Genomic DNA, 72089 nt, shown 5'->3' on the forward strand with positions numbered 1-72089 from the left:
TTAATGACATTGGGTATGAGAATAAGTTTCCGTCTTTTCTTAGCCAGAGTTACGAATTATTTAAACATTTTTCAGGCAGCATACGGATTCCTCTAAAGTAAAAATTTGAGTTCTTTCGACTTGATCCATTCATTGACTGCATTGATCGGAACAGATGGTAATCCGAAGGTGTAATGTCTGGGGAAGTGGGGCAAGATTTCCCAATTCAGTCCCTCTAAATATTTCTGGACCGATTTAGCAACGTGTGGCCTGGCGTTGTCATGCAGCAAAATCAGTTTTTCATGTCTACCGTACCATTCCGACCACTTTTCTTTGAGAGCTCGGGTCGGTAACGATCGCCAGTGATGGTTTCAGATGGTTTAAGGAGCTCATATTAAATGACCTTTGAAGCAGGGCGGGTCGATTAAAAATCGCTCATTGCTCTGTGAAAATCGTATTCTAGGGATCAAAATAAGAAACTTTGCCAAAGGTACCATACCTCTAAAACGAATTCTGATGTCCCCCAATTTGGGTCGAACGAAAAATCCCACTTTGACCCATTTAGAGTGCTCCAATCGAGTCCAAATGTATGACCGACCCCCACTAACTTTGGACGGCCGATCCACCCATGCCAGTGGCACACCCCCTGGAACTCCCCTGGGGGGTTCCCCATACAATCATTTCAAAATATCACCATTTTTGGCCTTTACATGAGAAAGGAAACTAAAAAGTTCAATCCAAATTGGGGGACTTCAGAATTCGTTTTAGAGGCATGGTTCCTTCGGCAAAGTTTCTTATTTTGATCCCTAGAATATGATTTTCACAGAGCAATGGGCAATTTTTTTGCCTCCCCACAACCTAATGAATATATTTTTTCGCTGTCGTTGAACCTGGTTAACCTGACAGGCTCCAACATTTTCGATGCTTAGGGTTATCATAATTGATCCATTTTTCATCGCCAGTGTCGATGCGATGCAAAAAACCTTTTCTTTTTTGCCGTTCAAGAAGCATCTCACACGTCACCATACGTCTCTCGATGTCCCTCTCCTTCAATGGATGTGGCACCCAGTTATCTGCTTTCTGGGCCATTCCCATCGCGTGCACACGTTTACCGACGGTTGATCTGTCAACATCCAACACTTTAGACATATCATCAAGGGTTCGACATGCGTCTTCATCCAATAATTGTTGTAATTGAGTATCTTTGAATTTTTTCGGTGCTCCTTTGCGACCCTTATCACTCATGTCGAAATTGCGACTTTAGAAGCGCCGAAACCACTTCATACAAGTTGTTTTTGATGGAGCGTGATTACCGTAAATATTGATCAGGTGCACTTTTCGATAAAAGGTACAATAATAATGAAGCATAACTTCCGCAAATGCTGTTTCTTCGGGATGAACGTAGACATTTTTGACGTCAAATAAAAAATTGTCTCTATTATTTATTAAATTACCAGTATATTACTAGAGCGCACACAAAAATAGTATCAGCAACGAAATCCCTTCTACGAGAGCCCAATATTTTTCAGGTTATATCTTTACTTGGATCTTTGAACTGTGTTGAATATAAGTGTTGAAATAAATAAATATTCTCCTAATACAATAAACATTTGGCGAAGAATAACTCTTCTGTGTACTCACTAATCAAATACTCAGTGCATTCACAAAGTGATGCCGATTCTCGTTTTCTTCTTAGCCAAAATATCAAGAATTTTTTCGGTAGTGATTAAAATATCTCGCTGGATAGTTTGCAGCGCTAATCTAAGTCTCAGAGCTTCAATAAAGGCTTTCGGCTGGTCCTTTACAGGAATTTTACCACAAAACCTGGAGTAAGTAATAAGTCTTAATGTTTATATGAGTTTTTCTTTTTTACCGTTTCCACATTTTCATGCCAGATTTAAAGTTTTGAGCGGTCTCAGTTATTTCGTTTGGCCATTGTTCTTGTCAAAAGCTATTTACATCTCGATGCAATAATGTTTAGTATCTTTGACAGCATTTCTCGATGTTCGAGAAATTTAGATTCAAGCTCTTCTGAGATTGTCCAGAAATGGGATGAAAATAGAACGCCGATCATACTCTTCAGCATTTCCTTTATAGTTTTCTCGATTTCTTTGACGTGCTACACGTCGAGTAACAATTAAATTAGTGCCAAGCGATTTCGCGACATCATCAGCTGATTTGAAAATCTTTCCGAATATTTCCTCGACTCTGATACGCACATACTAAATTTCTTCGTGAAGATTGTTCGCATAACATAACTAACTCAGTGCGACTAAAATCGCAATTTTCTTTTTGTAAATTTTGGCTTACACTTTTCGTCAAGCTGAATATCGGTGTGAGAACTGTTAATGAAATGATACATCCATACAAAAAATGATCGGAGACTTGAATTGGTTGAGTGTCAAACAGCAAATATTTTACCACGCTATGAAATTTGTTTTTAATATAAAGCAGGGCAAGTTACCGTATTATCTGAGCGATAATCTTAAATACATATTGTAAATGAAACCCATTCATATATACTCAGGGAAAGTACTAGTTTTAGACTACCACTGTTTAGAACAGAAGTTGATAAGAAAAATATTTTCTATAAAGGATTAAAATGTTTTAACGAGCTCCTAACTCAAATAAAAAATTCTGTTAACATGAGCACTTTCAAGAGGCTGCTATTTAATCACTGTAGAATGTTGCCGATTAGAAACTAGACCCTTCATTTTCAAGCAGTACGAATATGTATTTCATTAATTATGTTAAACTATAAATTACGCTGTAAAACTTGATAACTATAAACTATAATTTGTTTTGCTGTACACATAATATAGAATTATTATTGTACTACTTAGCATATAAGCATATAAATGTATAAATTAGGTTTTAAGACCGTAAAACTAAATAAATAAATGATAAACTGTGAGGCTGTAATGCTCGTCTCCATTCATAAGTCATATGGATGCACACTATTAGATTTAATTTTCAGGTCGTCCATCTTTTCTAGCGTTGGACAGATAAATTCAACAGATTCTTGAAACAAGTTCAGGTAAGCCAGATGTTCGACTCAACTGGTTTCGCAAAATTTCAGACGGCGAGACTGTTTCGCACTGGGTTTTGAGGCTAGGATATATTTCTTCAATAGGCTTCCAGCTTATTTGGATAGACGAAAAAATTTGCTAACCTTCTTGGCCGTTAGGTGATGTGCCACTTGCATGGCCCATTTGCACAAACACAGTGAGCAGGGAGTAGTTAAAAGTAAAGGCATATTTTGTTATAATAAATATCCCCATGAACTTTTAAACAGCATAAAAGGAGAACCGCTGGGTCTCGAAGCCGGGCCTTGACGGGCACGAGTCTGGTGAACGAGACCGCTGTAGCATACAGACAGACAAGCAGTGGAGCACGTAAAGGTCAAAGTAGAGATTTCCATCACTCAGAATCATTTTTTGTATTCAGTAAAAAAGTAATGAAAAGAAAAAAAGTATGATTAATTTGCCGCCACCTTGTGTGAACATATATGTACGTAATTTAGGCATTCGCGAATGTATGAAATGGGAGCGGTCCTAACTTCTGCATTGCAAAATTTTTTAAGGAAAAAATTCTGGAACAAATTAGAAATGAATTCTAAACAACCCAAATCTCTTTGAGTCATAATTGTGCAATTTAAAAGTTCTGTGAGGACAAAATAATGTAAAATTAATATTTTGGTTATAAATTTCTGTATGCAAAATTTTTTTTTCAGCCGTAATTCTGTATATATTTATTTTATTTTAATAATCTACAGTACAAATTGCCTTACAGACTAGACAAAATGTAAAGAAAAACAAGCCAAATTTGCCAACTAAAATATTAGCAATCAATATAAATACAATTTAAGCAACTAAATTTCAAATTTTGTACAAAATTAGATTTAGATAAAACGAAATCAAACAGGTTGAATTTGGATAATGAATTGTAGTCTCTAAGTGCGCGAGCAAGGGGGGCATTACTCGCAAATTTAGTCTTAAAGTTTCCCTCATAAAAAGGGTAAGTATTGCGAAGATTTCTTTGTGAAACATTAAAGCCTATCCGCTCAAGCAGAACTGGACAGCCGACCATGCCATTAAAAACACTGAAAATAAATGAAGGACTGTGAATCTCTTTTCTAGAGATTCCAGATTAATTATATTTAGCCGAGAATTTTAGGATGTAATATAACAGGAGCCTCAAATCATGTGGAACGTAATGCCTGCTTAAGAAATATTTTTCGAGCCCATTCTATTATATTTATCGAAAGATCGTAAGGTCTCCAAATGATAACAGCAAACTCTATATGAGAACGAACAAGAGCCGTAACAGCAGTTTATAGGTATACGGATCAGAAAATTCAGATGCATTAGGGCGAATGAAACTTAGAACCGAATACGACTTTGAAAGAATAAAATTAATGCCACCACTGAAGAAAAATTTCGTATTGAATGAAATTCCAAGATCCTTTAACTCTGTTACACTTTGTAGTGCATTATTAGAAATGGTGTAGAAGGTGTTGAAAATGTATTGACGCCTTTTTGCATTACTGTAGACAGAAAAATGTATGTGGTAAAAATTAGTATTTATCAAAACCTCAAAAAGAAGTGAAAACTATTGCCAATTCAGCAATAATATTAATACTTTATGGACGGGAAGCCTATTAATATTCTTTTCAGTTGCAGTTATTTTATAGAGGCGTCAAATGCATAAAAGTGCATCCGTATCAGCCATAATTTTTTAATTTTTTTTAATAGTATTGGTTGTGGCTTACGGTGCATTTACGTACTTTCAAATTTTAATCCTTTAAAATGGATTTAACCAGCGAAAAGCAAGAGGTATTTGTTGATTCTTTGTCTGAATGTTCTGTGAGCAGTGATTTCATTGATGATAGTAGTGATGATAGTGATGATAGCGATATTATAAGTTGTCAAAAGCATTCTGGATTGCCACTACAATACAGCGATTCAGAAGATGATGTTACAGTGACATGTGATAATAGTTGGTCAACGACTGATAAACCAATTACTTTGGAACCTTTTGAGGGAAACTACGAGATAAAAGTTACACAGAGCAAAAAGTACCTAATAAAATTAATAAGAATGTCTTCATGAGCAGTTTTTGGGCTCAGGGGTAGTCAAAACGTGTGAAACGAAAAAAATATCTTGTGAAATTCTCTTTGGTTTGATTAAGAAATTCTTATTGATATTATTAAGTGCGATTTCTCCTTAATTTTGTAGCAATTCTTTTTGAACGTGCTATTTATACGAAAATCATCTCATTTCCTTTCAAAATTTCTGAGAAAAAATGGGAAAGAGCGAAAAAAGAGAAAACTCCGTATTTTTTGAAGGTATCTTTATGAATATTTTTGTAAAGAAGACTTATTAATTAGATTTTTAAAACTTAACTGTCGGCTTGCAAAACTCAACATGTTTTGTCCAGTGTTGCCAATTTAGCGACTTTGTCGCTAGAATTGGCGACTTTTGCTTGAGTCTTGGCGACAAAAAAAAAGTTTTGACGACAAAAATGATTTAGCGACTTATCTGGCGCCGTTTGGAGAGCAAATCAAAACCGTTTTAGGCAATAGATACTTTTCTGTCAACTTGATTACCCGTGAATGCCCTTTACCTTTCATACTCTAGCGTAACAATTCACTGACTATAGATAAAATAACGCATTACTTATTGGTTGAGAATTTTGATTTTCAATCCGTCGCCATTTTTTTCAAATGAAAATTTTCGAAATTCCGTACGTACAACGATAACTACATTTATACAAATTAACAAGCAATTTCAATTTTTAATTCGAGAGAATCCGGTTTTGAGTAATCGATGCGACCATGAAGGAAGAAATGCTCCACGAGATTGTTTATAACTTTTAAATTTAGGATGACAGTCTTTAATAAAATAAAAAAAATCCGATCCACAAATTCCTTCATTTTTCCCCTAAAAAAATCACTTATTTCTTTGGTGGCTTTTATATGCCACTTTTTTTCTTTACTATGCTTAAATATATTTTATAAATCCATTTCAAGACTTTAATTAAAAATAATATAGTACATTGTTGTATGATTTGCCTAGTTTTATTATAAAAGCGTAATAGTTAATATTATTAATTTTATAAATTTTCAAATTTCCATTTGAATCCAGTACTGGATCAACTTCGTAAATAACTTTTTCAACATTTCTTGAATCACTCATGCTTTCCAATGATATTTTAAAGACACAAATGTTTTTCAGACACAAATTAACAAAGCGTTAGAAAATTTAGTACATTTATCGAATCATAATAAAAAAACCAGTATTTCAGGCGATTGAAACTAACTTCCGTTGATCTCAAATTTCAGTAGAGTTGGTATTACTGGTTTAATTATTATTCATCTAAAAATTTTAAGTCCGCAGCTCGCTTCTTGTGCACCTCTCAGAATGAAATTTAGGATCCGCCCCTGATGGAGTTAGCGACTTTCTAGCGACTTTTGATATTGGCCCTAGCGACTAAGATTTATTGGCGTTGGCAACAGTGGTTTTGTCTCGCATTTTCTAGTAATTGGCATACATGAATCGATGTATGTGCGTATGTAAATGTATTCATGTCAGTGAAATGCTTACTTATGTAGCAGAACATAACGGTTCCTTGCATTCCTTTTTTATTTCTATGAAAGTAGAAAATGTTTATCATATTTTCAGTTTCAGTTTAACAAGCAAAGAGTGGGATCAAAGTGCTAATTTTTCAGTGTAATTCGGAAACTATAGAACGGAAGCTTTGGCTACATCACAACTGCAGTCCATAGGAACAGGTGATAACGTACTGGAAAGTCACATGGAAGACTAGAGTTGCAGAAATTAGAAAAAGTGTTTCCTTAGATGCCATCTTTAAGGATTGGCCACGGTATACTGACTACAATGGTTATGATCTTGTAAGTATCTGCTACTAAGTTTTTTTTCATATTTATAAAATTTTATTCATCACTTCACTAGATCGAAATAGACTCTGAAAGCTTTTACCCAGGCAAGGGAAACTTATTGTTTCTAAAATTGCAATCTTTTTATAAGTGCATATTGAACATTTTTGAAAAAGAAATAAACGACCGCCCTTCCAGAGAGTTATATTTAAAACACCTATACAACAAGGATATTGCAAATGGTTAGTATTTGGTTCCATCTTAATTGTTCCAATTTATTTTAATTATTATTTGTGTTGATACTAAATATTGCATTACCACAATTCTTCTGCATGCATTACTGCCTCTTCAGCGCCTTAACAAAACTGACAAAACCTACTATAGCCGAAGCTTAAAATGATTTTTTCACTCTCGTAGCAGGAACGAATGATATTTAACATAAAGTTATGGACATTATTAATCAATTTGCTGAAAGAAAAGAGAAATGTCATCCCAGAATCATTGCAGTTGGAACTGATATTACGTGTGTTTCCCAATTTTATATTTGTTGCGATGGCATAAAATGGAAATACTTATGGCCATTTAGATTCGAGGCTGCACACCAACTGCATAAACAATATGCCAGTAATATTTCCTCTAGAACAAACATTTCAGTAACTCTGGCTATTAAATCTTCGCTGAGCTTCGCAAATTATTTATTGAAAAAGGATTTTTTTCAAGAAGAATATATATTTAGAAGTATTGAAAATATTAAACAAGAAAATACTACATACTTATCTTCATTAGACTTGTATAAAACAACAAATGGACTTATTTTTCAAGGCATTGCATTTCACATTGGTCATATAGTAACAGTCTCTCAGAGCGATAATATAAATATTTATGAAATAATTAATTTTTTAGCAAAAAAAAAAATCATGTCACACTTTGCGTAAAAAAATGGGAAAATATAAGTTTTTCACAAAAATATCAATCGTATTTAATAGGCAATTCCAGAAATGTATATAAAATAATAAACTTTAAAGAACTTGATGGGCCACCTACACATTTTTATGACCTAAATAATGGACTTAAAGTATTAAGGTTGTAAAATATTGGCACTAAATGTATTCAAAACAAATAATATTTTTGTATTTATAATAATACGTTATAATAATGTTTGCATAAGAATAAATAAACCATATTATTTTATAAATGAACTGAAATTTTATTTTTTGTTTAGGTAACTATAGGGTTAAATAAATAAAAGGTACTCATTTCAAATTTGAAAGATATATCTTCGAAAATATTAATAAGATTATCTTCTCAATAATTTGTGATATCTCTTTGGATATATTGGGTTGGGGAAAAAGTAATGTCGTATTTTGTCAATTGAGCGCGACATTTAAACATATCTTGCGTTGTACTTATTGCATCGGGTCACACTAAACGGTGATTTGAAGACGACAATCTGTACTACAAGTGTCTCTTTGACAGTGTTGTGATCGTACATTGCAGTCTTAAGTTATAGCGCGTCAAAGATGGAGTTCACCAAGCAAGAAATTCGTCATATTTTAAGTTTTTACTATCTTAGAGGTAAAAATGCAACGAAGGTGGCGGCAAAAATTTGTGAAGTTTATGGGCCTGATACTGTACCGATTCGCACAGCACAGCGTTGGTTCGATCGATTTCGTTCTGGTGTAGTAGATGTCGAAGATGCACCCCGTACTGGTAGGCCAATCATCGTAGAGACTGATAAAATCGTTGAAATTATCCAAAGAGACCGGCATGTAAGCATTCGCTCGATTAGTCAGGAACTAGGTGTAGATCACAAAACCGTTTGGAATCATTTGCAGAAGATTGGATTCCAAAAAAAGCTGGATGTTTGGGTGCCACACGTGTTGACGCAAAAAAATCTCTTGGACCGAATCTACGCTTGCGATTCTCTGCTAAAACGGAACGAACTTGACCCATTTTTGAAGCGGCTGGTGACTGGCGATTAAAAGTGGATCATCTATGACAACGCCAAGCGAAAAAGATCGTGGTCGAGAAGCGGCGAGCCGGCCTAAACCATCGCCAAGCCCGGATTGACCGCCAGGAAGGTTTTGCTGTGTGTTTTGTGGGATTGGAAGGAAATTATCCACTATAAGCTGCTCAACTATGACCAGACCCTTAATTCGGTCCTCTACTGTGAGCCACTTGACCGTTTAAAGCAGGCGATTGACCAGAAGCGGCCACGCTCGTCCTAACACATCTTTCAGGACCCGCCAGAAGCTACGGGAGCTCGGATGGGATGTCCCATCGCACCCACCTTATAGTATGGACGTGGCACCAAGTGACTATCATCTCTTCCGGTCTATGCAAAACGCCCTTGGTGATACCAAGTTGGCCTCAAAAGAGGCTTGCGAAAACTGGTTATCTATATTAAGTTTGCAAATAAGGAGGAGGGGTTTTATGAAGGGGGGATAATGAAGTTGCCTTCTAAATGGCAACAAGTTTGCGAACAAAACGGGGCATATTTGTCTTGAATCGGATAATTCTAAGTACGTTAAATAAAGCGTAAAATTTCGATCACAAATACGGCATTTCTTTTTCCCCAACTCAATATTAATAAGAACATCTTATCGGTAATATTTGATACGTCTATAGATATATCAAAGAGAATCTCTGATAATTTTTCGAAGATATCTTTTTCAAGAATTTAAGAAGCTTTTCTCTACAAATATATTATATGAAGAGCTTCTTCATGAAGAAAATCCATAGAGATATCATATCATTTTTGTTCTATTTTATTGGGTGATTTTGGCTCTGTGTATGCCAAATTCGCAAGAATGCGTTTTTTATTGGAGAAGATTTACTGGAGTATATGATTAGGTAATCAAACGTATACCATTCTCAAATAGAGAAAAGATTGAAAATAACACCAAAGACAAGAAAGTGGACGTACATTACAGTACCAGAAATGAAAAAAATTGTAGACCTAATTATTATACAATAATGGGACAAGAGCGCAAAGAACGACTTAAAGATTATTGGTCAACTGATCCATTTATTGAAACACCAGTTTTTTCAAAAGTTATGAGCAGCGACACATTTATGCAAATATGGCAATGAACTTTAATAATCACAAAACCGGCCTAGTTTAGATGCAATCTGCTATCCAATTTACCCGTACATAAAGTTTTAAGATATGCATACATACATATTAGAATATGTATGAGCATACATAGTGCTCCTGTAGCTACTTTCATTGCTATACGATAAAGCACTGCCACATGTTTTACATTGCAATCATGCGGTGCTAACGTAAGACAATCGAGATGTCCGTGTTTGAATGTCAATGTGCACATATCTCTTACAATAAAGAAGCATGATACAAACTACAAGAGAAATTGATATAGAATTAAATTTTTAGCAAAAGTAGCGCCATACTTTTGCCTTCATATCATCTTCTGTATTAAAGTGTTGTGATGACCGTTCGGATAACGAGAAGAAGTACGCACTTCTCAGAATTTCGCACAGCAGAATTTTAGCAGCCCTAATTTGAGAGCAGAATATTACACCATAAAAATTGTGTAGCCAACCTACACGAAATGCATGAATGTGTAGGTACTTTTGTCGAAACTAGGATATATTAAAGTATTTATTGTATGCAGATATGTTTTGGTTGAAGGTCAACATTTTACTGCAGTGGCAAAAACTAATGACTCATTAAAAGCAACTGCAACAAAATGCGTTGTTGTGCCACTGTGTGCACAGACTAAGGGAGCAGCAACTTTAGGAAATAGAAAGAGTATAAGAACGAAGAAAAATGTATGTAAATATTATATATGTACATATGTATGTATGTATGAATTTAATTTTTAAAAAACTAACTAACTTTATGAATGCCTTAGAATCTGAATGATTTAGAATCGCTTATCCGACGGAGCGAGATTTAAATTACTTGACACAAAGGCGGATGAAAATTTCCAATCCAGCCACTAAAAATCCGAAGTGGTTATGTCTCTTTAGTGATGATACAGAATCTTAAAGGAGAGTATTTTAAAGAAAAGTGAAACGTTAGATTTTCCCAATGATTATGGTTACATTGATTGTCACTCTCCATGAGTATGTAGGGGGGCCAACTTAGGCCTTGAGACCCACTGTGATACCACTTGTTTGGGTCCAAGTATCTCCTCTAATTGCCGTGTGGTAAAATAACTTTGCCTCTCTAATGAACTTTAATATGAAAAATTTGTGGAAGGTTGCCGCTTTCAAGTCTGCCATACATCCAAAGAAGTAAACATTTAGAAAGCCATGTCGCGTTCTGGGAATAGCGTGGCAGTGGCAAAGAAAATGTTCAACACTCTCCACTTCCTCCTCGTTTCAGTAGTTGCGACAAAAGTCATTAGAGGAAAACCCCACATGCTTTGCGTATGTTCCCATCAGGCTGTGCCCGGTGATGATACCGGGAGCATAGTATAGGCGTTAGAACAAGACGTGATCAGCATCTTCGTTCATCTCCGCGCAGATTGGGCAGTTTGGTAAACTGTCATGGCCAAATCTATGGGGGTATTTTCTAATCTACCCTGTTCCCTGAAAGGAAATGAGATAGGTGGTAGTTTGTTCCCCCACGGTTTCTTTCTAATCATGTCATAAGGATCGAACGGTGCCTTTCTTCTGTTGCAATTTCCTTGAGCCTTGCTAAACCGTCGTGTCCTGATAGCCGTATATATGTATACTGTTTTCATGTTTCATTAACCAGAATGGCTACCGGGATTAGGCGTGCATTGGCGAAGGATGCATTATCAGAAATTGTACGGACGCCGAAGATAATCTGCAAAGCTCTTATCCGATCGATGGCTATTAGTTGTGCAATGCATCAGCCCAGATCGGTGGCGCGTACTATGGCTAGGCCCACCGTTATTTGGCATTATTCGTGCCAGACAGAACTGCACTCTCGATGTCTTCGCGTTGAATCTCCTGAAATGTAGTTCAGAGTTAATTATTTTAACACAATGGTAGATGCTATAATAGTCGATACTGAATGTCGATTTACAGCGCTCAATGAATATTTTGAGCAATTTGGTTTTATTTATGATATCAATTATTTGAAATCTATGCCAAAAGAGGATCTTCTCAAACATTTTACTGATTTAGGTACAAGACTTCAAGAAGGCGAAAACAGTGACATACAGACTTTCGAACTAAATGAAGAAGTTCAGCTTTTTAAAACTAATTCACTAGACTCTATCAACGACGCGAAACAACTCATCCAATACATTTTAGAAAATAATTTAGAAGAAATATATCCAAATGTTTATATTACAATTAGAATCATGCTCACAGTTCCGGTCAGCACAGCTTCCGCTGAGAGAAGCTTCTCAAAGTTGAAATTGATAAAAACCCATTTGAGAAGCACAATGAGCTAAGACAGACTATCCGCGTTATCAGTTCTGTCAATCGAAGCTGAAATAGCGGCTAGACTTAACTACGACTCAATCCTGAAAAAATTCAGCGAGGCTAAAAGACGAAAAGTTCGACTATTTTAATTTCTGTGTGTAATTATTTTTTGTCATCATTTTATTAACAATAAAACTCGTTATACTCATAAATTATTTTATAATTTGGCTCACTTAATTTTACGTTGTCTTTCACTGCGAAGTAAAGAGGCCTCGCGAAGTTGATGTCGCCGACGTACACATTTGGTCTAGCGCCGCCACTGCCCATCTATTGTTGGCCGGTGCGATGTGGACCGATTTGTTCCACGTTTTGATTGAGAATAAAGGAATGTTCATATGCTGAGCAGAGTTTAAAGATTTAACATCAGTTCCCCTCGTAGCCCGCTTATTCGCAATGCAATTTGCAGGAATGGCTCTGTATTAAGGGCGATCAAACAAAAACGAAAAAAAGCAAAGGTGCGGTGTAGCTATATAAGGTGAGTTCGATAGGTCAAAGTTAACCGATAATGATGGCGACGTCGCATTTGTGCGACGCTACATTATCGTGGTGCAAAATCCACAAGTTTTTTTCCCACAAATTCTTTCTTTTTTAGCGAATTGCTTCACGTAATCCATATAAACCGTAAAATCGAGGTTTTTGTTTTTTTTTTTTGGTCTTGCTTCATTCGGCGCTTTCCACTCACTCACCTGATGTTTGGATTGCGTGGAAGTCGGATTCAGCCTGGAAGTCATGTTTTTGGCGACATCAACGCGGCCCCTTCTTTGCACGAAATTTAGTTTCTTTGGGACTAAAACATTGACTAAGATGTCCTGAATGGATCCGTAAGGAATTTCAAAGTCCCCTACCAGCTCTCTGATGCTTAATTTGCAGTTACTGATAACGGCCGCCGTAGCCGAATGGGTTGGTGCGTGATTACCATTCGGAATTCACAGAGAGGTCGTTGGTTCGAATCTCGGTGAAAGCAAAATTAATAAAAACATTTTTCTAATAGCGGTCGCCCCTCGGCAGGCAATGGCAAACCTCCGAGTGTATTTCTGCCATGAAAAAGCTCCTCATAAAAATATCTGCCGTTCGGAATCGGCTTGAAACTGTAGGTCCCTCCATTTGTGGAACAACATCAAGACGCACACCACAAATAGGAGGAGGAGCTCGGCCAAACACCTAACAGAAGTGTACGCGCCAATTATTATTTTTTTTTTTTTTTTTTAACGTTTTCTTTCACTTTATTGAAGTTTTCATCCGTTTTCAATGTCGTCGGCCGGCCACTATGTTCGTCATCTTCGATGGACTCACGATCTCTTCTGAAGCATCCATGACACTCGTAATCGAGAAGTGTATCTTTACTGAAATACTTTCTCAACATTTCTGGGGTTTTCGCACCACTCAATCCATTTTTAATGCAAAATGTGGTAGAAACTCATTTAAACTCACTATTAAAAGTGCAAAAAACCGAAAAAACGGTGTGAATTGCACCCTTTTGGTATTGGATCTTATTCAGTATCCCTGGGCCAGCTATCCGCAATATAAAGAGCATTTTGTAACTGTTCACTCAGAACTTGTAGATGTTTCCCCGGTGCTATTAGAGCACTGTTATCCGAGTTCGCTAAGGCCTTACAGCCAGTATTTTGCAATGCCAGAGCAGACGGAGAGACGGAACCTCCCTGAGGAGAGGTGCCTAGTAATAATGGTTAGCAAAAGTGTGCCTGCTTTTAATGTATTATAAAACGCACGGAGTTGTTCTTATACTCCTTAATCTTGAGAGGCCTCTTAAACACCTTGAATTCGAATTGAACATCAAAAATCCTATGAATAAGTCTATGTAAATTATTGTATTTTAGAGCGTGGCTAAAGTACTCGCCGAGAGAGCACTTTACTGTCCCATTGTCTTCTAAAGTCCAAAGTATCACTTGCTCGCAAGAGAGACTCGGGTCTCTTCTCGCGGGTCATTTCCAAGATTGAGCGTATCATGATTTGCCAGTTCTAAAACCACACTGCGATATTAAGAAGACTGACCCCTCGGTAATTAGCGAGCAGTTGGGCAGAGTACACTTAAATTCCAGTCGAATGAGCCGATGCATGCACGTTACCAGCACCTCGCCGCCGTGCTTGAATGGCTCAGTCGGTAGCCCGTCGGCTAAGAGCTGCTTTACCATTTTTTAATCGTGATAGCGGTACTTGCACTGTAACAAGGACGGGTGAGGCCACGTCGACACCGTGGCTCAGAAGTAGGGGTCTCCTTATATTCCCCGTAGTATATGTATGTATGTACATATGTGTATATTCATACATACATATATAGTACATATATGCTTTTTCAAACTGGATAAGGAAGACAAACGGATGAGTCTTGAGGTTAACGAGGACAAGGCAAACTATCTCCTGTCATCAAATGAATAGACAGTCGAGTACTTTGTTTCCTGTGAAATCATCATTAATATCTACCAATAATTATATCAGCTTTGGTGCAAAATAAATAATAACCTTAACCCCTGTAGGCGTATTTCACTAAAACTAGCTGCCTATCTTCTTATGTAAATTATTTTTATTTGTTTTCGCATAATTTTTTTGCTTTATGCTCAGGTCATTAAAAGCAAATAGCACAATAAAAGTAAAAAACCTTCCAATAAAATCATGAAAGCGCCAAAAACACTCTTAACGGAACGTTGAAAGCCATTCCACTAGACTAAATACTGAAAGTAGTGACAACCGCAAACGCAAGCAAAGCGACCACGACAATGTCTACAGCACGCGTTGGTATCACCCGTACTCTCGCACACACAAAACAATGGGCTGGCACTTCCCCCACCTACAGACCAATGCTCTCATTCGCACACACATGTATCACTTGACAACAATACTCGCTTTGCAACCAGCCCAGAAATGCCAGCAACTGCAAATACGACTAAATTGATGGAGATTGTTGGTGGCCCGCCTGTAGTTGTTGCCAGTCGTCACCAGTTTCGCCTTGCTTCCAACTACACCACTACCGCGCGCGCCAAAATGAAGTTGATCGCTTCGGCAGCCATCGGTTTTGATGCCGAAAAGTATCTAACGGCACGACGTTTGCTGTAAGTGGCCAATCAAGCTGTTCGCCAGCCGAAGGGTAGGCGCGGCCACAGCGGCAATGGCGAGCTCTATCACCTTCTCGCATATGGATTGAGTTTTCTGCTATCACATTCGTACACATACGAAATAGTGCGCCGTAGGAATGGGGCAGGCAGTCGCTGAAGACGAACGTAGTAATGTACGAAGGCAATGGTGAAGACGAAGGCAAGACCAACAGATTTAGCTGCCTTGTTTGGTATTGGAGCAATAAGAGAGTAAGAGATGCTAGAGTTCACTGTTGCTGTATTTTGACGCTCGCTCGTGTTGACGAAGCGCTGTCGTTTGAACAGTTTATATTGTGTATGGGTGAGTGTAGTTATTTGTTTGAGAAGATGTGGGCTCTGAGTGGTGGGGTCCACTCGTTATATTTCGTGTATATATTCGGATTAATTTTATCTGCGCAAAACTTTAGTACAGAGAAAATCCCACTGTACAGTGGTTCAAAATACCTGAATGTTATAAGATTTATTCGAGCAGTCCGCGTTTTTTTTTCAGTTCCATTTTATATTTTAAGTTTAAGTAGTGGTACGAAGCATGTGTGTATTTATGCCTATCATATATTAATTCTATTGCTTAATACACTTGCATGATATATGACCGTATACTCCAAGTATAGCGAAAAACTAAAATACCGCACACAATAATAAAAAGATGCCAGCACTATGTTAGCAAAGTCACGTTGAGAATTCTTACTTCACCTAATATAAAGAGAACTCTTGAAGGCGTAATTTGCACGTAACACTTTGCATACATAATGCCGATACGTACAGTGAAAAAAGTTGGGATCAAGTAAAGTATAACTAACCATTTTGAATTAAACTTTTGATAGTACAGGCATCATAGGTTAGGCTAACTTTCCCACAAACGGTAATATTTGGGATGTACATATGTTCGATAATTTCAGTTGGTTGTATGTAGATACATATCTAGCTTTCCATATTAGAACAAAAATATCAACTCTAGGCTGTAGCCGCAAATGAAGTTGGCAATTGTAAAGATCTTCGTGCTTGGCAAATTTTGTGGGTATTCGGACCATGGTACTTCTGAACTTGGTTCCTTCATTCTGTTTGCGGCTTTGGCCCACGAGAGCAGCCCGATCAGGTCAACGCATCTATTGCGTTTCATGTGTCGTACAATGCACAATTCATTATAAAGCACAGTTAACTTCAGCATGCCATTGTCTTCGGTACCCGTCGCAAACACAGGCAAAGCGAAACATTTTGCGAAATATACTCCCCTTAACCCTAGACACCTAACCATCGTCCATTAGATCAGTGTACGTCAGAAAATTCGCTATTTATTTGCGGCTAGTACATTCCTACAAGCATTTTTAAATAATTTTAAATTGTTATAAAATATAAATTAATTGTTATAGAAAATGGCCAATAAACATAACTAAAAACGCTAAAAACGTTCATCGAATAGACGAATGGTAAGGGTTTATGAAGGGATGGGCGACCGTTAGGTGTCATACTTTTTTTCCATAACAGGAAAAGGAAAAAACCTAGATGGAAATTTAAAAACTAGTTGAGGAAATTTAATTTTTTTAAGTTCCAATGGCAATACAATAAATTCCTTAGTGAAGACGTATTTTGAGGTTATACATTAAAATTCATTAAAAACTCAATTTGGTAAAAGTAATTTAAAAATATAAAAAGAACTGGGGGCAGGAGAAGAAGTCGTACGCAGCTTATTGGATACTGAATTCCGATACATTGCGCTACTTTGTGAGCGTATAGCCTTTTGCAGTATTAAAAAGACTAAACAATTGAGAAATATTATATAATTTCAACAAAAAGAGTGGTGGTAACTCGACTTGTAATAAATTCTTTGCGTTTAGTTGAAATGCAGTTTCTCCTAAGTGTGAACTTTAAAATTCTCTTCAAATATTTGTATATAAGAGATTTACATATATACTTATATAGGCTATTTCCGCATTAAATATATATTTCCTTTTTAAGTACAATAAATTTTTTCACAACATTTTGCTTACGAGCCCATGGTAACAGCCGCTTACTTAGCAGATAGTTGGGGCAAACAGCCGAACTGCAGAATCATACGAGAGAGAGAGAGAGTACGACCAAACGAGCCTGAGCCTAGGCACACGGTGTAGGCCCGTGTACTTGTGTTTGTGAATGTATGCATGCTCACTGATAGCTGCTCCACCATCGCTGTAACAGTATTTTGCTGGCATTTGAATAGTGCAGTTGATATATTTATATGGTGTGGCTGATAGCGGATAAAATAATTGGTGGTGCGACGCGTTTTCCAATTGTAGTAAGTGAATTTCGCTTTAGCAAAAGTGAAGTACATAGAATTTAAAAGGAAGCTAAAGCGGTGAACAGCGCACAGTGATAGTAGTGAATCGTTTTTGCTGATGCGAAGGCATTCGAGAAATCAATAAGAAAAACAAGTGCGAAGGAAAACAATAGTGAAAAGAAAACGCAAAAATAATAAAAAAAAACACAAACGGCGAGGGGAAGTAAAGGAAAGCGGCCTAGTGCAATGTGCGCAAAGTGTGCCGCGCGCTGAATGGGAGCGGAGAGCACAACGTGTGGAGAAGGTAGGGCTCGTGAATTGTTGTTAAAAATCAATAGAAATTTTAGTATATAAAAAGTGTTTCTTCGGCAGATTTTTGCCGGTTACGTGTTTACGATGGCGAATTTAAAGAAAAGTTGATTTGCTCTTTTAAAAAATGAAAATGTGCGTTAATAGAAGTGTTGCCCGGTTTTCATCGAAACTTATCGCAGTGAAATTTTTTCGGTTACTTATGCGATGCAGAAATATCTTAATGCCAGCAACCATTTTTCCTCCTATATTAACATTTACATGTGTTTGTAAATTTTCTATTGGGAAAAATTTCACTTTGCGTTCGGCGCTCAAGTGTGAATGTATACACCTACATGCATACGTACACATGTATGTATGTCGTTATGGGCATACATTAGTATATTTGTTTGAGTATGAGTGCTACCATATGTGAATGAGCAGCTAGAGCGGTCAAGTGAAGAGCATCCAAAGAAGTACTGAGGGCACTGGCAAACACTCCACACATATACGCGCACAACATACGTGTGTTTGTAGAGTTATACGCGTAGATGTGATAAGGCGCCTCGTGTGTACGGCTATCAAGAACAATAATAAAACACACACTTGGACACTTGAATACGCGGCCACGCATTTGTAACGACAAGCCAAGACACCGCGACATTTGTTATTTGTTTTTTATTTCGCCCGGCTCGTTCGCATTGGAATTCGACGAAAATATCTTCAATATAAACAAAAACAACTACATGCAGGCAACTCACGAGCATAACAAAAACGTGCGACGGCGAATTGGGCGGCGAAAGAATTGGGCGCAAAGTGGGTGAGAAGAGCGAATTAAACCGCAAACAGTGGCAGTGCAGTGACAGCAGCAACGACAAGGTGGCGTAGAAAGTTCGCTGCTACGGCAAATGAGTTCGGTGGCACACGAACTTTGCGCTTTTCGGCTTAAATGTGTATCTACAAATTCAGAATAGATACAAAAGCTGACAACAGATACATAGTAGATGCGCAGAGCTGAAATTACGCTAGATGGGAGCGTAGAAGTTTCGGATGGGCGGCAGGTTGATGGTGGTGGTGGTGGGCTATCTGTGAGCCAACGCCGCGCGTTGCTCCGCTATGCCTTCGATTTGCTGAGCGAATGTAGCGCGGCGAGTGTTAGGTTCTGGGTCAGACATGTGGCGCGGTGGGAGGTGCACAAACTGTAAACAGAAATAAACTAGCGGTAGAAGTGGTGCGTCCGCTTTGTGAGAGTGAGAACGAACATGGCGTTTGTTTAGTGCGCGCGCGCATGAGTGAGAGCGACCGAGCGAGCGTCGTCAAGCTCCAACTATGATGAACGAACTTTGTGCGGAGCGGTTGTGTGGTCGGTGGCATTTTCGTTGGTCGTTAGTCGTTAGTTTCGAATTTGATGGCTGCTGTGATGGTAAAATCAAGCGGCACGTCGAAATACATTACGCGTATAGATTTTTTCTCTATAATATTCGTACTATAGCGGGTCAACAAAAGAAAAAAATAAATAAAATAATGTGAGTGTGTGCGTGCACTTGTAAACGACGCTGACAACAACAAACTTTTGTGAGTGTAACCAATTTGTGTAAATATCGTTAAGGTTTGAAGCCAACCACCACCGCCATAGGCAGAAAAATACAGAATTCAGCCGCCCCAATTTGTGTGCGTGTGTATGGAAATGCGCGGGCAGGAGTACAGAAGTACGGAAGTGTTTCAGTGTATATATGTATGTAGGTAGGTGGTTGGCGGAAGAATTTCGAAATGTGTTGTGGCGACAGAAGCGAGAACAGTTTGCCGAGCAGCGGAAGTAGCGGCAATTGTGCTGCCAAGTATTATTATTCAACTTTCTTCGCTGCTGCCTTTTCTTATTCTGCTGTAATATGTTTTGTTTTTTCTTGGTTGATGTGCCCTCACGCTCTCATTGTTTTGGTTCGTTTGGCCGTCAGTCAGCCAGCGCGCTGCTGCGGTCAGCAGGCGAGGAAACAGCTGAGCGCGAGTGCGTGTGTTTTTATCCACTTCGGTATTATTGTTTTCGTATCAATGTACAGTGGCTCACAAAAGTATTTCGCATGCGAAGACCGTTAAGTAAATCTGTAAATTTTTCCGATTTTTTTTTTAATTTATTTATTTACATTTCATTAACATATTACATTTCATTACATTCATTTTATAAGTTATTAAAATGACAACCTAAAAAATAAAAAAATAGAAAAAAAAAATAAAAATACGACGCACGATAACCATTACTTTTGTAAATGATCTCAAAGCGTCTTGACACAGATTCTACTAACTTTCGAAGAAATTCTTGAGGTATTTCTCCCACATTCTCGAGCAAAACCTAAGCCTGTATAAGATCACTTTTTGATTCAATTTTTTGATACCGCATTTCATCATCGAGAAAGGTCCAGAGATTTTGAATAGAGTTTATATTAGGGCTTTAAGGAGGTGCTTGTAAATACTTTCTGTTGAAAAGTATACACATTTTAGCATCATATCCTGTATATTTGGGATCATCAACGTGTTGAAATAAAAACTCGTTCCGTGACATACCCATTTTTGTTTTGCTTACTTTGTCTGTTTACTTTGATTATGTACAAATAAGGATGCTTATGAATTGCACCATCTTCAAAATCAGTTTTCCGACTCTCTGAGTTGACATACAACCAAAAATCATGATAGAACCTCCGCCGTACCATATGAGGACCATCCGATCCACAAATGTTATACATATTTGCTTTGGTCACTAAAGTCAAAACTTTTTGTTTTATATGCTGCAAACAGTGACCGACGTATCGTAGTCCCTTACCGCAGCCCCTAGAGAGCACAAAATTGAGCAAAACTCATCCCGTAGGAAACAACTGCGTTTTTTTAGTTACATATTTACACAATACATCGGTTTGGCTGTGTATGTTTTTGATTGTATCTACACAATGTTGCCATATATATATTTGCTTACACACTTTTTCACATATCCGCATTATCAGCTACAATTTTTCATTGTTTAATATTTAAATTAAAGTCAAAAACCAACAAATGGAAATAGTTCATTTATCTATAATTAATATTATTCAACATTGTTTTTAAGTTACTTTAACAAAAATTAAAATTCTTCCAAGTTTATTTTGTAAATGATTTCGAAATGTACTGTTTGGCAACACTGTGTGGTGAGAGAGCAATCAGCTGACACGGTTCTACGGGAATTTTCAAAAATCATGCGATAAAATCTACAATACCACGATACGGAAGGGAAGTAATTTTTCATTTACATGGGGCTCTCATTAGTTTGATCGTAACTGCTGACAGAGGCCTGCGTTTAGGTCGGTGACTATTTGCAGCATAACTGTCAGCTACCTTGGCCTACCACATGATGCAGAAATTGCCATAACCTCTACACCGATTTATACGTTTTTCGGCATCGACTTGACATGCAACAAATGTATTTCATAGGTTTTCCTTTATTGTCAAGATGTAAGAGAATTTATTTTCCAGCTCTAGTTAATTCTTTACCCTTTTGAGTTTACGATATGCATAGCACCACAATTATAAACGAAATTAATTTACATATAAAGAATATTAATACTAATATACACTAGTAGCACTCCGTTCAGTAAAAAATGAATGAACAAAGGAAGCTTGTTTGAGTAACGGTTTCAAGAAGAATAAAAAAAAATAATTCTGTGAGCACAATTCGGTTTATTATAAGTACTTAACAGTACAATATTTAGTTTATTTATATACATATATTTAACTTATTTACATATACATAAATGTTGTATATATTTATCTATTTATTTATATATGTAATGTATTTATTTATTTATTGCTGACTACGCAATTTCCTTAGGAAATACGCAGCAATTGGAATAGGCATTAAAAAAACTAAATTCGTCTACTTAAAACATAACAAATTTGAAATTTACACGAACAAGGGACTGTGCAAAATACTTCTGTGAGCCACTGTATGGATATATGGACATCTATGCATATGTATGTATTGCTATTAGATCTGTGTGAGCTCATTGATGCGCGTGTGTGCATCTCCGAAAGTGCGTGTAAACAAAAAGTCAACAACAACGAATACGAATTAATGCACAATCGCTGCGGCAAACGACATTGAAATCATTCAAACACACGCACCGAAACCAACAAACACTCTTAGTAATATGTATGTGTGTACGTACTTGTGGAGAGTATACAAACAGGCAACACAAACATATACGAAAGTAACGATATTTTGCCGCCTATTCCAATTTATTTATGTGTGCCTGCATTTGCCTTATCTGCGTTTGTGTTTAGTGTTTATTATTATGATTATTATGTGCCTGTTTGCCGTCAAACACTTCATTTCATTGACGTTCGTTTGTGCGCCCGCATTTGATTCCATTCGTACATGCATTCATGCTACATTTGTGCACTTGTGTGTGTTTTCGATAATTTATTTGTACCACGGTCGCGAGTTTTACGATCGTATGGCGATCAATCGCTTTAAACGCTGTTCTATTAGCGATCAAATGCGTTCGGCTGCCTTTTAACTTTTGTGCTGAATATTTACGGTGTATTTACTATTAAATTTGGAAAATAGAAAACTGTTTAATTTTTCCAACCTAAAACACCAGTAGAGAAACTTTTTTAATGGGATCGATACTTTGCGTACTAATTTAACATTTGTATTTGATTAGCTTAGATACAAAACTGTAAGAAGGTAGATCAATTTGTAAATATGTACATATGCCGTTATGGGCATTATGTACATATGTACCTATATTTTTGGGGGCTCAGTATGTAATAGCGTATTAATAACAGCTCAAATAGGAACACAATCCAGGAATTTCGTTCCTCGACATCAGGAAAGTGATGAGTCAAGGTGTTTTGTCAAAAGTCAATAGCCATACCTATATTTTTGGGTACTATTTTCTTTTTATACAACTCTAATCACTCCAAATTTGCACTGATATTAATTCTGTTCCCTAATGTTTAGCCTAAAACCTTTGAAGCCGTCAAATTAATAGAGAGAATAGTCATAAAATTAGGTACTCATGGCAGGCTAATTAAATCAAGGCAAATTTATCAAAAGCTTGTTTACATCACCTTAATCCATAAATGATCACTGCAATAATGAGACCCAACAGAACTTTACCTAAACTTTTAAGTCCTAATTTGTATAGTTTTTTTTTTTATTTTTTCCTCTTCTTGACTGGCGCGATAACCGCCTACGTGGAAGAGCGTCTCTTTGTCGTGTGAAGCTAAGCCTTTACCTGATTTTTCCAACGCAGGGGAGGCCTACCTCCTCCTCTGCTACCACCAGCTGGTACCGCATCGAATACTTTCAGAGCCGGGGTGTTTGTATCTATTCGGTTGACATGACCCAGCCAAACGAAGCCGCTGGATCTTTATTCGCTGGACTATGACGGCATAAAGCTCATTGTGCAAAGGTCCAAAAATCTTCCGCAGAATCAATCTTTCGGTCAATCACTCCAAGTGACGCCTCATCGGATGTTGTCATCGTCCAAGCTTCTGCGCCATGCGTTGGTTTTGTTCGTCGAGAGAGGTCTTCACTACTTAATTGTCTTTTCTGCGTTAGATTTCAAGGCTGACAGTGTTATCGGAATTAATGCTGATTCCTAAATGAGCGAGGTTTTTTGCAACTTCAGAATCATAACTGGCAACAGTGACATAGCGCCGACTGTTTGTTAGATGACAGAAGGGACTTCGTTTTGTCCTCGTTCAGGTTAGCAAAAATTAGGTCCATTCTGAGAGTGGCGGGTGAAAATAGAGGCGAAATTAGAAGACCCGTATCGCGCCGTTTTTTTATGTTAGTTTGAATTTTTTTTTAATCGGCCTTCGAAGTTCGAAATCGGAGCAAAATTGTTTATATGGTTTTTTGGCTATAACTCGTCGACTAATTGATATTTTTTCAATCTGTAAAAGCCAAATCATTGCTAGAGACCTGTGCAACAATTACAGTTTTTGAAAAAATTGATTTCGAAAATTTTTGTGGTACTTATGAAACAATATACTGAAAATCGGCATTTGACTGCAAACTTCGAAGGCCGATTAAAAAAAAATTCGAACTAACATAAAAAAACGGCGCGATACGGGTCTTCTAATTTCGCCTCTATTTTCACCCGCCACTCTCAGAATGGACCAAATTTTTGCTAACCTGAATTTGTTCCACATAGCAATTGTACGCTCTTATACAAAATTGTGCCTGAGCGATTAAGTTCTGCGGCTCGTATGATCTTTTCCAGCAGCAGGTTTAAGAAGTACACGACAGAGAGTCGCCCTGTCTGAAACCTCGGTTTGTATCAAACGGCTCGGAGATGCCCTCCTTTTTTTATTTAGTTATAGTTTTTTACGCATCTTCTTGGATTTAAGTTTCTTGTTCAAAAAGTTAATACTAAAATTAATTCTACAGTTAGGAAAAAATAATTTGATTTTCTTCATTAAACGTATATTTTGACTATTCGCTACTAGATATTCATTTAAATTTGTAAAATAGTTTATAACTTCCCCTTTAACGATTTTTATAAACATACAATTTTTGAAAAAAAAAAAATGTTTGCTTTCGGTTTTTTGAAACGATTCTCGCTCAATTTATCTACCCAAGTCCATGTAGCTTCATTTGAAATTTCGCACTTTAACTCGTATGCGTATGAATTATTTAGAAATTATTAGAGGTTCGGGCAGTTGTATTATGCAGTATAGGTTTAAAAATTTCGGTTTCTGCTTACAAATGCCACACAACTCATCGTTTGCCATTTTTCTGATTTTGCCAGGACAGAAACTTACATATTCAAAGTTCACAAAAGCGGTCAAGGTTGCAATTTTTTTTCGTAAACAAACGATAGGTTTCTGTAAATGCGGTAGGTAAAACCTACAAATTTATACGCGTAATGGAACACAAAAATTATCTGGTGACTACTATTCTCCGTTGTCCTGTGTGGACATGAAACCTCAAATTAAAGAAAAGTTTTTTTTGCTGCCAGAAAAAGGATTCACATAAAGCCATCTAGCGTTCGGAGGCGAAATAAAACTATTGCAGCGCAACAGCAAGGCACGCACCACAAATTGAGGGAAAACTTGGTAAATTATTTAAGAAAATATGTGTCGAGTATACAGCTGTCCACAAAATAATAGAAATGCCGGCATGAAAAATATGCAATGGTATGCAAAGGACGGTTTTATTTCAAAATCTTTGGCACTATTAAAAATTTCAATTTAAGTAAAACAAATTAAAAATTAGTTTCACATAAAAATAAAAGTAATTTTCATAACATCCTATTATTTCTAACTGTTACCATAAAATGCTTCAAAGTTTTGTAAAACGAAAACTCTTATGTTGAATAAATTCAGTTTTTCGGTAGAGCCTCACACCTTCGTGACATTGAGTATATGAGATCCTGACAAGGGAATTCCTTTTCAAGCCTCTTTTATCACCTTCCATAAATCCCTTCCGTTCGGCAGCACTTTCTCTGATATTGGTTCAGAAGTTTTCTATGGGGTTGTGGTCGGGCGATTATACAGGCCAACGCATAACCTCCACCCCGTTGATCCTAAACTCTTCCTTTGTGGCATTCTGACCTATTTGGGATCATTATGCTGCTATATGAAAAACATGGCGTAGCTTTGGCCTTGGATCCACCATGTTTGACCACGAATCAGGGATTATATTCCGAGTTGATTGGGCGTCAAACATACTTTTTGGAGCCTGTACCACCAAACAACTCGATTCTACTTTCATCTGACCACAGTATATTTCGCCATTTACTCAAGAGCCAACACATGCTCTTCCGTAAACTCTATATGGGCTTTCACTTTTTTTTGTCAGTAGTGCTTTTTTGTGGACTTTTTGCGAATAATTTGCGTAGCACCAAACGTCTACGCCCAGTTTCGACACTAACTGGTAAACTAAGGTCGTCGCGGATGAGCTTGGTTGATGCAAATGGATTACTTTTCCGGTAACGTATTATAGTGCGATTGCCTTTAGCGGATATTTTGTGTATTATATTTCCTGATCTCGAGAAATGTCTTTCTTAAGGGACAGAATACTTCACCTTTTATTACATATTTTAGATGCTGCAAGTTTATTAGAGGCCGCCGTGGCTGAATGGGTTGGTGCGTGACTACCATTCGGAATTCAGAGAGACAACGTTGGTTCGAATCTCGGTGAAAAGTCAAAAATTAAGAAAAAGTTTTTTCTAATAGCGGTCGCCCCTCGGCGGGCAATGGCAAACCTCCGAGTGTATTTCTGGCATGAAAAAGCTCCTCATAAAAAATATCTGCCGTTCGGAGTCGGCTTGAAACTGTAGGTCCCTCCATTTGTGGAACAACATCAAGACGCACACCACAAATAGAAGGAGGAGCTCGTCCAAACACCCAGAAAGGGTGTGCGCGCCAATTATATATACATATATATATATTATATATATATTATATATTATATATATTATATATTATATATATATATATATATATATATAAGTTTTAGAGTCAACTTTTCGGAAGTCACAGTGGCAGCTCAGTGTCAGGGTGCTGAATCGTTTTGTATAATTACGTTTTCAGTTTGCTGCGACTGATTCTCTTTTGTGATTGGTGATTCCCTAACCGATGATGTTTTTACGTACTAATGCATACTCCATTCAGGTACCTTTCCTTGAAATTTGTGAAAACGACTTTTTCTCAATTTTATATTTGGCCCAATTTTTGCACCATTTTCGCCTTTTAAACCGTATTTTTGGCGGTTTTGTGCGAATTGACGTGACTCTAACCCACATTCTTTGGCCCAGTTCAATCGTGGGGCTGCTGAAAGTTTTTTGGATTTACAGTAATGAGGTCCTCTTTCGTATTCGAAACACTAACCGGACATTAAACTATAATATTTTTGAGATGGGGCTCATATTACCTATTCAATATGTTTAATCTTCTTGGCTATGCTGTTCGACAGCCAATTTGCATCAGGAATAAAAACTAGAATATTCTGCTGTAAACGCTCTTCGGTAGTTTTAGCTTTATGCAGAATTTTGTCGAAAGACATAGTCATCTCCATTAAAAAGGGACTCTTTTAAGCTTTTCAGGATGCCTTCCAAAATTTTTTCTTGCTACACTTTTGGACCAGTTTGTGAATCTTTTCGCAAAATTGCAAATAAGTGACGCCTCTTTGACAAAATCAGTTCACCTCGGGGAGGACTGATTACCCAACGTGACAGTCAATAGGAATTTTGGCACTCTCTTTCCATCGCGACTCGAATGGAGTAAGGGGCTTTTACTAAACAACTTCATCACTACAGTCTACACAGATGGTTCAAAAATGGATGGTGTTGGAGCTGCCTTTTGAAAACCTCGAAGAGCTGGCCGATATAGAAGTAAACAACCTTATAAGCAGTCACAATCGCTCAGACTGGGTACAGTTGTCAAGCAATAACGGTATGACTTCTTGGTAGCGAGGATGTGGTTACGAAATGGTGCGCAAGCACTAATTGGGTTCTTGTTGAATCACCACTTCAGCCCAACGCCTTCATGGGATACTCTTCACCAAACCATGTCGTATGCTGGATAATGACCTCTCTGTACCTTTGTCATATTAAATTCGGTTTCTTACGGGTTCCATCGTATGCTTTGTTATTCTTTTTTTTATTAAAAACTTCTTCTAAAATATTTCTTCATATGGAGGTCGTCATGGGTTAATCCTGACATACTAGATCAGGAAAACCTGTCCAGCTCTGATTTGCTGATCTGCTTCCTCGAAGAATTTCAGTAAATTCGGTTCTTCATTTCTTCTATGCGGCTCTCTTCCGGTTGAGATGATTCTAAGAATTAATGCCACTGATGAAATCCATCAGGTGGTTAATATCTAGGTTATCAGCAGGCGTTAAAAAGAAGTGAGAACGGAGACGCTAAAATCTTAGTTCCGTGGACCCAGGACAACTAAGAGGAAGGTGTTGAGATGGTTCCACCTCATCTTTCAGATAGTTGGCTTATAAAGCATTCGAAGAAATGCCGAGTCTCACAACATGCATGTCTTGCGGACAATATCCGGTAAAGGCTCCCTCAAAGTTAGAGAGCTGAGGGTTTGTTAATCTTAAAAATCCCTCGAATCCTTTTGATCCACACGTGATCAGAAGAAAGTCGCTTCATAATTATGCACAGTATTGGAAACATGAAATTTGAAAATCTGATTTCGAGCACCTGTTGGTTTCATGAGAAGCTTCTTTTACTTGGGGGAAATTGTTTTTTTTTTTTCTTTAAAAACGAAGTACAGCAATTAGGAAATCGTACTCTATGTATACTTACGAAATAATCGGTTATAGTTTTATAAACATTTTTCTTTATGAGATTTTTCGGCTTCTGAAAGCAAAAGATAATTACTAAATACCACGCAAATGCAGTTGATTCAACGTACAATGAATTGGGTATGCGGTATACCCTTTTAGTACGCACTAATTGTCCCTTATAAAAGGAAAACAAATTATTACTATGTATTTCACTCAACTCGCCAACAAACAAGCGTTCACATTGTGATGTAACTACAAAAGCAATACCACAAAGCATAAAGCATAAGTAAAGAAGAATGCCAATAATATGGAGAGGTGGGCGACCCCACAGGCGGTTAGTCTTTCATCGTTAGCACACTACTCGTTGCGCCATGGAAACTAAAACGTAAAATTATGATAATCAATATCAATTATATGGTACGGGATGGATTAATTTAATCTCATTAATCAATTAACCAATTAATATCTGATGAGTTCGATAAGTTCTTCTGCTCTTGACCGGTGCGGCATTTCAACTAAGCGTTGGGTTCTATTGATAGTCGTAGGAGGTTGGCAGATGTGTTGGGTAGAATTTTATTTTTGCATCCAGAGGAACCTATACATACATACATATATTTGTATGTGCATACATATGTACACGACTATACATATACATACATACTTAGTAGCCACTAAAATACGAACGTTAGTATTTGGCAACTTTACAGTTGCAGCTGCTGGAGCAACTGGTGAGGGATTGCAAAAAATTGGCAAATCAGCAATTCTTCAAACTCCACACCTTTTTTCCATTTTTGCACTAAGTTTCTTGCAGCCACTACTACTGGAACTTTTTTTTGTATTTTTGTTATAAATTACAAATTTTATTTTTTTCTACATCACTTCTTTTGCACTGTTTCTTTGGCGTTTTTTTAGCGTTTTTTAGTGCCTTTCAGCGCTTTACGAGCGCTCCAACGAGTGAGTGCGCCTTATTCGCTTTTATGTGTTTTCTTTCGTCACAATGGCTTTTGTTTTCACCGAGTGAGCTTACTTAGAGACGTCGCGTCGGTCAACGAGGTGCCTAGCTAGCCAGACCGTCAGTCAGTTGGCTGGATTGTCAGTCACATCAGCTGAGTGGCATACAAACCGTCGTCGCTGTTTTTGTAGACCTCAACACTGGCATTACGTTCCCCGTTCTACCCGCCTGTCTTTTCAGCTGCTTCAGCGTATTTCTTCTCTACTCGCGACCGTTTACACTGACGCTTTCCCTTGACTTCTTTTTGCCTTTTGTTTTTCTACTCTTTTGTTGTCTGTTATTCGCTAACGTCGTTGTCGTTTCAATTCTGTGATTTGTTGCTGCATACAAACGCTTCAGGCTGCGACGTCGACAATAAATGGGAGCGCCGAGCGGAAAGTACGCATAGAGCCGAGCGTTTCGCTTCGCGGCTGTTGCCGCTGCCACTTCCCAGTTGAAATCAACTTAAAAAGATTTGGCTAAATACCAGTCTTTGTAAAATACACAGCGTCTATCATTTATCGTTCACCATCCACAAACCAACGGCCATTCTCTGAATGACTGACCGTGCGTGCGTCCGTCCACCAGTGTTTGTATGTTTTGACGCAATTTCGCAGAAGGCTGTGCGTCAATTGGATGGCACAATCGATGGGACGCAAGTAGCATAAAATGTCGCTAAAACGAAAAGCCAATGACTGAGGACGGCAACATGAAAGGATCTGCACGCTTTCGTGCCACAAATTCCCCAAAGCACAACATAACTCAAAGGGGGTTTACAAAATAAGAGAATCATATAGCAAACTTAAAAATAAAGAATAAAAAAAGGAGCGAAAATTCTTGCATTGTTTATACATCATGATTTAATCAAAACAATCATTCTGCTTTTAATAAAATTTTTATCTGTAAATATACCAAAGTCGGCTTTTGGCTTGCTTGTGGCAGCTATGAAAGGATTGAGTATTGAATCGAAAAAGTGTGTGAAGATTTTTAACTCGTACGGCATCTGCACAAAAATACATTTGACTATATTTTATATACAATTTTTTCGAACTATTATTTCGTAATAATATCACTGTGCTAGAAAAATGTAGCTTTTTTGACGACATTCGAAGCTCGTACCTACTAAAGATATCTAAAGCTGGTCGGAAGCGATATTTCCGAATTAACTGATATAAACGGGTCTTCACCTTCGAAGTTGTCTTTAAATGATCTGAATGGTATTTTTATTTTATTTTATTTGATACTTTGAATTCTAATAAAGGAATAGATTTCCATAGATAGTAGTGCTGCATTGCCTTCATAAACAAAGAAATATTCTTAATTGGAACGCCGATGCAGGCAGAAGCACTCCAGTTTTCGTGAAACCCAAATGGCCAGGGTTGGCCATGGAAGTTTTTTGTATAAGTTAACAGTAAGGTAAATGAAGAGATGACATGAAGGTGTTTTCGATGCCTTATATATATGTAAGTATGTATAGAATTGGCACTTACACCCTTTTTGGGTGTTTGGCCGAGCTCCTCCTCAAACTTGTGGCTTGCGGCTTGATGGAGATAATTTTTTATGAGGAGTTTTTTATGGCAGAAGTAAACTCGGTTTAACCAGCTTACCGATTCCAATTTTTCTATTGTTTTTCTTCGTCGCTTCCTAATTTGATGCCTTGATTTAAAAAGTTTTTTTAAAATAAATGAAGATAACATTTTTTAATAATTTTTTTATCGCACTTTGGGAAAGGTTCTAATTTTTATTTTTAATATGCACTTTTTTGTAGATAAATTCTGATAGAGGCTACTAAAGAATAGACATTACTCAACACTGACGGATGTGTAAATAATAATTAATAATAATTTTAAACAGAAAATAAAGTATTAATAATAAAATATAATAAAATAAAGTTACTCAAAATGAAGCTGGACACCACAACCAAAACGCTAAAAGTGCGCGAATTCAATGAACTTCTGAGCTGCTATTTGTGCAAAGGCTATTTGATAAATCCAACAACGGTGGACATTTGCTTGCACACATGTAAGTATTTAATAGCAAATAATCATAAACTGTATACAAATTTAGTTACAAAATGTAATAGGAAATTTATTGTTAGTAGTGCATGACAATACAAAATTTAGAAAACTAACTACACAAACATGCAAAAAATTATAACGATTTTCAAGCGATTCGGTTCACCTGTGGATCGGTTGATGGTTTTCATTTTACGTTGTTCGCTGCCAATTAAACATATATAGATCGTGAAAAGAAAATAATTTCCATGTATAGTAAAAGATGATCAATTTAGGGGTATTGGATTTTAAATTGATTGGGAAAGCTTTATTATTTGTGTGAAGAACAATTCAAGCCATTCAACTGCGCTGTAACTCGGCCATCCATAAACACCAGTTTTGAATGTCTCGCTTGAGGACTTCGGTCGGTATCTCGTGAATAACTGTAGTAATGTTGGCTTCCAATGCCTCAATCGAAGTTGGTTTATCCACAACGTATTTAGACTTTACATACCCCCACAAATAAAAGTCCAAAGATGTGATATCACACGGTCTTGGTAGCCAATCCTCTGGCCCGAGACGAGAGATAAATTGCTCACCGAAATGACGACGCAGTAGATCCATTTCAAGGGCTGTATGACAAGGTGCGCTGTCCGCTGTCTTGTTGGTGTTGTGGAGATCAGCGGCTTCAATTTCCGGCATCAACAAGTCGTTTATCATGGCGCGATAGCGTTCACCGTTTACTGTTACATTGGCGCCAGCCTCGTCTTTGAAGAAATATGGGCCGATAATTCCTTTCTAGCCAAAAATGGGCCTCATCGCAGAGCACTATAAGTTGACCTGAGCGCGCGATGAACACTTTTCACAGAGCGTCGATTTTCGTAGTAAAATTGTACGATTTCTAAACGTTGTTGAGACTTAAGTCTTTCCATGATGAAATGTCAATGAATACTATAAAAATTGTGTATTTTGTTTGACAGTAGTCACGCGTGATCTGTCAAAAATACCCTATTGGAAAAGTAACTCCTATCTGATCACCCTTTATGTAATTGGCGCTAACCCCTTTTTGGGTATTTGGTCGAGCTTCTCCTCTGATTTGTGGCGTGCATCTTGACGTTGTTCCACAAATGGAGGTACATACAGTTTTAAGCCGACTCCGAATGGCAGACATTTTTTATGAGGAACTTTTTGATGGCAACAACATACTAGGAGGCTTGCCATTGCCTTCTGAGAGCCGACTTTAGAAACAAGTGTTAGAAACAAGTGTTTCTTTAATTTTTAGTGTTTTATGCTCGGAGACTCGAACTTACGCACTTCCGAAATATCCAAGTTATAATAAAAGAAATCATTTCTGAGGTTCTTAGAAGCACAAAAAAATTTTTGGAAGCGGACATTTCCAAATCTTTTTCGGCCCAGTCCTAGTATAACCGTAACCAAAAACGACGACAATTTTGCTTCTTCTCAAAGTCGCTGTGCCAGTAGATAGCTTTCTACACACATTTCTTTGAACACTGTCAAATGCAGGGCTATTTTCAAAATCTACGTCGTATAAATAGAATTTCAAAAGCTCGCCAATGCAAATTCTGTTCGAAAAAAAAATTCATCTAATTTGCAATTTTTTCATTGTTTCATTTTCAGATTGTCGCAGTTGTATTGTCCAACATTTACTTCGTGAAACATGTTGTCCACAGTGCAAAATTGACGGCGTTGGCAAACAAATTACCGAAACCAATTTGAAGTACGTTTCCTTCATGTGCTTACTGTTACATATATTTCCTTTAATTCAGCTTTGTTTCAAGTTATGTTTGATTTACAACTTTCCGCTTGTTGTTGTTGTTTTTATCATTCTTATAGATCCGATGATGTGCTGCGAGCTTTAGTATTTAAGTTGGTACCTGGTTTGTACCAAAAAGAGCGCGAGCGGGCAATACAATTCAAAGCCACACTACGGAATGGGCAACAGACTACTGATAGTGAGGAGGCGGGTTGCACTGTTGGCTGTGAGCAGGACTCAGTTGAAGAGAATTTCTTTGCGCCAACCGAACCAATTAGGTAAGAAATTGGAAATATTTTGTAATGCTATGGAAATTGTCAAACACTATTTATGACACACATACATACATGAGTTGTGATGCAGAGGAGTCACAACTCTGTAAAATTCTACATATGCAATAACTTCTTGTTTCATTTTTTCCTCTTTACATTTCTTGCTACTTTTGCTCATGGTCATTAGTTTGTCATTGGAATATCATCCGGCGTTGTTGAAGGGCTGCAGCACTAGTCAAATTCCACCAGTACGTTACCTGCAATGTCCAGCTGGTCTAAAGATACGTCACTTGAAACGTTTTCTCTGCTCAAAATTCGACATTGACCCGGAGAGCAGGCGAATCGAGGTGGAAGTGATTTATGAGGATGAGGTGTTACGGAACGATTTCACGCTCATGGATGTGGGCTATTGTTATGACTGGAAGAGGGTAAGTGAGAGCGAATATTCTCATTATAAGTGCCTACTACAAACACACACATGCCTATGTACGTGTGCAAATATTTTAGTTGTGCTTACATGTAAGCGTATGGTTAGAGCCAAGTACTGTTTTAAAGTGTAGGCGCATAAATACGAGTACATACATACTCGTATAGTGAATTTCATTCAAAGTTAGGAGGCTAGAAAATAATGCCAAGTATTTTTTCACTAATAGAGTGTGGTTGAAATTTCGAATGAAAGGCAAAGGTGTGCAAATATTTTTCGCATCTAAATAATATAAACTGTATACATTTTGTGAAATTATGATAGTTGGGCCTTATTTTTAATCAAATATTTATTTGAATAAACAATATTTATTTATGAATGTTGCTTAATGCTTCATTAAAAGTTCTTCTTTTTAAAATATGTTTTGTATTATATCACAGTAAGCCAGTAAAAGCGGTCAAATGATCTGTGGTTTTGAGTGGTATTTCCTTTGGTTCTTCCTCAAAGCAAGCGTGTCAAATGGGATGCTATCTTAGTCATATGCTGGTGACATTCAGATGTTTAAATAGAAAATTAGTAATCAGTAATCCGAAAAGTTTACTGTAGTTCCATTTAGTCAATGAGAACAAAGACTTGTAGAGTGAAGAGGTAGCTGTGAGCTCAATGCTGCCTAGTTAGAATTGAATCGTAACCACACGAGCGGGTAAGCAGCGAATAATGGCTACTGCTGATATACAGGCACCATATCGTACGATTTGAAATCAACGAGATGTCTTTCTGGCGGAGATATCTTAATAAAAAGACTAATATTTGTCACTAAATTATTGGATATGGCATAAATGATTCCTGACAGTTTCTATTTGATAAATTTATTACTTTCCATAAAAATTTTCAATCGATTTGCCAAAAATGCCTGATAATTACAATTTATAGGCTGTTTTCTGAGTTTTCAGCAACTTTCTATACATACAGTGCCTCAGACCCAAACCCCACTTAAAATTTTCAACTCAATAAGGATATTGGCAGAAAATAAAACACGTTTCAGACAAAATCGATATGACAGATGGTAATGCAACCTGTTTTTCTTTAAGTCATTAGTGAAAAGTTCATTTTGAATATTTACAATAAATCTTATACTGCAGAAAATGTAACACAAACTAAAATAGCAACTCACGGCCGAAACGATGCAGTCCTAAAATACATTGCTTCTAACTATTACAGTAATAGAAACTTCAAGGCAGTAGGTCGGTATGGGAAATGGTTAAAGTACTAGTCTGGCACTTCCCAAGTAACACTAAAGCGCCGTTTTGATAGCAATTTGAAATTTTCAATGGGACCAAATCTCTACTGGGAGTAAAGGGTATTCGAATTAGCACACGAAGAAATGGAGCTCCATCTGTCCCGCGCTCTTCTGAGAAATAAGTTGAGTAACTCCCCTTTAACTACAGTCAAGGGGGTGCCGATGTCTGGGTAGGAATTACAGTAGTCTCCGAGACCACTTCAGTCGACCCTTTCCTGGCAACTTCATCAGTAATTTCATATGCTCCTAAGTCCTGGAACCCAGATCAGAGAGATGTTACCTGTACACCCAAAATATTTGATTTCCTCCTTACAGGAGCTTGACCTTTAACCTGATTACATTTTGAGTAGCGGTGGAAATAACGTAAAAGTAGATGGGAAGTAAGAGCTAAACGACATTCAGGGGCAAGTATTACATACTCCGGTTATGCCAATGCATACAGTCCTTTGCACCCTCCCCATTTTAGTGATATTATAGCCCTTCCGAAGAGCTTCTCACCGCACCAGGCAATTCATTCAATTGGCGGAACCACTTCGATGTACATCCAAAGAACGACTTGTGGTACCCATTTTTCGCCGACCATAGATTTGCAGGAGTAAAAAGCTATCCTGGTCTTGTTTCTATGCTTCCAATAAAAATTGGAGTGAAGCATGACTCCAAGCTACTTAACTTCTGATGACGATCACGTGGATATTTAATCTGTGAGGTCTAAAGTGTGGAGGTTAATATTTTGTGGCAAATAGCATCAGCCCGTTTTATCAGATATACTCTGAGGCTGCAACTGGTAGCCCAGCGATTGGGTACCTTTCCAAGATCTCAGCCATGATTGAAGGAAAGATATTAGAACTCAGAATAAATGATAAGATATTTTATAACGAGCGACCCCTCAATAATTCCTTTATGTGTATATTTGTATTTTATGTTCTCTTTTAACCCATTGGTTTACAGAATGCGCCCATGAAATTTACCTATCGCATACTTTTCTATGGTGATGAGTTGCCAAAACTCGAAAATGAAGTCAACAAATCCGAAATAGAAATCATACGGAATGATCGCGTGGACACCATAAAAGCGACAGATTCACAACAAGACAAAGATGTCACCATTTGTGATGAGACGAGCATCAGAACACTGTCCTCTACTTCCTCACCGCCTTCGCTTAACTTTCGTGCCCATTCAACATTGCAAAAAACAGCCAAAAGCAAGAGCAAGTCCTCTAAGTCCACCAAACCGGCGTTTAACAAAACGTCAAGTAAAGTAGCGACCGAAGAGGTAAATGCGCCTGTGAAAATGATAATTGCGCGGAAATCGAGTGCTGATTGCGGGAAGAAGCCCTCTCCAAAACGCAACGGTGCTGAGGAAGTAACATATACAGTAACGAATGATTTCAAGAGTCTACGGAGTAATGATATGCGATATAGCGACTATGCCGTCTCATCCACCACAAACAACAGCAACTCACCAAAGAGTTCGCCGAAGAGTGCACAGCGCTCGCCCAAAGCGTTGGATGTTGAGATTGTTGCTGAATCGCCAACCTCTCCGGTGGCCACTGTGGTGCCCAAATGTAATATTGTTGTAAGCATACCACAGTCGCAGATGCCGAAGTCGCCGTACTCAGTCGAAGATGAATTTGAAAATGTATCATTAGCTCAGTTGAAGACAGCTAGCAAGAAGTCACCACCATCTACTACGACGACCACCGTCATGCCAGAGCCCCTCAAAAGTGTAACAACTAGAAATGTGCCAAAGTTAAAAATTGAATTGAACAGTTTGAAGACGCGACTAAGCATTTCTAAACCGAAATCAGCGGGTGTGTTGCAGGGCGCTGGCGCTTCAGAGAAGCGTGAGCGCGTCAAGCAGCGCAAGCACTCACTGGATGATGTGGCTGCACCTTTAAATGATCGTTTGGATTTGGAGACATACGCGAAGAATATTGGCTTGCAACCCATAGAGGTATTGACGCCGCCCGAGTCAGCAGAATCGTGTGACAAGCTTAAATACAGTCCGAATGCTTCCCCCCTTTCTTCAGCTTCATCAACTACCAGCTCATCGAATAATGCATTTCCCTTGACCGCATCCACAGAGTTAGCTACTACTTCTTTCCATAAGAAAAGGAAAAAGAAGCATTCCAAAGATTCAAAGGACTCAAAAGACAGCAAGCGGCGTAGAATGCATGCAGAGATATCCAGTAAACCGGAAGAGGAAAGCCCTGGCCTTAAGATGAAGGTTAAACTCACGACGCCACATAATCATAGATCGCACAAATCGGATAGCTCTGGCACGAAGAAGAATAGTGATGAATTACGTAAGTCGCAAGCGGAAGTTAAGGATGCCAATGTATTATTGGCTAGTGGGTCCTCAAATGCAAATGACAGTCTTTTGGCGTTAAACAAGATACTCGGCGAGGAATCACGCAGTATTAATCATCTTATGATGGAGAAAGAGAAGACCAAAGAGATCGTCAAAGTTGTAAAAGCCGATGAAACATTACTGTCCTTACCGCAATCTAATTTGATACCAAAACCCGTAAACAACATTAAAGACGTAAAGTTACCAGCATCTCCGCCGTTACCTCCTAGCCTCTTCAAGACAACTCCACTCAACTTTAATACACTAACTGTCACCAGTACGACTGCTGGAAAGTCCACGATCAGCGCCATCAAACATTCCGAAGTAGTGAAACAAAAGCAGTCATTGCTACCAGGAACAAAACCATCCTCGGTTCCGCAGTATAACAGACAAAGTTCCCTAAATGCAATTGGACCGAAGACGCATCCCCATTTTATAGTTCCTAGCTTACCACGCCGCTCTTCACCCGCATCAAATAGTTCATACACACCTTCATCTATAGCCAGCGCCAGCAGCAAACAGTTTGGTATGCACCTAAAGCGCTCTGCTTCTTTGGATGAGTCCTACACACTTGGTGGACGTGGAAAACAGCCAAAGCTGGATGCGTCCCAGCGCAAGTCTCTCTATAGCAGTTATGCGAATAAACCATTTACTCCCCCCTCCACTGTTAGTATTACCAAGATCGCCGACACTGTATCCCATGTGCAAAGTTCCAGCGGCAGCGATAGCGCGGTCACAATTACAGCACGAGTACCTGGTGGTGCTACACAGGCCCAATCCCGTTGTCAACTGCCACCGTATACCCAGTTGCATTTGCCTTTCAACAAACCCGCCGTAGAAATTGTGCGCATTAGCTCGAGCCAAGGGTCCACCGATGTGCAAATGAATTCACAGAAAAGCGGGCGTGTGATGGGGCCGCCACTGTCGATGGTCAAAGGCAAGAAAGCCATTGCACAGCAAATGGGCCATTTGCCCTCCTCCGGCGTAGTAAAATCTTCGTCAACAGCTTTGAATGCCACGTCCTTAGGACATGGTAGAAATAATCCTTATCGCGTGTCACCACCAGCGCTTGTAAATATTCATGGAACAACTTTTTCGGCAGCTAAGAGAGTCGGCTCTAAGGCCGCCGAGATGGCTTGTAATAAACAGGAGAGTAATGGGATTACAAATGGTGCTACAGAAAAGCAATTACATCAGCAACGAATAAGTTTGCGTGACTTTAGACCAACCTCACGGGATCATAGTATAGATATGGTTGACGTTATCGGGGGCGTAGGTGGCAAAGACGAATTTCGGTTGACCGATACTACAGGTAGTACTCCAGCAACAGTCCCATCGGCTAGAGAAAGTCTCGAGGCTGCTTTGAATAAGATCAAACAGAACATCACCTCCACAACGGTACAAGACAGTGCCTCTGCTTCTGGCTCCAAGCAGCATCAGCTGACCACGGCCACAGATATGAGCAGCGAGGATCTGCAGAATCTACACTTACTTTCCGAGTCGGCAACAGCGCGAGAGAAAATAACAATACGTGCATCACAGTCGTACGAGAAACCGAAGGCACAACAATCCTCATTGGTGCGGCAGCAAAATGCTTCCGTGCGCAACATACCCAACCCATCAGCCCTTGCGTTTCGAAATATGTCGACGCTACCTGCTGTGAGCTCGACTGCAGTGGCTGTGAGCCTAACTGATACCAACCCCACCAACACTACCACTTGCTCTTCATCCACATCCACCACCAGTTCCACCTCTCCACCTACACAAAAGAAATTGCCGCTCGTAACGCTGCCTTTAACCAACGTTTCGGCTCCTCTCAGTCCGAGTCTTATGATTCATTCGATTACAACCACTAGCGGTACTGCCACCGCCACTGCCACCAGCATAACAACGACAGCGACACGCACCATTAAGAAGCCGACAACCATCGATCAAGTGGCTGCCAATTTGAATATGCGCGCCTCCGCGGCCGCCGCTGAAGCCTATGCGGCCAAACTAAGTGCCGCGGAGGATGCGGCGCAAATAACTTCGTCCACATGCACTTCCACTACGATTCAGAGCAACATGAACGACAAAAAAAATACGACTTCGGCTACAAATATGGCGTCCTCAACCACAGTCAACATGCCGTCGCCAGCAGAAGGCGCAACTGAGCAGGTGAAGAAAATGGTGAAGGTGAGCGGAGAGGATGAGAGTGTAAAAGCGAAAGTGTTGCCAAAATCCATTGCTGATAGTGATGTGACAACTGCAATCATTACTGATGTTGCTAGCATAAAAAATGCTCGAAACAATAACAACAATAATAACAACAGTAATAACAAGAACAACAATACCAGTAACAGCAACGTTAAATATGGGGTGACGGCAGCTAGCGTGGCGAGTGATTAAGGTAAGCACATCAAGGCATGGAATTGTTTATTGCTTTTTCAGATTTTTTATTGTTTTCGCTTTTTTCACTTTTGATGGAAATTGAACGTAATCAATTGTAATGATTTTTGGCAAAGAGAGATACGAGTACGATATGGATTATTTAGCTTTTATATTTACCTTTCACGCTTTGTTGTCGCTCAATCTGATACGAAATTTATGGTAAATAAATACGAGCATTCAAATACATAACTGCGTTAAGGAAACATATATTTCTATTCGATGCTGTTGTTTTTGTTCTTAGAGCAGCATAAAATAGGTTTCATAAGCTTAGAGAATGCTACTGGTTTGACAGTTCTTGGTCGAATATTAATCCTGGTCACTCAGGTAACGTACAACCGACTGTCGTGGAGCAAATATTAAGACTAAAATTTAAATTAAAAAGTGTTTTTTTTTGATAGTAATTCATCCAAATCAAAATAAGATCAAAACGCGAACTGCAATCTACGGCCAAGGACTGCAAAGCGAAAACTATAATTGAGTACTAACTTCCAACTTGTCTTCCAACGCAATGAAATGTTATTCATGAAAGATAATTTTTATTGTAAAGCTGGTAGATTGACTACTGTTCGGTGTAGTCTTAAAAATAGTCCACTCGGCTCCGAAAAGTTTTATTAGCCACTACATATGCATATGGCATTCTGAGGTCTATTCAAACATTTCCTCAAGCAGATGAATATAAAAAGTTCGTTCGTACCGTCAACGGAAATAATCTAAACCTTCCAATGTCGAAGCGAAGCAAATGTTAACCAGTGCACAGTGGCCCGACCAGAAGGCGTTGGCGGACAAAATTAAAAAACTCATTTAATTAAGCTGAAAATATATATTTAGGGGTTTTAGGGATCAGCGATGACGAATCTGACATTAGTTTTAGCAAATTTTAAATTCATTGAATACTATATTATAAATACATTTTTACTTCCGTAATTAGCTGGTGAGTTCATTTTTACATTTTTCACGACCCCAGAGAGTACCACGTGGAGGTTTACGGTAAGGTTATTCTCTCCTCATTTTTTTATTTTTTATTTTTTTTTTTTAATTTTAAAATTTTTTTTATTTTTAATTTTAAATTCTTTTTTTTTAATTTTTAATTTTTAATTTTGTTTTTCTTAGTTGTCTCTTAATGTTGATGGGGTCTGTGATGTCTTTTTCTGTCTTTTACACAAAATTGCATAAGCCATATGTAACGTTTTGCCTGTGGGTAAATGCACAAAAGCTACATTATTTTTAATTTGCGCAACTTTGCGCAACAGATGTCAGTTTGAGATCATAGCTGAAATATGTGGCATCATCACTCATGTTGATTTCAAGTGGACCGGTGTGGACCACTCGAAAAAATGACCTTTAAAAAAAAAAATTCGAAAAATTTTGAAATTTCCAAAAAAAAAAATTGGATTTTGTACCACAACTTAAGAGAGTTATTACTGTTTCCGTTAATATATTCAATTATCATTTTTTTTTTTCAATATTTGGTTAACAATCAAATGGTAATATTTATTTGCAGACATGAAAATGAAACTCCTGTATGAAGTACGATTTGCATACAATTTCATGTTTAAAGTCAAAAAACTGTCATTTGCATTTGAGGAGCCACTAGCCAATAATACATTGGCATCCTTAACTTCCGCTTGCGACTTACGTAATTCGTCTCTATTTTTCTTCGTGCCAGAGCTATCCGAAATAAATAAATAAATAAGTAATATTTTCAGGAAATCTGCCTTGAATATTTAAGAAAACATCTGCATTATCAAATTTTTATTTTAAAAATGTTGAAAAATTGAATTTTGTCCGGCCACCGGACCACTGTGCAGTGGATTGACTGCCTTTTAAATTTGACGAGGGTATACATACGCACACATATGCAGGTAGATACATAACAGACAGTTTAGAGAATGTAAATGTATTTGAAGGAAGATAAAATTCAACGCCAAATTGAAAAACAGGCTCCCGATAACCACTAAAGCGACTTTGGCCGAGTTTAACAAAGAGCGCCAGTTGTTTCTTTCTCGTGCTATCCGGTGCTAGTCGGAAACACCAAGTGAAGCCAAGTCCTTCTCCACCTGATCTTTCCAACGCAGAGGAAACCTTCCTCTTCTTCTGTTACCACCAGCTGGTACCGCATAGAAAACTTTCAGAGCCGGAGCGTTTGTATCCATTCGGACGACATGACCCAGCCAACGAAGCCGCTGGATCTTTATTCGCTGTGCTATGCCCACACCGTCGTGAAGCGCACTAAGCTCATTGATCCATCGCCTATAAGGTCCAAAAATCTTCCGCAGAATCTTTCTCTCAAACATTCCAAGCGTCGCTTTATCGGATGTTGTCATCGTCCAAGCTTCTGCGCCATACGATAGGACGGATATGATAAGACCCTTATCGAGTGTTAGTTTTGTTCGCCGGGAGAGAATTTGCTACCCAATTGCCTACTTAGTCCAAAGTAGCTCTTGTTGGCATAAGAGTTTCTATGTAAAATTCGAAACAGGGCCCTAAGATTATGAAATATGTATGAAGCTATCAAAATTGGGCTGAAATAAGTTGAGGTTTAGGAAAATCCGTATCATAACTGTGTATATACAGCCCTGTAGAATAGTTGAATAAATAAAAATAACAATAATTTTCGAGTATCAACAAAGAACGACTCGGATTTGCACCCGGCCAGGCATTTCCACTTAAGCAGCATTCCCGAGAAATGCTCCTTTTATGCTGTTACAACAAATACAACTAATAGTAAATATAAAAACATGTAGGGTAACTGCTCGAAGGCAGAATATCTTGAAGAGTTTTATTAAAAATAAAATTGTCCATGCCTATCATTTAAAGCATTAATTGGAGTTATGGTGCGTAATTGTCTTACATTTGATTTCAATTCAATTTCCTTTAGTTTTAACTCACATAAAAATGAGCATTTTGATTTTAACTTTATTTTATTTATATACAAATATACATATTCTGCTACATTTTACTTCATTTTAAACTGAAAAACTATTTCTTTTGCTTAATCGTTTTTTGCTCTCAAAGATATAGCCAACCGATGCGAAATTTTCTTCGAAATAGTGGACTCAGAAGTCAAATATTTTTGGAGATGGACGGACAGTGATGAGGATTCGAATCCGGATTAAATCGCTAAAATGGTAATTCATTTAAATAGAAAATAATTACTTGCAAAGTAGTAGGAAGTCATAAACATAAAAATATGACTAAAAATTATTTTCTAATATAAGTTTTGATGGAGGAAAAATATAAATTTTTAACTACTCATCTACACAGCAAAAACATGTTTAAAAAGCTAAATTAGTACTCTCAAAATTTAGCATTAAAAAAAATCTACATCATTATTAATGTTTAGTGAACGGCGAAACACAGCAATAAGTTGGTAGAAATCTGTAAAATTGAGTGTATTTGAGGAAAAATAAATACATACATAAATTCACTTGAATTATTTTGATGTACCTAAGATGATATTAAAAATTAAATATAATACTTACATAAATATATACATACACAAAATATTAATCGGCAATAAATGTTTTAGAAATATAGATTACTTTACAAACTAATTTAGGTTTAATATTATATATGAAATGTTTTAATTGAGTGATTTAAGTAATTAAGCGCAAAAGAAATAATAGGCGAATGTGTATGTATGTATAATGAAATATTTATTCTTATGGATTAAAGCTGGATCAAGGTGAGAAAATGTGCTTATGTGTATATATATTTTGATAATTTCATATAAACTTAGACGATTTTGATGAACAATTTTCCTTAAAGTTTAGTGAGTATTCCAGCACTAATATAAAATACCCGCGCCCTGACATATATGTAGTAAATTTTAAATAATTTCTGTGGACTTTTGGTAGAACAACATAAGCTGAGTTAGCATTTTCTAGCTGCCAAGAACCAATTTGATTTAATTTTTAAAACATTAATGCAGTCGCTGCCATCTTATCTAATAGTAACTCCGTAGAGGTCACCTAACAACTCAAAAATGGCTGATTATACGATTACTGAACTCAAGAGATGGATTTTTGGACAAATTGTGCGACGCATAGTTGATGGCAGTAGAGCTCACCAACATCAAATTCTTCCAAGTATAGGCAAAAAAAAAAAAATTGCATGTCTCCCTAGCGTCCTCTAAAGTAACGTAACGCTGTTGTTCCGTTCCGATTGCTCCTTTTAGTCACATCATCCGTGTACAACTGTTTTTCTATGACGGAAATATGAAATAAAGAAATATAAAAAAATTCGTTTTAAAGTAGCCTCCAAGTAAAAAATGCTCTTTATCCGAAAATATGATTTTTTCACAAAATCGCCTTAAATTTTTAGAATTTTTCTCCGGCTGATAAATATACAATCGGCAACAACGGCAATATGTTACTCGCCGTGAAGAGGAAATCTCCCTTTACATCCGCACGCACTTGGGCAACAGGCTATTATAATTTTGTTCACATAACGGTTGTATTTTCGTTTAAACGCTTAATCGTCCATACTCCCATTTGATCCTTTCCTTTAATATATTCTATATTAAACTGATATTCTCCTCATTTTAATAGCCATCTTTGATGTGTCGGTGACATATCTTTACCTCTATATTTTGAAAGTAAATATTTTATTGGTTGATGGTCTGTTACTATTTTGAATTTCCTTCCATACAAGTATGGTCTAAAATAATTCACGCTCTACATAATAGCTAAAAATTCTTTGCCAGTTGCTGAGTAGTTTTGCTCGTGTTTGTTTAGTGTTCTTGACGCGAAGCATACTGGATGTCCTTCTTGTGATATAAATGCGCCAATTGCATAATTCGATGCATCTGTGGTAAGTGTAAATTCTTTTTCAAAATTTGGGTATCGCAAAATTGGATGCGAACTGATCAATAGTTTAAGTTTTTCAAAAGCCTCTATATATGTGGGATCTTTTACATTAATTTTTACGCTCTTTTTTAAATATTTTGTAATGGGCTGTGCTACCTTGGCATAATCTTTAATGAATTTCCGATAGTAGCCAGTAAGTCCTAAAAAACTTTTTATTTGTTTCTCAGTTTTAGGTAATACAAGATTTTCAATTACTTTAATTTTATTTGGGTTCGGCGTCATGCCGTCTTTTGTCAAAATATGCCCTAGAAATTCCGTTTCTTTCTTTAAAAAATTGCATTTGTCTATTTGTGTTTTCAAATTTTTATATTCAAGAACTTTAAATATTTCCTGTATTGCTTTGATGTGCTCACTTAATGATGTACTAAATATTAAGATATCGTCCAAATATACAACGCAAGTTTTGTTTATGTAGTCTCTTAAAATTTCGTTCATTAGCCTTTGAAATGTGGCTGGTGCATTCTTTAAATCAAATGGCATTCTTATGAGTTCATATAACCCATGTGGAGTTACAAATGCCGTTTTTCGCGATCTTCAGTTTTTACTAAAATTTGGTGATATCCTTTTGCCAAATCTAACGTGGTAGAGTATTGAGCTCTTCCTAATTTATCTAAAATTGAGTCAATATTTGGAAGTGGGTATTTATCGTCTATTGTAACTTCGTTTAGTTTTCTGTAATCTGTTACCAAACGGTATTTCTTTTCACCTGAATTATCTAGTTTTTTTGGTACTGCTATTAGAGGGTTTGAATATCTGGAGTAACTTTTTTGAACTATGCCTTGTTCCTCCATATCTTTAATTGGTTTTCTTACTGCTAATTCATGTTGGGATGGATATCGATTTAATTTTGAATTGATCTGTTGTTGAGTTGTAGTTTCGATTTCATGTTGAATTTCCGTAGTGTTAGTTAATTTATCGCCTTCTTTGAATAATAAATTATTACATCGTTTTAGTAATTTTGTGATTTCTCTATGCTGTTCTGCATTCAGATGGTCTAATGATAATCTATCTAAACTGAAGTCAGTAGTTTCAAGGCTATGATTTTGGGTAAAATTGAATGGCTCATTTAAAAAACTGCATTCTCTTTGGTTTAGAATTATTTTCTTTTCTTCAATATCTTTTTGTGCATTTAGAAAGTTTAGTATATCCATGCCAATTATAAAATCGTATTTTCTTCCTATGAGTGGAGTTGCTTTCCATCTCACTCTTGCGTTGCTGGGAAGATTAAATTCTGTTGGTGCCACTGTGCATATTTCATAATTTATCATATCTTTGTTAGTAATTGTGCTGAATCGTATTGGGTCTTTTAATTTTATTTTAGGAAAGTCTTTTATTTCACTATTAATTAAACTTAGGTTGTATCTATCAATGCATTATACTTTTTATTTTCTATTCTCATTTCTATTTTTGGTAAGCATTCCGAGGCTGTTTCATAAAAAAAATTGAATTGTTGATTTCTCCTTGATTTTCAGACTCTCCATAGCTTTGCCTAGATAATTGCAAGCGATTTTGGCTGCAATTATGGTTAGGGCGTCCTGCATTTGGCGATCTATCGTAATCTCTTTCCAGATTATCTATTTCCATTGGTTCTCCTCGATTTTCCCTTAATTGCTCTAAGTTATTGCCTATATAAAATTGTTGATTCCTTCTTCCTTGACCTGAATTGTTATATTTATAAAAATGTTGATTATTTTGCCTTACTTGACCTGAATAATTTTCTCTACTTCCCAAGTTTGGTGTAAAATTTTGATCATGTTCCTCATATATCTTGTCCAACAATGTCCCCTGAGTGATTTCTTTTAAGCTGTTCACCAGTACACTGTCTATATGACTTAAATCTATACCTGCATCTCCTTTATAATAAACATTAATTTCGTCTGCCTTATACTTAATTTTTTGGGCTTCTGTTGCCAATTCACTTACCGTGTTTGCTCGCAGGTTACAGATTTTTCGATATATTTCATGAGGCTCCACGTCTGGCTTGTATCGAAGTTTAAGCGCCTTCTTTATTTGACTCCAGTTGTCCGGCTGAGGAATGTTGATGACTACGTCCTTTGCTTCACCTTGAATTACTGTATAGAATATTGCTTTTGTCGCTTCTCTTCGCGTTCCTTCGTCTTGAATAGTTGATAGCACATATTCGACACTGCTCATGAAGGAGTTGACTGTTACCTCGCCTGCTCCCGTAAATGTGGGAAGGTGGGTAATGTTCTTCATTATTCTCTGTAGATCGTTGTCATTGGTTGCGTGTCGTTGTTGTAGTTCGATGTACGCCTGTTTTAGCTGTTCTAATTGCTGTTCTTTCCTCGCCAGCTGTTCCATTATATCCTCTGGCGGCATCCTTCCTTGAGCCTGCTCCATCTTCCTTCTTTCGTCAAAACTTTGCTGTCTTTTGCTAATTTTTTCGTTTGTTGGTTTATCAGCTAGCTTGTTTGCTAAGCTGATGGTTCTTTTTTTTATGTTGGTGGTGTCTACTTTATAAATATTCACTGCACTGCACTATTTGTGTTTAGTGGTGTTAACTAGTGTTCTTTTCGAGCATTTCGACAGTGCACCATACCCCCCAGTCCCGTGTCTAGCTTCTGTGGATGAAGATCCGGCTTGGCTCTCGGCTTTGGCGTATCTCCTGGAGTCGTCCACTCCTCTCCTTGCTTCATATTGATGTATAGCCACTATTTCTCATCTTCCGTGACGATTCGGAACAAAAACGCTGTTTATGACCGCGTGCTGCTCGATGGTGGTTGAGATGCTGAGAAGCAATTTGAAGGCGACTTTTTCGTTGAGCTAGTGAAGCACCCAGGCTCCCAATTTTTGGGCAAATCCCATTGAATACAGGTGATTGCGAATCGTTTTATGATCGCAGTTGATTTTTTCTACCAATTCAAGACTGGTTTGGCGACCGTTCTCCGTTAAAAATGTTCAGCAGGCCTTCTGCTGCGGAACGTGTCATCGACGTCAAAGTCGCCATTTTTGAACTTTACAAACCATTTCCGTGCTATACACTCGCCTATGACATTATCTCCAAACACATTGCAAATACCGCGAGCTGCGTCGCCAGCTTTTTGACCTCGAAGAAAAGCAAAGAAGAGCACTTCATGCCGGCCCACACTTGAAATGACCAACACTGACTTGCATGAAGTTATTAAAAATGGTTTTAAATCAGTGCTCAGTCGTTAAAAAGTTAAAAATAAACGCAAAATATCTAAATCGTTAAGAATTTACGCACACTACTTTAGAGCGTCGAAAGCGAAATTCTGTACCCGCAAAATTTATTGAACAACCTAGTACTTGAATAGAGCCCCAATAGGAGTTAGTGGAAAAAAATATATAATATATACATACATAACTTGAAAACTCTTACGGTATAACATCGTACAAAAATTGTATTTAAGTTTAAATAACTTCGAAACGAAGATTCGAAATGCTCCATCGCCCTACCAAAACAAAAAAACGCGAAACGTTTGCTGTTTACATTTGTTTTCTTTCTCTTGGCTTCAAAAGTATTATTTATTATTTTTATTTCTTTTTATTTCTGTTTTCTTTATTGATTACAAATTAATAGCATTACTGTCAAGCATCATTTCTTTGAAATATGAGCCCAAAAAAAAAAAACATGAACAGGTCCGTTGTTCTCGTCATATTTCGATTTTGTATGGAAATCTACGTTAGGATTATTGTATTATTAGTCATAAAGAATGTCATATCACTACCTCTGGGAGCAACTATGATCCACCATGAACAGGTTAACGGAGAAATCAAATAAATTATTATGCCAAAAGTCCACAGAAACAAATTATTTTTTTTCCTTAGCCAAAAATATGGTACCGTCAAAAAAAGCCTTAAAATTTCGATTTTTTAAAGCTGAATCAGAAAGCAATTAGCTTCTCACTGTTAATAGAAAAAAATAAGTCCTCGCAAAATCTACTTGTAAATACTTAAATAACTGAATGTACATAAATATAAAATGAAATTAAATACGTAAGAAGAAAAATATAAACAATATCTCACAGATTAGCTGCTCAGGAGAACAGCAAAAGCAAATGAATGACGTTGAAAAATGCTCTACATACTCGTACATATATATGTGTGTATGTACTTATATATATGTATGTAGAACTTAGTATAGGTATGAATGCACAAATAAAATGAAGCTAGCAAGTAGGCAAATTAAGAACAACAATATGGCACATTCATTAATTGCAAAAAAACATAAAAATACATACACATACATAGTATATAAGATATATTTATGCATTCTGTACATATTACATTAAACATATTAACATGTAATATACATATATACATATGTATATATAATATTTACCTGTATGCTTGTGTGGCAAGTACTACAACTACGCAATAATAATTACATAAATGCACACATAAACATTCAAGTTTATCCATACAAAGGTATTTACTAAAAAATAGTGGCACACTTTCCTACTAATGTTTAATTTAAAAATACGTATTTACTTTTTTCCAACTGATTTGTAATTCGCCGCCAATGCTTTGACATTGAAGTATTGATTGCGTAATTAAAAGTCGATCGGCCTGCCTGCAATGCCTGTTTGATTGACCAATTGACGGGCACATCATGGCCGCTTCAATCAAGCAGTTGAATTACGCAATTTTGTTATTACTATGAAATACAAACATATGTATGTATGTTGACTTCAGGGCCGGAGCATGAGGTGGGAAAAACCAAATGTGGTTGGTTTCGAGAAATTCATGCAAAGATACTTTGGGCCTAGCGAAAAAGAAAAGAGCGCTGAATGTATGGACTTGTACATGCAGATGGTCTTATAAAAAATGAGTATTCTGAATTAGTAAAAAACTATCAAAACTTTCGCTGCTTTCATGAAAATAATCTCTTTTTAAATAGGAAGTATTTGATAGCAAATATGACTTTTTTCCACGTAATTTTTTTGATGAATTCGCTGGGAATTGAATATGCAAGTTAAGTATTTGGAAAACGGGTCGTGTAGAAAATAGTTACTTCGTAAGACTGTTGGGAATCACCAAGTGTTTAATTTTAGGGCAGGGTATCAAAATGAGCCTTAATTTGGGTAGCAGCCAGAACTTGAGCTTGATGGGGAGCTCCTTGTAGAATGCGCCTTCACCATCCTCTCCGTCCAACTGGGAATCGTTCCTGAACAAATTCACAAGGCCCTGTCTCTAATTGTTCTGTACTCTCTCTGTATTCTTTCTTTGAGGGAATGCGTTTAGCATTGCGTTCTAGAATAAGAACGGTCCGAAACACTCTTTAATCCTTCTCGGGCTTCTCCGATATCGACCTCTCCATCTAGCTCTACCGGCCGAGGACTCCGTACAACAAAATTGGCTTTATAATATTATATTATTTAGCCAAAATATATAGCTCTAGGCGAGTGGCTCCTGTGGTCATTGTGCTTCTATATGAGATTTCTGTCAAGAGATAGTCGCAAGAAATCCAGTAGTTAGAGAGTACTAATAGAACACCTCCTAATAATGAGGGTTGAGCTCTGCGTATTTTGCATCTCATCGGGAATAGAATGAGTTTTGCTTTGAAAGGATTCAGCAACAGAGCAAAGTCCCATTTAAAAATTACGTTTATAGAAAATTGAATTAAGTTGGACAGAATGTGCAAAAATATTCCTTAGCAATGAGTGTTGCGTCATTCGCATAGGCAACGAGCTTGCAGCCAGTTCTCCCCAGCTCCCTCAGCAAGTCGTTAACTACGACAATCCAGAGTAGCAATCCGCCTCACAGAGAGCTACCGGACCACTGCAGTGAATTCAAAGAGATGGTAGACAAAGCTGACTGGTTCCGCGCTTGTACATACAACAACTGTCAGAGAAGCAGCTAAGCGGCTAATGGGCCCTAAACTCAATGATGGTGCGCTTGGAACCAATCGGGGTAACGCCTGACTTCCTTTTCGACCGCATCCGAATACTTTCAACTTAAGCTCTTCTGGGTACTTGTTCACAGAGAAATCGCAGTTAACCGCTGGGTTCGTGACCTAGCTACGCAGGAGATTCGTGAGAAGATTTCACTGCGAAATTAGAAGATTGAGGTTCCCATAATTAGTGGTCTGCTTTTCAAAAATGTGTTTTGCGCCAACTCAGCCATTGCTGAGCAAAATCTCCAAATTTCAAAGTCGCGAATTCCTTCTAACCACGGCTAGATCGAAGGTGTTCGCGGGAACTTCTAAGGTTAATCAAGCCTTAGCACCCGAAATTTGTGTGTGTTTTTTATGGACACCGTCCATTGAGCATCCCCGCCGCGATACTTGGCATTAATTCGAGTCTTTTTTGCAGCAGCTGTATGGAGCATGAGGTGGAATCAACTCGACACTTTCTCTTCAGCTGCCTTGTGTTCTGCTAGATATCTTAGCTCGCACTTTTTCGCTACACCGCCGGATATAGCAATGTATATATTGTCCATAGAACTCAACCTAAGCTAGGGTGGCAGTCATTTTTCCAGGGAAATGTTAATGTCTCACTCAATATTTGCAAAGCTGGTAATGTGAGAAACCTCCATGAAAGCTCAAAATCTAAATATTTTTAATATTTCATTGTTGGTGCGGTGCCCTGTTATTTAGTATTTTAAATTGTCGATAAACTACCTTCTAGATAATCGCGGGTCTTAATAATAGTGGTCGTAACCGTGGTCATGGTAACCGTGCTCATGGTAACCGTGGTTACTTTTTCATTTGAATTCAAAACCTGATCTTTATCTTCAATCATCTTTTTGACTTTAGTGACCCAAACCGTGCGAATTTTCTTAAAATGATAAATTTCAAACCCTGGAGAAAGAGCTGTCACCCTAGTCAAACTTATATCTCAACCTCCTAATACTCGAAAGATTACATGAGGTTAAAATGGCCGGAGCCTGCGTAAACAATTTTTATGGTGGTTTATTTGTTCTATTCAGTTGGCAACTAATTTAAAGTAAAACTAAAGTAAATTGTTAGCGTTTGCCGCGATGGGACTCAATTTGATGACCATCCAATGCGCTACTTAGATTTTGTTCCTGTTATATATTATATGTTAGGGCTATGTATTAAATGTATATAACATGTATGTATATATGTATAAGTATATAGGACTTTAAACACACACATAGCTATGTAAATAAAAAATTATATATAAAAGAATTTCTTTTCGTTTTTCATTTTAGTTTTGCTATTTTCATTTATCTATATTTTTTCTTAAGTTACTTATTAAATTTATAAATTTTGTGACCAAATTATGGCCTTTTCTTAAAGTTCTAACATTTTTATTGTAGTAAAAACCGTACCAATGAAATAGTGAAGAATTGTGCAGAAGACTCTATCGAGGTGTTGGTCTGTTTGAAAATATTTTCGATTCAATTGTGTTATAGTGCCGGCTTAATTTCTTCAATGGTGCTTCGAAACTAGTGTTCAAGTTCTTAAAATACACCTTTCTTTTGAAAACCACCTAAAGAAAGGAACTCATACAAATGCACTCGGAGGTTGCCACTCCGTGCCACAAGTTAACCGCTATTAGACAATATTTTTCTATCTGTAGTAGAGTCGGTTCATATTTCCAAAGTGCTTACATTGCAATGAGACTACAAAACTCAGATAAGACTTACGAATAGATCTTATAGCTGACGCCGTTTATTTTCTCTGAAAAGGATAAGGGTAATAGAAATAACAAACTTTTGCTAAAAAGGGAGTTTTTACCATCTCCGAATTTGTAAAATATTACATCTACCCTGTTTCGGAACAGTATTGCGGTACTAGCATTACTATATTTATATTTTTTCAGGTATGTGGACTGCATTAAGTCTCTTATCTACAAATAATTACTTCGACCCTAGCATGTCGACACAGCGTTACTTAAATTTGGGAGAAATTCGAAGTCACCAATCGGCCAAAGAATTAGTCCACTACACTGACTATAGAATGACCACTTATTACTTTCCCTGGCTGGATGTTCACGTGGTCAGATTGAGTGTTAAATTCAACGCTTTCCATAATAACGGTGGTTTTCCAAGGCCAGGAAAAATGGTAAATTCTAGCCACTTAAATAAATATATTGGAAGCTCTTTAATTGAGTGACTCTCAGATATGGAGTAAATGTGAAGTCCCAAAGAATTAACAAAAAAGTGAAAATCGGTACATAGGGAGATGCTTTATCTTGGATCTGGCTAAAGCACAATTTGACAAAAAAAAAAAAAAATAATAATAATAAATAATAGCGTAGAAGCCACCTAACAGTAGATATGTTTTATGAAAAGATTTTTCTTGGCATAAATTCACTCGGAGGTCTGAAATTATCTGGCATGGGATAATTGCTTTGCTTGTTTTTGATGTTTCATGTCCGATGTTTCTAAGGTAGTCACCTGGACATGTCGATTTGCAGCCTTTTTGGTTTCTAACCTTTCCAAAGTGTTTATTAAACAAAATGCAACTAAATAAAATTCGTATATTTTTCGATTGAATAATTTATTATTTGAGTTCAAACATTTCGATATTAAAATAGCGTCTTAAAAGCATCAACGCTTCGTCATAACAGAAAGCAGGTTTCTTCATCACATAAATTTGATAGAAGTAAGGCCAAAAACAAGTAACGAACGCAAAATTCGGTCCGGTCCGAACTTTTATTACCCGCGAACATTTCAGTAAATTTTGAGTCAATGAAAGTCATAGCTTGTCACATCAGACGGACGGACAGAAATTGAGTCTTTACAAAAAGTGGGCGTGATATTTATCAGAACTCAATAATATTTCTGGCGGATCTACTAAATGAGGTGGGAAGCAGTACATGTACCAGGTTTGAGCGAGTTTTATCAACCCGACTAGAATTACAGTGAGGCATGTCGAAGAATCAGTTAGGCCCGAATTAGGCAGGCCTTACTGAGGCACGCCTCACTATTACCTTACCAGGCCCACGTTAGGCAAGGCAATGATTGGCATGCCAGAACAATACCAAATTTGGTTGTGGTCACGAAAATCTGTGACAGTGTCTCACTTAGGCATAAATTGGAATCCCTAACTGATTTGTAGAAGGGCATCCGGAGTATTACCGAAGTTAGGTTTTTCGAACCTGCGCCTAATGAGGCAGATGTGTGGCGATAGCTTTCGGGACTTGAGCCTAGTTTGGCTGCCTTAGGAGGCGCAAATTTGGATTGCGGTCTGCCTTATTTGCGCCTAATCACCGCCTTACCAAAATTTCTAGTCGGGAAGTTGTTAAAAGATATGCGCATTTACTCAAAAGTGGGAGTGGTACCGCTCATTTTTCAAGATTTTATTTGCGTGGTACTTATTTTGTTTGGGTCCGTCATTTGCAGCAAATGTGAATAACATATTTTTTCTCAATTTTTCCGTTATATGGGAGTTGGATGTGGATCGACCAATAAGATTTCGGTTATTTTCAATACTAACCTACTTTTTATTAAGAATAATATGAGCACAAGTTTTATTGAAATATATTAATTTCTGTTCGAGGGGCCGCGCATGGGGACGGACGGACGGACTAACTGTTTTAGTACATTCATATATCTTACTTACTTACTTATTATGGAGCAGAAATGCGCAGTTGTAATAAAACAAGAATCCAGCATATTGGATATTAAGATTTAAAAACAATTGTAGATAGGCCTGGAACTTCCCAAGTAGCACTAAAGCGCCTTTTTGACACCATTTTGAGACCTCCAACGTTCGGATATCTACAGCCAACCAGAGCTGCTAATTCAATGGAAAAGGTTGATAGGATTTAGGTCAGATTACTGACCCAGGTCCTCGAAGAAAGGAACACCCAGTAACCTTAATCGTCTAGCTGCCAAACCCGGACATTTGCAGAGAAAGTGCTCAACAGCCTCCTTCTCAGAAAGGTCCCTACAGCTTCTAAAATGGGGATTAATTAGTAAATCTAGCTTTTCTGCATGTGTACTGATCGTTCAATGACACAAACGTGTTTAGAAATTGAATGGCGAGGAGTCTCACAACTTTCTGCGTCCTGAGTCTATTATACTGGGCCCAAAGGTTTTCGAAATGTGAAATTAAGAAATTCCTTTTCCAAGAAATGGAGCTCAATCTGTTCTGCGCTTTTCTTAGAAATAAGTTCTGCAATTCCCCTTTAACTGGTCGGCAAAAATTGCTTCACTCTGATTTCTTAGCAACCGAATAGGAGACGGTAGCTAAAAAATGTGCATATATTGGATATGAATCGGGTTCAGGCAGAGCATTAAAGAAGTATGTTGGTAATTTCAAATGAAAGACGCTTAAATGTTTAAAAGTCTATTGGTTGTATTCTTCATTTTATTTCCTCCTTTGGAAAAAATTCGGTTTCCTCATTGTTTAAAGTCCTTGATATTATTACAGGGGCTCATGCCTATCTCGCAAGCTATAGGGTTAACACCCAGCTGGTTAATATATAATACTTATGTATGCAAACACATGTACGGGCAAATACATATACATACGCATCTATGATATATACTTAAGAAATGTACTCGAGCACATCCCTAGCACTATTTCATCGTTAGATATCATGAAATTTTGGCACAAAAATTAGAGTTAAAAGAAATAAGTATAAGAAATTATATACATACATACATACATATGTAGAGACATAACCAGGGCAGACTAAGTAACTTACATTGTTAGGGCAAACTACTGGAATCAATACAAAACATTAGACAAATATTATACATATTATATTACAAAAACAATTGAGTAACTTATTATAAAAAAGTAAATCTCTTAAAAATAAATATAGCCAACAAGTAGTACTGAAATTTTTTGTTAAATTATTTAGTTAAATAAAATTAAGCTAACATTTATTTTGCTCATCCACATAAACGCGCATTGATGCGTTTAAAAAGTAAAGAAGCAGCGGTGGGCATAAGCAGATACAAATTTTGAAGAGTATGGAAGCGTACGTATGTCACGTAGGCAAACAATAGAAAATCATGAAATATTTAAAGTAAACAAGCGAAAATTGTTGTAATAACCCTATTGCATATAGCAACAAAAATTAAAGCAAAAATGAATAATAAAAAAGAAATAAGGATAAAAAAAATCCTCTAAATGCTATGAATAGATGCAAAAATGAATGTAAAATAAATATTTAAATATGAATAAGGAACAATAAAGAGAATTTAGCACATTTACACAAAGTGATGTTTTCATTTGCATCCACTGAAACGAGTCTTAATGGAATCAGCAACACACAGCAACCACCCAAAGTGGGCCAAAAGCGTGAGCGGTTGGTTACTATGTTGTCGAGCGTTGGCTTATCGTTGAGCGCTTTGGCACCCTTACGTAAGTATCGTATTACAGCACTAGCTTTGTTGTTGTTATTTAGTTACTAACAGCAGTAAAAGCATCATTGCTAAATATTGTATGTACGTATGTATGTGAGGAAGAAGACTTAGGGAAAGGTGCAGATAGCAGAAGATAAATAGAAGCACGCCGGGCACAAGTAGCGTTGTTAAAATTTCGATTTCAATCGCATGAGAATACAAAAAGAAATATGGAAAAAATCTCAGAATTAAAAAAAATTTGAACTAAAAAAATTATATGTATGTATGTACATATGTAGGTAAAACAAATTATAATTGAAAGTTGTGAAAAAATTATGAGCGTTTCCTATAATTCCTGTGCATTGCAGGTTATGCTCTCTGCTATTTAGCGATAACAGATTTCTTCAACGATTGTTAAATGCATTGTTTATATATGGGATCAGCAGCATCTGTAATTATTCTCTCCCGCTATGATATTGGCTTGGAAATTGCTTGAAGATTGATTCTGCTTGTTATTGTCGATCTGTTGAGCTCCTGGTACACGCTATTGCGTTACAGAGTGTTGCATGAAGTCCCTTCCGAATGAGTTGGTGCGTGACTACCATTCGGAATTCAGAGAGGTAACGTCGGTTCGAATTTCGGTGAAAGATCAAAATTAAAAAAAAAGTTTTTTCTAATAGCGGTCGCCCCTCGGCAGGCAAAGGCAAACATCCGGGTGTATTTGACATATAAAAGCTCCACCTCATCGGAGCCGGCTTGAAACTGTAGGTTCGTCCATTTATTGAACAACATTAAGACGCATACCACAAATAGGAGGAGGAGCTCACCCAAACACCCAAAAAGGGTGTACACTAGGGCGGGTCAATTTAAAAATCTCTCATTGTTCTGTGAAAATCGTATTCTAGGGATCAAAATAATAAACTTTGCCGAAGGAACCATACCTCTAAAACGAATTCTGATGTCCCCCAATTTGGGTCGAACGAAAAATCCCACTTTGACCCATTTAGAGTGCTCCAATCGAGTCCAAATGTTCGACCGACCCCCACTAACTTTGGACGGCCGACCCACCCATGCCAGTGGCACACCCCGTGGAACTCCTCTGGGGGGTTCCCCATACAATCATTTCAAAATATCACCATTTTTGGCCTTTACATGAGAAAAGAAACTAAAAAGTTCGACCCAAATTGGGGCACATTAGAATTCGTTTTAGGGGTATGGTTCCTTTGGCAAAGTTTCTTATTTTGATCCCTAGACTATGATTTTCACAGAGCAATGGGCGATGTTTTTGCCTCCCCACAAATCGACCCGGCCTAGTGTACACGCCAATTATATATATAGATAATGTCTAAGGAGCTACCGCTACTCGGCACTTAGAGCCAGTTTTCTATTGCCAGTTTAACGATGTTTGCCAGTTAAATTTAGTTTAAGCGCCCAAATTCTAGGTTTAAACTTAGTATACAAATTGTAGAGTTTTGTTAAAATTTTTTCATCTATAGGAAACTATCTGATCTTTCTTGCTTACATTTTCATTGCCAGAGCTGAACTTTGCATAGCGAGAGTAAGCAAATTTTTCCACTTGCGTATTTTCAATTTGCGTTTTGTTGTATTATATTCCGGTGGACAGAATACAAAAGATGGTCAAGAATGGTAGAAGACAAGATTGTGCTTTCCGAATTCGCTGGTAGAATGGTAGAAGACAAGATTGTGCTTTCCGAATTCGCTGCGACGTCATGCCCCGAGAACATGCATATAAAAGGAAGGGAAATTACTTGTTTGTGAAGAGGAAGAGTAGGTGAGAGAGGCAGAAATTGCCCAACACAATAAACATTACACACACACACATTTTTTCTATTTTACTCTATCATTCTTGTATATAATGCGCATCGTAGAAGGTGGCGACATCCGCGAAGAACTATATCAGTTTTAACAAAAATAAAAAAAAAAATAATAGTCGCTCGAGCTCTTCTTCTTGATTGGCCAGATAACCGCTTTAGCGAGTTTTGCCGAGTTTAACAATGCGCGGAAGTCGTTTCTTTCTCGCGCTAATCGACGCCAGTTGGAAACACCAAGCGATTCCAATTCTTTCTCCACCTGATCTTTCCAACGCAGAGGAGGTATTCCTCTTCCTCTGTTACCAACAGTTGGTACTGCATCGAGTACTACAGAGTACATCGAGTACAGAAGAGAGATTTAGTAGCACTGAAATTAGTTTTATGCAGTTTTATGCTCATTGTTGCTTTCACAAGCAAATTGTTCGTTAAGCAAGCAGAGTCCAGACATATCTCAATATAATATCTCAAACGCCGTAGAGTATGTTTTTTGTTGTTTTCGTTGTAGAGGTGGCACGAAACATTGAATGCTGCGAAATTTGGGGCTTGCCTTCCGGCTTACCGCACTAAAAACCAACCCCTACTCCGTTTTCCTCCGTAAGTGCAATTACCGTTGGGTATTTATTCGTGGAAGGGGATGGACTTGTTGTCTTTCTATGAAATCCTGAGTAGCTGTTCATGAAATCCTGAGAAGAGAACAATGGACCAATTTTCTATTGATGAAGTATAATTTGCACCATTCTAACTTTAGTGGCTTCTCCAACTGATTCCGGCATTCCAATTGCAAACTGCGAACAGACAAAGAAACAGCGCTTGACAACTTCAACAGTATCATCTACACAGAAATTGTAGCAAGGATCGTCTTCAAGCTTAAATCTGTATGAGTATGATTTGAAGCAGCCATGGCCCCTCAGTATTTGGGTCATATAGAAATCCACTTCACCAAGTCTTCTGCCTACCCAAGTCATTATGAAGGGACCAATGACCGCTAGCTGCATGGTTCCACAGTTTTACCGTCACTGAATAATCATCTCGTAGCTTGTTTTGCATGTTGGTTTGCTCGCAAGTATGTCAATGGCACAAACTCCCCCAGTCACTAGTTCTGCTTCTTCCGAGCGCATACTTTAACAGCACAAAGTCGATACAGTGAAGTTATTTCTCACGCCAACAAAGGGATCTTAGAAGCCTCAGACCAAATTTGCGGACCATACAGAATGCGGACCCTTGTCAGTAGAGCCATTCGTTTCGTTTTTCTGGACTGCATACTCTATGAGCTTCTTAAATATCAGCCTAGGGTAGAATATGTTGCTTAGGCAAGTACTTTAGCCGTCTTCAAAATTATTTCATGACCATTTCTTTAACCTTCCGGCTACTTATCAGGACAACAAATAGTTCGAGGCCTGTTTCTGCCACTATTGTATATTGAACAGTTAACGCCGAAATTATGTGGGACTCCCTCCATTTGCAGGACAACACAAATTAGAGGCGAAGCTCGGCCAAACACATATTAATGGTTATACATGGCAATATTTTAGTAAGAAACAAAACTATGGATTCATTCTGATTTCGAAAAACTGTTCTAAGTTTAAAAAACCAATAGATTTAGCGTGAAAATCACCAAGTTGGCAACACTGGACACATTATACCAGAAAAATACTTTTCGAATGTTCCAAATTGAGTAACTGTTCTATATACACACATACAAAAAAATATATTCATGCGCGCACACTTCGACAAACGCTCATACATAACACTCTTCACCCAGTTGCACCTACACACACCCACACTCCCCATATACAGACATAAGCACATTTGTGGCTCGTGCCAAATGCTCACCCACTTCTAAAGGCCAAGCCACAGTCTCATTCACATTCAGAGCAACGCGTCGTTAACGTCCAACACAGAAATAGTTGCTGTTGGTGCGCTTGTTGTTGTTGCTGCTGCTTCAAATCGCATTTTTGCGTCAGCAGCCAACATGCGAAAGTCATCAATGCGAGAGTGGCACCAGGGGCGGCGGATTGGATTGCAGCGGTGTAGGAACGAAGAGGGTCGGTGACTCTGATGACAACGGCGTCAACAGCTCGTGCCATTTAAATAGCATACAACGTGCATACAAACAAATAAGTATTTTTATATCAAGTGCTCACATACTTACATTCGTATATGTATGTATGTATGCATACGTTCGCTTGTACGTGGGTATGAACGTGGGCAAGCGCTGTGGGCCAAGCCATATTGTTTGAACGAAGCTAGCAATCATGAACCACCCACCGCGTCGCAGTGCCCCTTCTAACCGAAAAATATCCACTCATATAGAAATGTATGCATGTACGTATGTATGCTTTGTAAGCAGTTCATCCAACCTTATGGTCTAACAGCTTTTTTGGCGTCATGTCACGTGGTTGCGCCGTTTGCCCCGTGCCTTCTGTTCTCCATGGCTGCTATCGAGAGCAAGCCGAACTCAATTCCAGTAGCGTTGTTCGGGTATTATCGCCCGCCGAAGTGGGACTTCCTGGCTGCACCCATTCATAATGCTTATCATTAACCATAAGCACAGCTACTGTATGTGCTGCTGTATGTATGGATGTATGTTTATAGATATAACATAATGCACATTATTTGACCAGCCTCACAACTCGTTTGAAATTCGTTTTGAAATGCCGGAATTCGTTTGAACATCGTTTGAAATGAAGGCGAGCGAGCGTGTACTGGCTCTTTCTTCGCCTAAAGCGTACATAAGCCAGATAACGAATTCCATAATCGTATTCGAATTGCTGCCATTGAATGAAATTCATATTTGTGTACATATGAGCTCATGTCTGAAAATAAAATAAAAAGTTAAATGAACGCATGTACATCCATGCACATACATATGCACGACTTCCATATGTCCCTATATGCGTGGGTTGGGAAAAGAAATTGAAGTGCGTTCATTGTTGTTGTGACGCATTTTCTCGGATTTTCTCTTAATACAACACTTTGAGATTTGAAAGCTAATAAAGATGGGACCTTTTGATACATTCCATCTTTTGATCTTAGCTTTGTATATTAGTTTTTTTTTCATTGTATTCAGAGACGAGAAGCACAAATTTCCTCCGTTGTGATACTATTGGGAGGATAAAAAAGGAATGACAGGAAAGAAAGTATAGGGGAAAGCGGGTTATGTTGATTCATAAAGTTTGATGTTATTCATAAAGTTTGTGATATCTAAATGTTCAATATCCTGCATAACGAAACATGCGATAACGGACAGAGGCTGATCGACTTCGCCGCGGCTCGAAACATGGTAGTCTGCAGCACCAGATACCAGCATAAGAAAATACACCAAGCAACGTGGCTGTCTCCTGATCGAAAAACGCGAAACCAGATCGATCATGTTGGGATAGGTGATAGGCACGCTCCTAGTGTCTTAGATATACGTAAGATTCGAGAACCCAACATCGACTCGGATCATTACCATGTTGCAGCCAAACTACCCACACGCCTCTGTGCAGCAAAAAACGTACATCTACCTACCCAAAGAATGTTCGACATCGAAAAGCTGCAATCACAACAGACAGCCAGAAGATTCGCGACTCGACTCTCCCTCCTGCTCTCAGAGAGTACTGCCCAACAAATCGACATGCACGAGCAATGGAGCAACATTTCTCTTTCTCTACGTACCGCAGCCGAAGAAGAAATCGGATTCCGGTGAGCCCGAGCAATTGGTACGACGAGGAATGTCATGGTGCAGCAGATAGAACAGATGCTGTCTATAGAGCCACGCTGCCGATCGGGCGCATCGCGAGCCATGTGGGATCGCTACCGAGAGCTAAAAAAGGAAGAGAGGCCAAAATACGTGAGTGCCAGGAGCTTGAGATGCTGGCCAATAGGAACAACGCCCAAAAATTCTACCAGAAAGTTCGGCGGCTTATTGAAGGTTCCAAGGCAGGGGCGTTTTCCAGACGACGATCTGGTGACTGATATCCAGAGCATACTTAAATTATGGAGGGAACACTTGACGAATCTGTTAAATAGTGATAGCTACGCATGTCACAGAGAATGTGAAGATCCTGATACCCCAACCGTTGACGATGGAACTGTCGTTCCGCTACCCGACCCTGACGAGGTGAGAATAGCAATAACATGGCTAAAGAACAACAAAGCCGAGGGTGCCGACGGACTGCCGGCTGAGCTATTCAAACATGGCGGCGAGGAGCTGGTAGGGTGCATGCATTGGCTTCTATATAAAATATGGTAGGATGAAAGCATTCCTGCCGATTGGAATCTAAGTGTGTTCTGCCCAATCCATAAGAAGGATGATTCTGCAATCTGTGCCAATTTTCGCGGGATTAGTCTTCGAAATACTATATAGCCTATAAGGTTCTAGCGAGGGTATTGTGTGAAAGGCTGAAGCTCAGGTTTATTTATTTTCTCTACGAGCGTCACTTAATTGTCAAATTTGCCAAGAGCTAAGTAGCGCTTGGCAAATGGTGCCGCTTTTGTATACTCTACATTGTGATATGCCTCCAGCTGAAAGCCGAAAATGAGAGTTTATCGGAAATGATTTGAGACTGTCATTATAGGGTACTTAAAATGTAGAACTAAAAATATTCTATTATACTTAACATCTATCTCTCAACCTCTAAAACAGTTTTACGCTGCCTCCGAATGGCAGATATTTTTTATGAGGACCTTTTTCATGGCAGAAATACACTCGGAGGTGTGCTATTGCCTGCCGAGGGCGACCGCCATTAGAAATGTTTGGAGATTCGGACTGTGCACTTCCGAATGGTAGTCACACATCCACCCATTCGGCCGCGGCGGCCGAATTAGTGTTATTATTATTGGGTTGGGGGAATAAGTTCATAGCGTCTTTATGTTTTCGTTTATTTTACAACGATTTATTTCCTGTTTGGTAAAGAGTAAGTATTCATTCGATAAAATTCTGTCTGCTCTACAAAGCTATGTTAATTGTATGATTGAGTTATTTAATTTTTTATTAATTTCGAGGCTTAGAAATGAAATGCCCAGGAGGCAAAAGTCAACATTTTCGACACTTGCTCTTCTTTGCTTTTCATCGAGGAATGGTCTGCAAAGTTCAAAAATGCCTTTTTTGACGTCGATAAAACGTCCCGCAGCGGAAAGCCTTCTGAATTCGATGAAGAACGTCTTAAGTCACTTTTGAAGGGACTCTATCCCCACATCAGTCGTGAATTGGCGGAAAAAATGAACGGCGGTCATAAAACGATAATCATTTGTCTTCATTCAAAGGGATTTATGAAAAATTGGGATCCCTGGGTGCCTCCCGAGCTCAACGAAAAAACCATAGAAAGTCGCCTTCAAATTGCTTCTCAGCATCTCAAATCATGTGTGATGATCATAATATGTGTTTGGGCGGACTGGGAAGGCATGATGCACTGGAAAGAGCTCGAAAGGAATGCCACGGACAACAAGGAGCTCCACATTGCCCAGCTACATCGCGTGATTGAGGCTATATGACTGAAAATACCTAATCGATACGGTCAAACCATACTCCTTTCCGACAACGCCAGGGGGAAAGAAGTGCTTAAAAACTGGCTCAACAACTTCTTTGACACCAGACCAGGCGGTTTGTGGCGGAACGGCATCAACAAATTGGTCGAGAGGTGGAAAGAGGTTGTAACCAGCATCGGCGAATATATAATTGATTAACTTATTGATATAATTCCTGTTTTTTGGTTAAATAAAAGTCGTCAGTAATAATGCTACGAACTTATTTCCCAACCTAATACAATATTATCATATACATACATTTATAATATAACATAAACCACAGGTTTTCGGCTTCCAAGTATCCCCAGAACTCCCAATATTTAAAATGCAAATAAGTAAAAGGAATAGGAAGAAATATTATAATAAACCACAGAAGTCATTTGAAGTGCCATAAATTTAAAATGTTGGTGAAAACTTGTTCAGCATTTCAGTAGCGTTATGCAATAACTATTTACACAGCCATAACGGTAGTCCGTTATTAATAATTACTTTTTCGATTTTGCTTTCATAATATGACTTTATTTTTGGCTTTAAAAATCCGACTACTTTCAGACGAATTCATTTAATAACTGTTCCCTTTGTATGAGCACTTCGACCCTCAACTGACTGTGTCCCCACTTCAAATGGTGTTGTTGACACGACAAGAAAAGTTTAGCTGTTGTTTTTCCACCAACAACAACATCATGCTACATCATTAGTGATTTAATCTCAGCAACTTTTTGTCCACAGCCATTGATGCGATTTTCCGCTATCCACCTGACGATTCACACGACCATAAAAAAACCAGATGGAAAATAATACAAAATTAGCTCAGCGAGACTCCAGAGAGTTCAAAGCTGTACACAGACAAAGTTCAACAGAGCCCATTCAAAACTGTTTTAGTTCTTTGCACGTACATACCTGTATTTATGTACTCGTAGATGTGTACACTCATACAAATTGTCGAGACTCGACGGTCAAATGTTAACATGTGAACAGTGTTGGTCCAACGATCCAATAGTACAATGGTGGGATTTGTTGGTTGGACATCAGCAGTGCTGGTAGTTGATTGTGTGGAACTGATGTGAAAGGTGGCAGCTGCCCATATGGCGGCGGCAGCGGCGGCGACGGCGATAGTTGGAAGGTGGCAGAATATGGGGAGGCGAAAGCGAGAATGTGAGCTTCTGACCCAACCAAAATTTGCGGATTTTATTTTCATTCGTGCGCAACGTCAACAATACCACATCTACCCTATTCGCACCCGCAACCGTATCTGCACCCGTTCTTGCGCGCCGTTATTTAGCTCGAGCAATGGCAATTTGCCATTTTGTATAGAACAAATACATACATTCATATGTGTAGATATATATATATATATATATATGTGTGTATGTGTAAATATGAAGGTATGATTGTTTGGTCGAGTCGAGTCGAGTCAGCCCAGTCCGACTCAGTTTTGCGACTTCATTGGGCGCCACGCCACGACAGTCAACGTCATGCCGGGCCAGAATCAGGCAAGCAAAAACAGTGAAGTGCCAAGTCGGCACGCAAAATCCCAACCGGACAGCGAGACTATGAGGTAGTCACATTAGCCGTCTGCCGGCCGACTGTTCAAAGGCAATGTGCGCTTAAGTGGTGCGTTGACGGCATTCTGCCACAGCGTGCATAGTCTTGGGTAGGTCGAGCTGTCTGACTACTTCGTTGGTTGGCTGCTTGGCACTGTGTGGCTGTTGACATGCAATGTGTGGTGTTGTTTTGCTGGTATTATTCACACATTCGTTCATGTTAAAAACAAAAACATTAACAACTAAAATAACAACACCATCGGCAACAACTGTCGCACTGCATACACTTGCCTTTCATTGCGAACTCCTGCTGCTTTTACCTGTCGCTAGCTCAGCTAGCGCGTTTCGGCCCACGTGCATGCATACCCTCTGCCAGCTAAAGAACTAAATCTGACGTAGTGAAGTGTTGCGGCTGCTTTGAGGTTTTAAAAATAAGAGGCAAATTATTCAATATTGTAAGGAGATTGTATGACCGTATATACCTTTATTCCCATACAATTTTCATTTACAAGTTGTAAGTAAAATAAATTATTAATTATTTTCGCAAATTTTCAAGTTTTGAAGTGTTTAAACCTATAACTTTTTAAATTATCAACATCTGTCGATGGGCCCTAGTCACTATCTCGTGTTAATCCTTGAACAATAGTCGTAGGACCATACAGCAACTGCTAAGATGTGGCTACCAGCTCGAAGCAAAAGTTTTGAATCATCCCAACATCCACACAACGTTACGAGTCCAACAAGTCTCGGATGAGAGCACACCTTTGTTGATAACGACCAGTGTAAATAATGTTTCTGGAGGGCCTGATCTTATTGCAAATAGAGTGGGCCATTTCACGTCTGAAGCTTGAACTACTTATTTTTTTTTAATGTGTCAACTAAAATAGAGAAAGTTAAGTTAATACCCGCGACTTACGAAATGGGCCAGATTGAGCTTGAACAACATTGGGAAATATTAGAAATTTTCTTGCAAAATGGTGAACGACCTTCCGAAACTGCAAGAAAATTTCGTTTTAAATTGGGTAGAAGAGAGCGATTTTCTTGCAATTTCTGCGCCAATTTGTGAAACGTGTCCGTTAAACGGTTCTCTATTGGGTACAATATGCACCACGGTATTGCCGGAATAACAAAACACATAAAATATATTACTATTCGAGCCATCAAAAATTGGGCCTACTGCTTGAAGCACTGACCGAGAAACCGAGGCGTCCTTTTGAATAATAAGCTATTTTATACAGGGTGGCTGATGAAGGCCTTACCAAAAAAAAATTGAATAACTTTTTTTCTTTTTAAGTTATCTGTTCCATTTTTGTTTTAATTTGCAGATTGATCTTTAAAATTTATTAAAATGGATAACTGGGACACGCAAACAAGAATTTGGATAGTCCGCCCATATCACGCACTGGAGTCCGTAGTTTTGGTACAGAGAGAGTACAGGCGGATGTTTGGCGGCGATCCCCCGAGCAGATGGACCATAATGAGACTGGTGAATAATTTTGCTGAGCAAGGAACAGTCGCAAGAAGGCCTTATCATCGAAACCCACCAGTTCGGATGGAGGAAACGATCGCTGCTGTAGCTGCAGCTATACAAAGCAATCCAAGGGTTTCAACAAGAAGCTTATCTGCTCAACTTGGTGTCAGCCGACAGTCTTTGCAAACAATAATGCACAAAGATTTAGACTTATTTCCCTACAAAATTCAAATGGTTAACAAACTGAATGCAGCAGACTTGCCGATTCGCTTGGAATTTTGCCAGAAGATCCTGCAAATGGTGGAAGAAGACCAAAACATGTTAAACTGCCTTTTCATGTCTGATGAGGCCCATTTCGATTTAAACGGCAATGTGAACAAACAAAATTGTCGAATATGTAGTACTTCTAACCCACAGATACTCCACGAGACGGAATTGCATCCTCTTTGCGTGACAGTGTGGTGTGCGGTTTCTTCACGCTGTATTGTCGGGCCTTATTTTTTTGAAGAAAATGGTCACACCGTTTCGGTTACTGGAGACCGTTATTTGCAAATGCTGAAAGAATTTTTCTATCCAGAACTACGCCGAAAGAGAATTCCTTTCAACTCTGTGTGGTTTCAACAAGATGGGGCAACGTCTCACATAGCCCAGACTGTTATGACAGAGTTGCGACGAAAATTTCCCATTAAACTGATTTCAAGAAACTCCGAATTTCGTTGGCCCCCCAGGTCGCCTGACCTTACTGCACCTGACTTTTTCTTGTGGGGTTTATGTAAATAAGAAGTTTATAAAACAAAGCCAACAAATTTGGATGAACTAAAATAATCCATTCGGGCAACAATTGCGGCTATTCCTGTCGCAACTCTCAAAGCAGCAATGAACAACTTTTTACTAATATGCCGCACTTGTGTCAACGAGCATGGGGGCATTTAAATTCAATTATTTTTAAAACTAGTTAAGCTACATTTAATAAAATTTAATGACCTTCAACTTGAAAAAAAAATAAATGAATTCCATACACTAAAAAAAAAGTTATTTGAGTTTCTTAATGTAGCAAAATTCATCAGCCACCCTGCACGCAGCGCCGAAAAGTTTGCTAGTTTTGGTGAGAGGGTGCAAGAAGAACCAAGCACATGAACTCGAATTCGTTCTCAGGAGTTGAATATTTCGCGCACATCTTTGATGTGAATTTTGTACAAAGACTGCCCCGTCCGTATGACGTCGTACAAAGGCCTGACATGGAAGTTAATGCTCGTTAACTAAACGTAATGGTTGTACTTTTAAATAAAAACACCACATTGAAAAAAAATTATTACTTTCTTACTAAAATATACATATTTCAAGTTTCAAGGGTTAGACTCACCCTGTATATACATGCATACTAGATGCTAATTGTTCTGAAGACACAAAAAATGTATTCGCTCAATAGGCCGAATATAGTACCTGGAATTTTTTTCGCATTAGATTCACTTAAGCTTACGAAAGTTGTATTGTATTTCTCATGAAAGCACATTTCTTTTCGGATAAGATACGTCATTTATTAAAGAGCCAGCGCATTGCGCTTATCCATTATTCGCTTCTTCTGAATTTGATACTTGCGGAGCATCACATGGTTGTGTTGTCAAGGGCATTAGAGCTCAAACAACTCCTTTAGTGGCGGTACGAAGAGTGCGGAATTCGTGCTTCTATCGCTCACTTTGCCGCTGAGAGAGTAGCTTCGGCTGCCATGTCATCGCGGACTCGGTAGCAGAATTCTGTTCGCTCAATGCACACGAATTAACCCTCTCGTCCAATCGCTCGTTGTTTAGACGGCAACGAAATAACATGGGTGGGGGTTCTATTGCTTTTTTTCTTACATCACCAACACAATCTGATCAAAATCTCGTGTTACGTCAGCAAATCAGTTGATTCTTTTATAAACTGATGTCTGATCTTGGCCACACGTCTGCATTCTGTATATCGCGTATTTGCATATTTTGCTGTGCCATCATACCATACTGATCTCAGACCGTATTAGGGTTCTGTCTTTCGAAGCGTGACAGCTTTGGTTTCTCGTTTTTTCTATCAAAAGACAGCCAAATAGCATGGTGAATCTCATTATGGAGAACTTGGTACTACTTACCACCATGTTTCGAACTTCAAGGTTTACTTGATAGCTATGGTGAAAAAAATATTTTTTGAGGGAAACTTTAGCTGCGACCCTACTTGGAATATATTTAACGAAATTTAGCTTGTATTAGTGATATACGAAAAAAATCAATCAAAAAGTAAATGTTCATGCCATGGCATTCTTAAATCACTAACACAAGCTACAGCGTCCGGCACTCGAATTGTAACCAACTTCAGACCGCTCGCGTGTCCAAATTGCTGTCCAGAGTATTGTTTACAAGCGCGCGGAAGCATTTTAACGAGAGTAAATGCGAAAAAGAAAATCATTAATGGATTTCAAACGTTGGCTGGAAAATCACAACCATGTGATCGGAATATTACTCGTTACAATGATTCTGTTAGCAACGCGAAACGTCATGGAGGTGGTTATCAAAAGACTGCAACGTCTCGTGAAATGGTTCAAAAAGTGAAGAAGCGACTTGACCAAGATCTCGACGAAGTGCCAATCAAATGGCGAAAGAACTGAAAATATCTCACCGTAGCATCCACTGCATGCTCAAAAATTATCTCAAAGTCAAGCCTTACAAGATCCAAAATACGCATGATCTCACATCACAGCAGCAACAAGTCAGAGTTGAGAGAGCGAAGGAGTTGCCTTTTTTGGCCGAAAGTGGTCAATTTCCGAACATTGTGTTTTCTCACGAAAAAATTTTTCAAATTGACAATTCGTAAACTTCCAAAACCATAGGGTTTATTTAAGCGATCGTTCATACGGGAATTTGAGTCATCGATTGGCCACCAGGAGGCAGCACCCGCCACAGGTAATGGTTTGGATTATTCTCTTTGAGGGACGTTCAAGTATTACGTAAGCAGATTTATTACAATTATTTACCCCCCCATCCCCCTTGTCAGCAAAAGTAAGCAAAGCTTTTACCCCCTCCTCCCATGCTTACGTAAACATTTTTCAATTAAAAATGTATTTTTTTATATTATAATTATAATGTTATAATTATAATTTAAAAAATAAGAAAATAGATTTAGAATAGAGATTAGATTTTACTGATGCAGTATTCAACATAGAGTAAGGGACAAAAATATTATAATCTTACGAACATAACAAACTTATTTAAAATTTTTGGTACACATATTAAATTCAAATTAACAGTCTTCAGTCCATGAAACCCGAATCCATGATTCTAAGTTTTCGATGACATTGGATTGCCTGGATTGCTGCTCAGTGTTGTGAGTCTGCTCACTTTAATCCGATTTTGGAATGTCTACGTCGTTCTCATCGAGCCATTAAACATCATGGTGCTCTAAATTTTGAATAATGCAAATCAGTTCATTAGCACGTCATGATTACCACTGGTTTTACTAGTGGTCAGTTTTAGCTAATGGTCGAAACTCTTCAAGTTCGAGAAGCGTCTCGAAATCCTGAGCATGAGTATAAGCAGTAGATGAACTATGCTTTTCACTTCGAATAGCGATGTATGTTGGTCCAAAATATCCAACGGTTGTCCTAGCATACTGAAAGTGATTTTGATACCAGCATGTTTATACGGTATTAATTTATCGTGGTCAGGTAATTTGATTCTATATTCCATGTGAATTAGAAGATGTGCTTGCTTATTTGCCGCAGTTACGCCAATAGGGACTCGAGCTTTATCATCTTGAGATATGAAAAATACTTGATCTTCTACATAGTACTCATAGGTACCTAAAATGATGTCGTTACTCACCTTGAAAAAAATATGTAGTAGATTGGATTTATTCTTAGTCGCCGCTTGCAATTCTTCTTCAATTCTCTTAGATACAATGATATCTAGTTCCTTGTCGGACTTTGCTTGTAATTTGTAATTTCGCCACACTTCGTTAACTAACTTTTGTACATTTTGTACGTGTCATTTTCAACGTAATCTTATGTACGCGTTTATAGCGCACCGGGTTACCTTGGCTGACCTGTTGTGTTTGGTGTAGGGTGTCTGTCTGTTCCGGATAACGTAATCATTTCATCGCGCGTAGGGCCTGCAATCCCGGATTCGATAGTCTCGCTCGGTCGCCAGCTTGATTTGTCGATTGTACGTTTTACCGGTTTCTCGGAGACTCTATTATTATCGGACCCAGTCAAAAATTTTTGGCTATATCACCCGATTATAAAAAACGAAAAGTCCAAATAAAAAAAAATTGTTGTCACAACAGCCAGATTCACCTGGCTCATTATGTACGACTACCAGTACGTGTACTGCAGTATACTGCAGTGTCGACAACCTGGCTCACGAGTGCCTAAACGTATGCGTGTATATTTGCGGGGAATCCCCGAAAATGCGTTTCGTTTTCAAGCATAGAAAATGTGAGGGTTGCCATTCGTGTAAAAAAGTTAATAACTACCGATGACGTAATCATCATCTAGACTCCCTTTCCCCCCATGTCATCCAAAATAAGCAAACAGTTCGGGCGGTGGACCTTGTAAATTTGGTTAAACCTATCCCAAGTGATGTCAGCCCATCGGCCGATCCTGTTAAATTCGCTCAGAGTCGAATAACGGTTTGCTACATAGACCACATCTAAATTGGGGCGCGTACTTTGCATGGAGGAAAAGACAAAAAAAAAAATTGGCAAAAATCAACGGTATTTTGCACTTAGTTGAAACTTGCACTTTGAGATACTAAAACTCGATGGGCTATAAAACAGCATACCCAGAAAAACTATAAAGAATCTAGTAGTTGCAACGTTTGATTAAAACTTTTTTAGAATTTTGTAAAAAGTTTCACCTTTGCTTTATATGGTTTTTGTTCTCCTTTTTTGTTTTGAACTACTTTTTATAAAAAAATAGTGATGTGTTTATAAATTTCAAGGAGTTGTATATGAGCAGCAATCGTAGGGGTAGGAATTTCTAGTGGTCAGGGTAAGTATATTAGGATGTGATCTTTAATGCCAGAAGTGTTCCCTGCAAAGTTACAAACGAGAGTTGTCTTAAATTGCATTAAATTAATCGAGCATTGAACCCATTACTTGTTGGAAAGGGCTTTACGTTAGCTCTCATCTACGTTATCTGTGTTATAGGTATCTCGTTTATACACCGCTGGCTCCACGTTCCGCATTTATCTACATATTGATTGCACTTGGCTAACCGGCAAAATACTTGGGCTTTGCTTAGTTGGATTCGCAGTCAACTGACGCGCGAATCCACTCACTGCATTTTCATATTCCCTTATACGTATACGTATTCGTATTGTTGTTTTTGTATCTGTTAACTGTGCTTGCTTCATACCAGCCGTTGAATGCCATTGTAGCATTTGATTCTGTATGCGGCGGCGGTGGCGGTGGCGGTGTCGGTGTCGACTTTTGTGGTTCTGTGGCTGGGGCTGCCACTTTGGCTGCGTTGTGGCTGTTCTGTTGCTCTGGTCGTTATTGCCTTCATTGCATTTAATATTGCTGCGACTGTTTTGGCTGGCATGCTTTTAGTATTGGTAGCTTTCATGGCAACGGTTTAGTGTCGTTGTTATTGGAGTACTGCAGGCAGCGCATTTTCAAATCAACAATGTATTCATATCGGTGGCTATGCCTCTCTTCCGCTGTTCTTCTGTTCATTTGTCTTCTTTCGTTTGGTTCTTTTGTTTGCTATATGCCGCCGTTCTGTGGGCGGAACTCAGTCAAATATAAAAACTTTATGTTCGTTTCGCCCTGCCTCGAGGGGTCGACCACTGTACGTGTGTTTGCTGTTGTTGTTATAA

General features: G+C 38.1%; 1 protein-coding gene across 2 annotated transcripts; it reads left to right on the forward strand.

The window, feature by feature from the left end:
- The first annotated feature begins 17604 nt into the window (after positions 1–17604).
- Positions 17605–45122, forward strand: LOC128867673 (protein suppressor 2 of zeste). Of its 2 annotated transcripts, none has more exons than XM_054109106.1 (7): positions 17605–17969; positions 30993–31246; positions 32857–32956; positions 33073–33270; positions 33452–33692; positions 35937–39726; positions 42783–45122. In XM_054109106.1, exons 2-6 carry the CDS (start codon positions 31126–31128, stop codon positions 39723–39725), a joined length of 4449 nt encoding a protein of 1482 aa, XP_053965081.1. In that variant the 5' UTR covers positions 17605–17969; positions 30993–31125; the 3' UTR covers position 39726; positions 42783–45122. The 2 variants fall into 2 exon arrangements, with proteins under 2 accessions (XP_053965081.1, XP_053965082.1); XM_054109107.1 differs by lacking the exon at positions 17605–17969 and adding an exon at positions 19067–19528.
- Positions 45123–72089: the final 26967 nt, after the last annotated feature.

Source organism: Anastrepha ludens, chromosome 6 (genome assembly GCF_028408465.1).
Source record: "Anastrepha ludens isolate Willacy chromosome 6, idAnaLude1.1, whole genome shotgun sequence".
In the NCBI taxonomy this organism is placed as follows: domain Eukaryota; kingdom Metazoa; phylum Arthropoda; class Insecta; order Diptera; family Tephritidae; genus Anastrepha; species Anastrepha ludens.

Coding starts and splice junctions, on each gene's coding strand:
- LOC128867673 (XM_054109106.1), top strand. CDS start 31,126: ATGAAGCTGGACACCACAACCAAAACGCTAAAAGTGCGCGAATTCAAT. Junction 31,247..32,856: donor GGACATTTGCTTGCACACAT/GTAAGTATTTAA, acceptor TTTCATTTTCAG/ATTGTCGCAGTTGTATTGTC. Junction 33,271..33,451: donor GCGCCAACCGAACCAATTAG/GTAAGAAATTGG, acceptor CATGGTCATTAG/TTTGTCATTGGAATATCATC.